A 71266-nucleotide genomic window follows, 5' to 3' on the forward strand; every position below is an offset into this window, starting at 1 on the left:
AATACTAGTAAAGGGCGGCTCGTACCCTGGCTGCTGTTATTACAAAGCTTACACCACTGTTGTTTGTGTGTGTGTGCAAGTGTGTGTGCGTGTGTGGACATCATCTGCACGTATACAGCGATGGTCTAATAGCACCAGGTGCAGAGAGGTTGTCTGCAAATCCAGCTTCGTCTTAGTGCCCGTCTGCATTCTCAACAATATACGCCGCTCTGATTATTGGAAGCTTGCCCTGACAACCTTTTCACAAAAATGAGGAAAACAATAAAATGAGGTGAGGGTGGAGGGTTTTTGATTCTCAGACAAAATATAATGTGCAGCCATTTCTCCTCCCTATTCCCATATTCAGGCTGAAACTAAATGAGTGGTTTAACTCTAAAATACCCTTTTTTATCCTTTCAGTGCATTCAGCATATTCTAAAATTCATAAAAACATAAAACATCAATTTTAAACAAAATAAAGAAATGAAGAAAGTGCAACTATAACATCAAAAGGAAGACCAGAGTGAATTGTTCAGCTCATACTGCAAACGTCAGAGAAGAAAAAACAATATTCTAAGGTCTAATCCTTCATTAGTATTTTGGGGATTTTTGTATTAACAATGTCACATTTTACTACCTGAACAGCAGTGGAGCAACGTTACAACACGGAGAGTGGAGGTTTTACTTTCAAATACCATTCTTGTTCATAGCTTGGAAATAAGCAAGAAGAGAAACTGTAAACAACTGTTTCTAAGTTGCCTTATGGTGGAATCGAACGCCTTTTAGGTCAAATTTTTTGTCAACGTTCTGAGCCAAAGGAGCAACTCGACAGCTCAAACATGTACAGCAAGAAATTATACAACAAATGCAAACAAATGTAAACAAATTACCTCCATCAATAATCATGCTTTAAAAAAGCTGTTTCAATTCACTTGATCTTTCCTTGAAGACTGTGGAATATGGCAGGAAAGATAAAACAAAATGGAATAATGCTTTCTTTTCTTTTTTTTTTTTTTGAACGAGGTGAAGTGGTGGTAGTGTGTGAATAAGAATGGATGTAGTGATTATGGGTGGAGTGCAGAGTGGGAGGAGTCAGAGGTGACCAGGTGTCATGTGACAGCGGCCTCTTGTCCCGTGTGGCTCTGCACTCAGTCACGGGAGGACATTAGCCGAGGTTGGTGATGTTGGCTTTTCCACCAGGAGGAGCCACGATGCGCTGAGTGCTGCGACGAGGGATGTTGTCGTCACATTGGGCACCTAAAACAAAAACATTATGATAGAGTATGATATAATGTCAAACTTCGAGTTACGACAGAGGACAACGGAACCTGTGCTTTGACTCGACTCACCTGACAGGCTGAATCCAGACTGGTGAAGGTTGCGCATCGGCTGCTGAGTAGTCGGCTGCTGCGGCTGCTGCTGCTTGGCAGGGGAGGACTTCACCGAGGAGACAGTGGACAGGACCTTGGGAGACATGGTCACCTCGCACACCGGCCCGTCGTAATGGCCCCTGGGTACTCCTCGCAACTCGGTGAGCTACACATGCAGGAACATTCATCAGATATTCACCCCTATACTGTAAGAGTTGAGTTCCTCTGCATGATGGCGTCTGCTCGGACTCACCCTGCTGCGAGCCTTTATCCTCTTGTACACGTTGTCAGGGAAAGGTTTGCGGCTGATGTAGCGCCCGCAGCCTTCAGTGGTGTGAAGGTTGCCCTCCTCCAACACAACCTTGCCTTGGCTGATCACCACAGACGGACCTCCACGCAGCTCGGTGCCCTCGAAGATGTTGTACTCCACAGCCTGAGAGATGAACGCATAGTGTGTCTCATTACGTGTTTAACATAAATTATCGTTTGTCTGATGCATTGTGATATAAATATGTTCAATAAAACGGACGGCTGGTTGAAATTTAGTTTCATAAATATTTGACAAAGCTATAGCAACACGTCTGATAGCTCCTGTTTTACTTTTAAAAAATCTAGAACAAATTACATTATATAAGCTTATACTTGCAGTCCCTCAGAATAGGTTTACTTTTAAATGGTTAAAAAAAACACATCTCTTACTTCCTCTGATTAGCTGCTCCAGATATTTGGAACAGTTCACCATGTATAATTAAGTGTTCCCATTGTTGTAGACATATTTAAGGGTAAAGTGAAGGCCCACTTGTTTTCACAGACCTTACTTCTCTTCATGTTGTGTAATCATACAGCACTTTAATCAACTCTGGTTGCACTGTACAGTAAACTTTGAAGCTACATTTCACCTGCATACTGTATTATTATGTTATGTTACTAAACATTGTTGCTGTTGTAGTAAAGTGTTAAAACCTTAAACTGCTACCATGCCCCTCTTCTTCACAGAGCTGCAATAGAGATATAATATGCTACATATAGTTTCAAGAACTAAGTCCCAACATGTGACTGACCAGGTTATGAGTCTTGGCTGAGATGATCTTGGTGACCTCTGGGTCCCACAGCACGAGGTCAGCGTCAGACCCCACACCGATGTGCCCCTTGCGGGGGTACAGGTTGAAGATCTTGGCTGCGTTGGTGCTGGTCACTGCCACAAACTGATTCTCATCCATCTTGCCAGTCACCTTTTGGGGACAGGAGAAATGATCACATACAAGCATCTCAACAGAAACAAAAGGTGTACAGGGTCATTTGCTCTACAGTTCCTTGTGATAGAACTTTTTGGAATGTGAGAAATTAGCTCACCACACATTTGTCCCAGATTAGGGACATCCTCTCCTCGGTGCCGTTGGTGCCCTCGGGGATCAGGGTGAAGTCATCTTTTCCTACTGCACGCTGAGAAGTCTGGAAAGTGCAGTGAGCACTGCCAGTCACCTGCAAGTCCCCACTAGATAAGAGAGAAAGACAATTAAGGATAACCTTACTAAATTAGTGTCATCTTTGACCAATTAGACCAAGTACTCAAGACAGAAGTGTGGCATACAGTTTGTAAAAAGTGCGACTTTAAGTTCCACTTTAGCCTCCCTTCTCCACAAAGGACAACTCCTAATGAGATGTCACAAAAAGAGCTACAGCTGGGTAAAAATAAAATGCTTCCTAAAGCAGTCACACATGTCAAACTATGTTCCTGCCATTTTTAGGTCCTGTCACAGAGCACCTACCATGATAACAAGGAGTTGAGGTAGTCAGGGGTGGTGGGATCGGGGCTGAGTGGTGGGGAGGTGACATAGGTTGCTGCCTTGGCCCAGTTCTTGCTCCAGTAATGGGAACCATCTGTGCCCAAACTGGCAGATATGGGCTCTCCGTAAACCACGGCACCTATGGAGACGACAGGCTGATGTCAGTGTGAAGTCGAAGTGTGTCTGGACAGTGAGAAAGTCCAAAATATCTCTTCTTACCCTTTTTCCTGGCAAGAGCAATGACATCAGCGGCGCTCTTGCTCATCACCTTGGTGATGTAGAGGGGGCAGTTGGTCTGATTGGCTATGGTGACAGAGCGATTGACTGCCTCGGCCTCCACCTGCAGACACACACACAGTCAGATTCATCATCACCACTCCAGTATTCTCTTTCTTTTTTAGCTACAGTCCTCTGACTCACCTCCTCTGGGCGGCTGAGCACGTGACCTTCAGGGCCAGTGATCCCCAGCTCTAAAATACGTCGCTGCTCCTGAAACATCCCCACAGAAACAGTATGAGCTCAAATTCAAAATAAAATAATGAAAATAAAACTGAACCAACTTTGTCAGTAGTTCTGTTACCTCTGCAATGATGTCTCCGTTCTCAGCATGCACCTGTGCAATGGCTCCGAGATCCCTGATGACACTGAACACCTCGTAGATCTAAAGGAAACATAAGATAGGCTCATCAGCTCAGAGGTCAGGTATCCACACCAAAGACATTTAACAGCCTAGTCAACATATATGCTCCCATAGTCACTGACAGGTGACTGAGCAGAGATCCCACCAATATTGGCCCGAAGCAGAGCATACCTGAGTGTCAGAAAGTTGGAAAACATCCTTATAGGCCAAATAGACCAGGAAAGAGTTGACACCTGAAGACAGAAATGTTTGAGAGAGAGAACAGCCGGAGGTGGAATAAAGAGAGCAAAAGAGGGGAAAACCCAGAGGGAAAGAGAAAAGTTAAATCAAAGGGATAAAAAAATGACAGAGCCATAAAACAGAGTTACTGTTTAATGATTCACTCAGTGAGGATTTGAGGATGTTTCCCCCATGCGGTGCCTAACAAACCCTTTCTACTGAACCAGTACAAGCAGCAGGTTTGTCAGTGATTTTAAACTGCATGTGGAGAGGTAGGCCATTGACTGCATACCATGATCCTTCACCAGGGCCTCCATGTCCTCCTGAGTGCCCTTGTTCCAGTCAGTGATGTCCACATGCAGAGAGTAGTCACAGCAAGACTTGCTGTCAGCCCACTCCCTCCACTGCTTGAAGGCAGCAACCAGACTGACGCCAGGCTCCGGCAACACATGGTCGACTAGGCAACAAAAACAAACAAGTTAGATTAAATGTGCATAAACCGACCGCTTAATTAAATCATATGCTTGACGGCTGGTACATCTGCAGTGTTATAAACCCTGCAAGAGGGTTTAATGTGCTTCTAAACCGGTTGAAAACATGTGGAAATCTGTCTGATATGATACATACCGATCATGGTCGTTCCCCCAGCCAGGGCCGCCCGGGTGCCCTGGTAGAAGTCATCTGCCGCCACCATGCCTCGGTCGGGCATCTGGAACCGGGTGTGCACGTCAATACCCCCAGGAATCACCATTTTCCCATGAGCCTCTATGATCTTAACTCCCCCAGGAACAATGAGGTTGTCTCCGATTTGCCTGAAAAAGAAAAATGAGAAACACACAAGTTACTCAATAGAACCTGATCAACACTAAAGCGACTTTCAGACATGCGCTGAAGTCATGACATTTTCCTGACATTTTCCAGAAAGGCGATATGTAAAAAGGTAAAGTCTGAGTCAGTTGCTCCAGACATGTTCTGGAACTTTACCTGCCGGCCCCCTGATAAAATGCACATACAGTTTCTGAGTGAGCCTCTATGAGAATACAACAGGTAAGTATGGGCGAGTGGGTATTTGGACAACGTTTTTAAACCGTGGCCGACGCAAAACAGAAATAAAGGTGTCATAAAGATGTCAACCTGCAAAGACAGTGAGAGCCAGGAGCCAACTTGAGTTGCTAATATAAAAACTTAGTTAATCTTAACAATGACTCTTTAAATTGAACTTACTTGATGACTCCATCTTCCATGTAGATGTCAGCCAGGAAGGATTGGTCATCGTTCACGATCTTTGCTCCTTTGATGAGGAGACGATCGCTCTGAAACAACGAGACAACATTCACATTTAGCATAAAAAAATTTAAAAACATTTTTCAGTGATTAGTTATCCTATGTGATTGCTTCACATGTAATAGATATATCATTTTAAGAGAGGAAGCGATTCTTGATCAAAGCCTTCAAATAAAGTGGCGAGTGGCACATGAGCTCCACCTGTATGAGATGAAAGAAGAGTGTAGTGCGTTGGCCTACTTCTCCTTCAGGCTTCCTGAGGTCTCTGAGGACTCTACAGAGAGCTAACCAAGACACAAGTGTTTTACTGCAGCAGTCACTCTGTTTCTCATGTTCATGATGGGTGGACGCAGACTGAAGGACTGCATTATGTATACAAGTCATGGCTGACTGGCCTGATCTCTCAGGCCGTTACTCTCCTATAATGGGATCATATCACCTCGTGTCCTCTGTACCTGAGTGCTCTGCGATGAGTGCGCTGAGGTCGTCACATTCCCTAGATCGCACAGGCTTTCATTTTGCAAAAATAGCTGTAGTCGTAAACTCCCTAAGTGTATATAAGAGAACATAGAGGATATATAGACCTACACATCGTCTCTGCTGTAAAAATAGATCCTGTAAAGTCCAATTACTAAAACTGAAGTGATTGCAAAAAAAATTCAATGTACTGAGTAAAGGGCTAAGTGTCAAGCAGCGCAGGCTATTCTGTAAACGGAAGTTAGGATACTGAATGTGGTGGGTGCTATACAATTTAATAATTGGTTTATAAAATCAATGAAGTCTAATACACGGCTCCAAATAACAATTATTTTCATTATCGATTAATAATGATTAATTATGTTTTTCAATTAACTGATTTATCATTGAGTCTATTAAAAAAGCCACAACTTTAGCGACAACATAACTTCTTCAAAAAACATTCAACCAAAAGTCCAAATATCAAACATTTATAAATTGACCATGATGCTGGACAAAGAAAGGCACAAATCAGAGTGGATTAGATATCTATTCAAAATTTTTGGTTGAAAAATTACTCCATTAACAAAATAGTTAATTATTTTTCTGTTGATTAATCGACTAATCGTTTTGACTCTAATTGATTACAACTGTCCCGCAACAGATTTTACTTTCATGAAGGTTATTTTGTTCACTTTTGGTTAAAAGGGTTTCAGGGAAGTACGAATTCCTTCAACTTCCTATTGGAGGATGTAGTTAGTGGTGCTGTTTATACATCTTTGCATGTGCTCATTAATATAAACAGGATGGACAAATTCAAGAAAAGGTCAACAGGGACTTGTTGTAGATACTTGAAGATGTTCCACTTCTCATTCAGGAAGCCTCTTCTGAGATCTGAAGGAGCATGAAGGAGCCTCTGAGATGTGAGGTCAAACGTCTTCAGGTATCTACAACCAAGTCCTGTTGCCCTTGATTCTTCTAGTGGACAACCATGAGCTGGATGTCGGAGACATCTTTACAGACAGGATGAAAGAAATAACGGGGACACGTAATTGTCCGCTTGACTCACAGAATATAATACATTTCCAGAATTATCATCATTACATTGACGAACTGCTGCAACTGGGGATTTTTTTGCACACTCATTTAATGCATTCTTTACTATTTTGTTTAAATGGTCTATAAAACATTAAGTCAGCCCAACCAAACAATCTTCAACAATAAGACACACAAATAAGGGTGCTCATAAAGACTGTTGTTTAAACTGATCTAAACAATTAATAAATGTAATTATAATTTATATGTTTTTGCCATTATGCTTATTAATACATTGAACATGTCTACATGTGCAGACATGACAGTACAGTAAATTGAAATCGACAAGGAAAAAGAGGACATCCTTGATACAGATACAGAAACTATTATTCAGGGTCAGAGCCTTATCTTGGTGTTTTGTGAAGATGTCTGCAGTGATTGAAAAGATCTGCTTCATTCCTCCCTGGTTAGAGGTGTGTGACTGTGACTGTGTGTGTGTCTGGGGGCCGGAGGCTCCTGCTGTCTGCATGTTGTGTCTGTGATGCTGAATGTCAGGGCTGCATGTTTACAACCCGGCCTTGACCTGTGACATGTGACAACTACCCTCATCATGACTGTGTGAACAGAACCAGAAGACAGGACAGCTCTGTGCGGCTGCTGAGATGTGTCTGAACTATCTGGTTATAGCAGCTGCATGATGAAAGCTTAGAGGGGAAAAAACACGGTTTGGATGGGTGCTGTCCAATGACCTACTTTACCAAAGAGGGTTTACTTCTAATAACCATCACGGCATCTCTACTGCCGATGCTGTGCTTTCTGGTTTAAAGGCTGCAGCACACACGCACACACACACACACACACACACACACACACACACACACACACACACACACACACACACACACACACACACACACACACACACACACACACACACACACACACACACACACACACACACACACACACACACACACACACACACACACACTGGACAGATCCTCAAATCAACGTTTAAAAGAGTATTTCACACGATAGGGGTTAAATAATCCGAGCTGGTCCTGGCTGCAGGATGGGAATAGGATTGGGGGGGGGGAAAGGGCTGAAGGAGGCAGGAGAAACCGAGAGCATGGAGGATGAGGAGATGGCAGCAAGGTGCAGGAATACCAGGACTCCACCCTTGAAGATGGAGATGAGCAGAGCACCGATGTGAGAGCTTATTATAACGAAAACTAATATCTACACTTTAAACAGAAGGATGGTGTGTGTGTGTCTCATTGTTCGTGCCATGCTGTCAGTGTGGGGACCTGCTGGTGACAGGCTCGGTGCAGATGAATGGAAACGTCAGCTAATCACTGGCTAGCTGCTGCTGCTCTAATCTTGAGGCTCTGCACGTTCAATTCCCATCCACTGAATGATACATTTGATGATTGTTATCCCCCAAAGTGATCCAGCAACACTCACTGTGATCCTTGGGATGTTCTTCTTTCCTTGGTAGCCCGACATGTTAGCACCGCTGTCCCCGGCCGCTCGCTCGGCTAACGCTAGCTAGCTCGCCTGGAAAAGCTCAGCTGCCCCTGAAAGGATGAACGGATGCTGCTGCTGCTCGGTGGCCGGTCGACGCCCCGGGCGGCTGGTGACGACAGAGACCGAGGTCTACACAGATCAGGCCGACAGATGATCCTCGGTGAGCAGATGTGTGGTCGCCGGAGAGAGCTTTGTTTGAATGTGCAGCTGGAGAAGGTCCCTGAAGACAGGACAGCCACCGAGACGAGAAGGGCCACAAGAGGTACCGCGCATGCGCACTGCCCCGCCCTGCACAGCGCCTGTAGGCTCCTCTGGTGCGAGATGAACACAGGTTTAACACTTTATATAAAGTGTCTGGTTGAACATCATCTCTTCATCTTACTGACTGAGTCTGCAGGCTCTTGATCACTGCAATGATTACATCCTGACCACTGTAATAATTACATCCTGACCACTGCAACAATTACATCCTGATCACTGCAACAATTACATCCTGACCACTGTAATAATTACATCCTGATCACTGCAACAATTACATCATGACCACTGGAACAATAACATCCTGACCACTGCAACAATTACATCCTGACCACTGCAACAATTACATCCTGATCACTGCAGCAATTACATCCTGATCACTGCAACAATTACATCCTGACCACTGCAACAATTGCATCCTGACCACTGCAACAATTACATCCTGATCACTGCAACAATTACATCCTGACCACTGCAACAATTACATCCTGATCACTGCAACAATTACATCCTGACCACTGCAACAATTACATCCTGACCTGCAACAATAACATCCTGACCACTGCAACAATTACATCCTGACCTGCAACAATAACATCCTGATCACTGCAACAATTATATCCTGACCACTGCAACAATTACATCCTGACCACTGCAACAATTACATCCTGATCACTGCAACAATTACATCCTGACCACTGCAACAATTACATCCTGACCACTGTAATACTTATATCCTGATCACTGCAACAATTACATCCTGACCACTGCAACAATTACATCCTGACCACTGTAATAATTACATCCTGATCACTGCAACAATAACATCCTGACCTGCAACAATAACATCCTGACCACTGCAACAATAACATCCTGACCTGCAACAATTACATCCTGACCACTGCAACAATAACATCCTGATCACTGTAATAATTACATCCTGATCACTGCAACAATTACATCCTGACCACTGTAATAATTACATCCTGTCCACTGCAACAATTACATCCTGATCACTGCAACAATTACATCCTGTCCACTGCAACAATTACATCCTGATCACTGCAACAATTGCATCCTGTCCACTGCAACAATTGCATCCTAATCACTGCAACAATTACATCCTGTCCACTGCAACAATTGCATCCTGATCACTGCAACAATTACATCCTGTCCACTGCAACAATTACATCCTGATCACTGAAATAAAAAACAGTAGTTATTCATATCCAAAGACTTTCTGAAGGACGGAACGAGGAACAATATTCAAAATTATTCAAGGATGTGTGGTTTTACTTAAAGCTATAGAGCTAACAGTAAACAAGGAATTTCTTAAAGGCTGATTCATGTTTCGCAGTAGGTGCGCATGTAGCCTACGCACAGGGCCGAACATTCATAGTTGTGCTATAGTGTGCTGTGGGTGTCCAGTAAGTTTGCTAACTTTAGTTAGTTTGAAGGTAGAGTTTCTATGCTGATGTTGAGTGTCTTCCACTTTCTGGTTTGCTTATTTACAAAGTCTCTGGCGTCTGTTTACTTCAGAACAGGGGTGAGTGTTACTAAGCAGATCTTGTTGGAGTTGGAGCTGATAGATGTTGAGGATCAATAACTGAGTAAAGAAGAACTGCAATGAAGATAAGAAAGACGTTGTCTGTATTTGTTCCTCCAACTCAATTAAAAAATGGCAACCAAACTGGAGATGCGATGCTACCAGGCAGACCAATCACAGGTCTTTGCGGTCTAGTCGCCTTTACGCATATAGTTACATTTTGGGGAGGTGTCCGTCAGGGTACGGCATAGGGCTCCTCTGCGTAGGGTACACGTCTACGCATTGGCTACGTCGTAGCTTTGAAAAAGACGCATGAATTGGGCTTAGATCTGCACCTGTCTGAATCAAAAGAGGTGCATAGATGTTGGACATAAAATTGTCCCCTATGTGTACATTTCGGTCCCTTTATGGCCCCACTAAGTTGTTTGTTTTGCATCTCTTTGTGTCATTTTGCATCTCTAGGTGCCTCCTTTTTAAAATTGTGTTTTTTTTAAGTCATCCTTTATCTTTTTGCAGTTGACCCTCATTGTGGTTATTTGCTTGACTTACTATCAAGAGATATCAAAGTGATTTAAAACATATGTTCTGGCACAAGGGGCCACCAGATCCCTTTGGCCCCTGGACCTGTGCCCGTAATCTTTATGTCGGTAAGGCCTTTAATCCATCCACAGTGAGCGATGTTACACTTTGATGTCATGTTTCCAGAATAACAATCAGATGGGTGGAATCAAATTTGGCATCATTGTTTACAAAAGTCAAAATGTTCATGCAGTACAGCTGCTATTTAAGTAACAAGCTCACAGGTTGTTCCATCAAGGTAATTATCATGTTATTAATAAATAAAAGGAAAGGAAATAAATGCTTTGTAGAGGTATGACTTGGGGTATTTGTGGCTTTAAAACCGTTAAGACAACTGAACCTTTGTTGAAAGGGTCCATTCCTGAACAAGCAAAGAGGAGGAACAAATTACCACCACAGAGGAGTCCATGAGCAAAGACATGAACCCATTACAGTGTAGCAGCTCAGTCGCTTATACTGTGGATGTGGTCGGCAGCTTCCAGATGTTCATTTGCTACAGGACTATGTGTCTTGATGGAACTTGCCTGTATGCAAAAGGGGTCACAGAGTGCTAGTAGATATGTTGGCTACTAATTTAAGTAATTTAAGTTTTAGAAACTGATAACTAGTTGGAATGGGAGTAACAGAAGGTACAGGGGAAGTGACGCCTTTCTACAAACTGTCTGTGTATGATACCTGAAATAACCAGGGTGGAGAAAGTGCGAGCAGGGAACCTGTGAGATTTATCCTGAAAAAATCTGGACATGCTACAATCCAACACATTCTCCTTTAAACATATTATTCTAATCATGTTAATGAAATGTAATTTATTGAATGTCCCTGCCTCTGTGTTCAGTCAACAGTACCATATAAGGCCACTAATTAGATATAAGAAAAACCATAATAAGGATATGTGCATTTTATTAGTTATCATGGCTTCAGTAATGCATCAAGTTCTATTCACTTCCTTAGTATTCATATCTCAGCCACTGTATACAGTACAAACTTTATTCAACTTCAAAATGTATTGCACACTGATCACCTGTACATAAGCCTGATATGATGTCATGTACAGCTTATAAGTTAGTATGTCTTATGATGCATTAAAGCCTGAATGCCACTACAACTAGTGTACTGTACATTATCGTTGTACGGTTATAATGTCATCAATCCTCAAATAGTGACAGAAGAGTCATCCAGTCTTCCAACCAGCATCATTAAACAGCAATCACATGCATCTTCTTCAGGTAATGCTTCACATATCTGTTTCTGTCAACATTCTAAACACGCTATATGCTCTGTTCATTGATCATACTACGTGAAATGATTGCAAAGTGAAAACTAGATTAAAGTTGTATAACACTTGTACATGAGTCCCCTGCAAACACCTTCCTCTGCGGTGGTTTCTGCAACTGACACTTGAGCAATTAAATGACAGCAAGGACACGTTAATTACACTGCCGCTATGCATAAGCTATAATATGCATCATTATCAACGTAAGTAGAAATTAAACAATATCAAGAAGGCGTCTATTACATGGGGCAGATCACAGTTTTAATTATGTTTCACATCTACATCTTTAAATACTTAAACATATGAGAAACAGTCTTAAATCACCAATGTGCGGTGGTGAAAATTATTAATTTGGCACTTTGCCATTGCTGCTATATTATGTCTTAAAGAAGATATGTAGGCAAAAAAATAAAAATAATAATAATAACAAATGGCTTGGTAAACTGCCATCAATCATTGGTTCCAACATTATAATATACTCAAACAGCCACACTGTCTAGTTAGTTTCAGAGCCAGTGTTGAAGCTTTCCAACCTTAAAAACTTTAAAAAGAAACGCTCAGGAGTCAACGTGATTCAAATTCCATGCTCAAAAATCGGTGGAATTGAAAAAACGAATCCCACTTGTGTAGCACAATTTGTTGCCCACCCTCAGTTAACTGCACCGCGAATGTTAAGCTAAAAAAAATGAAAAAGTTAAGGCGACAATAAAAGACCCCTTCTGTTCCCAGAGCCAATTCAGTTGGTTTGTATTGGGATATGGCGCGTACACACTCTGCCTGCTGAGACCCCAGAGGAGACGTGCAGCCCAGGACGAGGCCAGATTACTTGTGACATCAAATCAAAAACAATTGGGAGAAATTTCAGAAATAAAAACACACCACCCCGAAGCCGTCCGACATCAAATCCTTGTCACGTACTCGTTTTGAGTTGAAAAAGATGACTAATGTATTCCAGCTCTAACAGCATCAGTTATCTAAGGGATTCAAGTTGGTGACGACTGCTAGGGTACAACGTTACTCTGTGTCAAAACATGTTGGAGTGCAACCACATAACGTCATGTGTTTACTTCTATAACGGCTACGATGGAACAGAATGCAGACAGGAGGAGGAAGTGTGGGTGTACAATAGGTGCAGGGAGACATCTTGACCACAGGGCGATGGTTGGAGACAGGAGAACCTACAGGCACTGCTTCCTCCTCTCATCAGTAGGAGCTGGTGGAGGCTGTGGCAATTCTCTTCCCGATGTACACCCTAGAACAGAAACACACACATCCATGAAACAGGGAAATAAAGCAGCTGAAAAAACAAGAGATGATTAAAAATAAATAAATAAATAAAATGCTTTGAACACAGTGATAAATAAATGATATGGTTCAGATTTTCAATAGCACGCAGGCCAACTCATTATTCTGTATCCAACACGTTCTTTCAGATAACAGTTCTAACTTGTTTGTGACAGTAGCTCCTCCCTCAATCGCTGCTTACTGTCTCTTGTCCGCACTGCACCGCACATTCCAATTGTTTTAGAATGTCTGCATCGGCCCTTATTGCCTAAAGCTCCTGAATCTCATCGTCTTTCCGAGTTGACATTTTCGTCAACATCTTCTTATCAATCATTTGAGATAATTTCCTGCTGTATTCTAACTCTGACATTTTCCGAGGAGACTAGCAGCAAAATATCCAGAAAAATGTCCACTGCAACTGACTCAGACATTTGAGTTCTCACATACAGCGTCTTTGAAAGATTTCAGGAAAATGTCCAGACTTCAGTGCATGAAAGCAGCTAAACTCTGCTCATAAACTTCAGTAAGTGGGTCAGAGGTGCATCATTAGGAGGATTGATTTGCTGGGGTCTGCTCTTCACCTATTTCCCTGTTGTATAAACAAAGGCCTGGGTCTAGGCAAACCACTGCAAAGCTGAGCCTTGGTTTCCGTAAAGACGGAGCTGCATGAATTTAGACTTACCCAATGCCGATAGCGAGGATGTGTGAGATGAGTAAGGAAGGGATGAAGATTTTGAGGATATCGGCTGAGAAGATGCCACCTTTCTTCATGGCGCCACTCTTTCTAATACTGAGTGATTCAGAACGTCTAGGATGTCTAAAGTGGAACTCCCTGTGAGGAGAAATCAATCAACCAATTAATGCTAATAATCAGGTCAGAACACAACTAAAGAGGATGGTCTGAATGACCATTAGCAGTATGATACTGGAAATGAGTGTATCCTTACTTTGGTGGAATGTTTTCTGGTCTGCTGGACCAATCAGCGACCCAGTCGACTTCGTTGTTCATCAGGATGTCGTCCTCTCTGTCCTTCTCTGATCCATCTTCCTCTGACTGCAATAAAGGGGGTAAAGCAATATGTTTTTTCACATGAAATGAAAACACATGACAAGGGTTTAAACTTCTGAGTTGATCATGGTGTTTTACCTGACTACTTCTTGAGCTGGACATCTCCACATCAAACATTATCTGACCCTCATCCTGATCTGGACTTTGAGGCCTGTGAGGACTGAATCAACACATCAGAGAAAAGTCAAAACCTTTTTTTTTTTTAACAGTACAATACAAGTGCACTTTATCTCCATGCATATTCCTTTTATTCCTACCTATCACAGGCAGAGTTGCTTGGGCTGGACTCATGCTGTGCATCCAAGAGGATCTTTTCCATGTCTCCATTGTGGATGGAGGAGGATGACGGCACATGCTCTAATCCTGCGATGAAGTTTTCATCATTCTCGGGCACCACTTCCAGGGTCTGCAGGGTTTGGCTCGCTTCTGCATTTGCGTTTATGTCGTCGGCAGAGGGTGTCATGTGCAGGTGGGCCTGCACGCCCTCGGCCCCTGTGTTCCCATTGAGCTCCAGATCCACCCAAGAGGCTGGGCAACACGAAGGTCAAGAGGAGGGAAGAAAGGAAGAAAGGGAGATTGGGTTGGTTGTGTTAAGCAGATTGTGCACCAAACAGAAGCATGCATCTGTCCTCTATCTATAAGGAAACTGCTGACCTCGGTTCCCTGAAACACTGGCGCTGTGCACTGCATCCATGAGCGGGTGCATTTCTTTGTGCCACTGCCCCACAAACAGCTTGCACATTTTTTACTAAATGAGTTATGTAATCTGAGCATGGGTGAAAACAAAACATCAACCTTGCAGCACAAATCTCCCCTTTCCCCGTCGAGCACTGAGTGAGTATGAATAAAAAACCCTGTAACTGGATCCTGTTGTCTGTTGTGTGATCGGCTGCACAGACACACACACAGTTTGCAGTCAGGGCTGCTCTCATGTGAGCTCTTGCATAACTGGGGCGAGCAGTGTGACACGATGTGCCCAGGCACGTAGCTGTTCTGCTCCAGCTCGGATGTGTTTGTCACATAAACAACACACATTTATCTGCGAGCCTTTGTTTCCCTGCGCAAAATGTAGATCGTCAAATCCCCTTTAATCAGTTCGGTGTTTTTTTTTAATGTTTTTTAGCTGCTATTTGTGCTCAGGCGTTTATGCTAACATGGTGCCGCTGTCTCCCTTTAAAACTAGCATCGAAATAAACAGACAGTCGAACGGCAGCTGAATAAAAAACAACTCTGCTAAAGAGGCGTCAGCATCATACGAGCCTCTACCGGAAATGATCAATAAAACAACAAATAAAAACAATATGTATTCGGTCTTTTGTCCCAAACAGACAAACTGTTTTCATTTGTCTAGAGCCCGCCCAACGGTCGTCTGGCGTACGTGATTGGCTGCCGAGCCGTCGATCAAACGTTTACCGCCACACGATTGGCCGACTCCCGCGGTGACGCTGAACAACACCATCCGCCCCTCCCGGGCGAAGAGGAAATTCCATTAGCGATGCAACTTTCACAATAAACTCGAAAATACGCGGATATGATCGAAAACAGACATTTTTTAATGTCGGCCACCGTGTCCAGTGTGACCCGGAGCCCGGAGGGACACAAGGAGCCGCTACGTACCGTGGAGCCCGGGCTCCTCGTTGCTGTTTCGCTGAGCAGCAGCGGTGGACATGTTGATTCCACCGGGCCGAGCGTTCATCTGCGGGACACAGCCAGTGCACAGTGCGCATGCGCCGAGTCAGTCCAGAGTCCACACCGTCCACAAAAAACAGATTCGGTAAACAAACATTAGTGCAGATGTTGTTTCTTCGCTCTTCTGTCAATTAGTATTGTTATTAGAGCAGTAATGCAATGAATCCACATATTTATATATTGGTATAATTACTATCATATATAAATATATATTATGTTATATTATATACTATATATACTGTACTATTTCTATATACTGTCTACAATAACATTACCATCATATCATCAGGACTATTACCATCATCTTGCCACTGCACCTTATCTACCTATTTATCTTGTGTTTCTGTTTTTTAACTCTTTCTACCTCAATATTTTTTATTTTATTGTATTGAAATGTATTTTATTGTATTCAAATATACCGGCTGCTATGACGACTTATTTCCCTTCGGGGATGAATAAAGTAATCTATCTATCTATCTATCTATCTATCTATCTATCTATCTATCTATCTATCTATCTATCTATCTATATTATTATTCTTTGTTCCTGTGCTTAAACTGCTCTCAAAGCCACAAATGGAGGTTATCATGCATGATTTTTATTTCAAAACTTTGGGAAACTTGTTAGCTCCGCAGAGATGCCACTATGAAATATATCAGAGCTAAACTTTTGGCTGTATCCATTTTTAGAATTGTAGTTCTCCGGGGGCCCTCTCCATTGAGTCTGATGCTTATTTTGAGAGAAAAGTTCTGGAATGAGCCTTGAAGTCTTACTTTTCTAACTCGCTCCCACGGTCCCAGTTCTTAAATCGAACCTGTGCGTTGGGCAAAGTCTTGGGATTCCGACAGGGTTTTTATTTCAGAGATAGGGCTTATTGTTTGAACAATCCCACGTTGTTGGAGGGCTTCGCTAGGTGTCTAAGTAAATGCATCAAAGATCCATGATGTCTTTATTTAGACAATTGCAAACGTCAAAGATTTCCCCCATTCAAGCAGGCCAGTAGACTCGCTCTTCTGTCTGAGTCCTCCCAGTGTGAGGAGGGTTTGAGCCCTGATGACAGTAATAAAGCTGACCCCAGTCCTCTCCTGTCACTCACTCCTCACACACATCCTCTACCGTTACTGACAACTCCTTAATTCATTTGTCATTGCCGCTACCAGACATTTTCTTATGTATAAATACCTGAAACATTGACGCACCTTTCTATTATGTTGCAAACTGTATCTTCTCAATCAATGTTGTAAATACCGTTATTTTGCTGATGCTCTGTTATACGCGGCATATATTGCACTGTGTCTCTCTCTGAGGTTTCTACATTTGTTTCTTCAATATATCCACTGAGTGCATGGTTAATCCAAAAGCATAATCAAAGTGTCCTTGTGCATTATGAACAGCTTGATGGTAAATTAACTGATGCATTTCCACAGTACTGTGAAATAACAGGCAGTAGATCATATAATCATACATTTTAAGAGCAGCTGAACAGAAGAAGATCACGAGTGACCCAATTGGTTCGAAGTGGAAGGAGCAGATGCAGACTAATCATTAAACAACTGCAGACTTATATACCATGATAGAACTAATGGATGGATTGGATGCACATCAGGTAGTTGAGATCAGAATATATTGGAGCAACAAGCAGTTATAAGGGATTTGCAATTGTAACTTCATTTTGACTCAACATGTTTTACTAACAGCAGCACTGTCTGGCACCACTGCAGAGATTTGAAAATGTTTTGTCTGCCTTGGTGATAGGTCCAAAATAAGCCTAACCATGTTTTGAAAATATTTTTTTTAATTTAGGCTTAGGTTTGTCATTCAAAGGCCAACAATAACATGGATTACTGCCTCTGCCAACCTGTGATGTTGCAGGAAGTGTGGTCATAATCTCCCCTCCTGTTCCTAAGTGTTCCTCTTCCTGTTGGTGTTGAATTACGGCCAGAAAAGGGATTTAGCAGAACATTGACATCACAGGGAAGTCAGCCATCAACCTTTAGACATCACATTTGACCTCTTTCTTTCTGTTAGACATTTGCTTTAAATTGTCATAATGAGCACGTCCATTCGTGAGTTATAACCAAAAAACATTTTGTGACCTCAAGTTCAAGTGAACACTAGAGAAATTCCCACAAGGCATTCCTGAAATAGCTTGCTCAGGAGAATGGGAGGGACAGACAACCTGGAAACATAACGTTCGGCCTCAGCTGTCACTGATGCAGAGGGATAAACATCCTCATCCCCCAAATTTTGGTAAAGCTTCTATTTATCTGATCAGGTTATTTTAAGTTCTATACAAAAACCACAGAGAAACACATTCAGTTCAGAAATCATGTTCTTTGAAATACTTTTACTTTTCATCTAAATTGTTCTTTATTCCATTTGACAAAGACAAACCAAGCTGTACAATGAACCATTTATACTGATCACCAAAGCTCTCCTACAATCTTTATTCAAGAGCCCCTTGAAAGAAATAAACAATACAAATTAATGAAATTCACAAAAATAAAAGTGCATTTTGCTCTTGTGATACATTAGACATGTATATAAAAAAAAGTCATTACTCCAATTTAGACCGTTTCCTTGAGATTTAATGATCCTTTACACTGTATGAAGGGCAAGGTTCATGTTCCAAAGCCATTACAGAAAACTTGAATGTAAAAAAGAAAAGTATCGTCTACCATGATCTACCTCTGAGTAAGGCAGTTTTCCTGAGAAGCTGCCGGCTTTGCAGGTACAAGGTTTGATCACGGAGCAGCAGTAAATTCCCCTGAGCAGTCTCCTGTCTGGCGTGCCAGAAAGTTCAAGAAACATACTTGATTATATTTCCTCTTTAATGCTATAAGAAAGGCAATTTGGGTTGTTGTGAACATCTTTGTGGTTTATACCATAGCGTTCAATAAAAGCTATGGAGACATGAGGGGAAAGTGAAAAAGATTGGTTTGTTTATTTTGTTGCCATGTCTGCAAAGATGGGATGTTGGAAAAGCCAATGAGAATATTTACTTAATAAAAGAAAACTAAATTCTGATCTGTTTAACCTCTCTGTATAGATTTTTGCATCTTCAAACATTTCTCTCCACAGATGTATAGAACAATAATAACTCAATAGTGAGTGAGTGAGCAAACGCTTCATTTATATGAATGACAGGCCAAAACTTTTGATTGTTGACGAACTGACTGAATTATCTTTGACTGTGGAATGGGACAAAGGTGCCACATTATACAGGTTTTTTACATATATGACACAAGGCAAATAACTTGAACCACCCTCACACAATCTTGCATCAGACAATAAAGAAAATAATTTTTAAAAGGTTGCAAGAGAAAATGAAAAAAGCCAAGTGTCTTATTAGGACTTAACCCAGAGCCCTGAGAGAGAGACAGTAGCTTAACCTCACATTTGGAGATGGGTAGTTATTTTGAAAATCAATTCTCCGTGGTAGGACTGACACATAATTGTGGCCAGTGGACCTTCATGCACTGAATCAATGGCTTAAGCGATCACCAGAACAATGTAATGAAGTGAAAAGTGTTGCTCCAAAGTAAAGTGGCAGCATATGACCGAAGCATAATGCAGCAGAGAAACAGCCGAGTTAATTTGCTCAGTAGTTGTTAATGACATGTTTGATACAATAATTGTCCGCAAACTAAGTGCTTCACAGATTCTCCTTTTTAAATAAACACATTTGTATAGGAGAATTACCCCTGCATCACAGGAGAGAGAAGACATTTCACCAGTCAGTAAGTCATCCTAGTCAATTGACTTGACTAGCTTTAGAGAGAGCTTGATTTAACAGTTTTAATATTAAATGTTGATTAAAATGCCTTTCCCCACTTAGGCCAACAAGGACCCCTTCTTTTCACAGCAAGCAAAAATTATTCATAAACAGAACCATGGCACAGAAACAGAACATTAAGATCTTAATCATCTCAGGATATATATCTGAAGAGTCCAAATAAGTTCTACCCAAACAGTTACAGTAAGCCAAATTTAAAAAATAAACTGTTATAGTGCTTGTCACTACGGAGATACTGACACCTGAAAACACTTTTCTGTGGACATCCCATGTCACAAAAAGTCTCTCGCTCTCTAATCAAATACCTGCCAGAATTAACAAAACGTCCCAAAGTCATACAGTCAATACGAAAAGGCCACCTGACTGTCAAGTGACCTTCCATCTACAATCAGTCTGAGATAGACAGCTAAAGAAACTACAGTGATCAGACTGTAATCCTATTGCTTTCATTTATACAAAAATAAATCAGCTATAGTGGTTATTCTTCTTTAATCAGGTACGGTACAAAACATCATAAAAAAAACAAAACTCGACAAACAGAAGATCCAGGATGTAAAGCGATCAATCTACATGACATGCTCTTTGTGGGGAAGCTGATGGAGGCGCTCAACGATGTTGCCACTAACCACAAGAGGATCAGGCCACAGCACGCCACGTTTAGAAGCTTTTGTCCTGAGCTTTAATGGTGGTCCCCACATGTGCGAGGGTGTGCGATCTGACCACGGCACCTTTTCTAAAAGACAGTTTTAAACGATTCTAACTTCAGAGTGAAGAGGACTAGTTACTTTGGCATGATCAGCCCCTGTTCAATTTCCAAAAACACAATGCCAGACAAGCATACACCATTATTGTGTCTATGTTAAGAGGACTACATAAGACTTCTTTTTAAATGTTCTAGCTCATTCACAAGAAATTACACATGCATTCCTGTCCACAAGTTTAAATAGACCAATCCAGCTCTCAGTGAACGTTTCGTCAGATTCTGTTAATGCAACTGAGACCAGGGAATGTTCTGCAAACCGGATTCTGTTCAGGACACTCACTACAGCATCTCAGTTGTGTCAGAAACTCTTACACTGGAGACACATTTTTAGAAACATACCTGTTATTAAAGGGATAAATTGAAGTTCATTATTTCCTGCATTAAAAAGGCAGATTCTACTCTTCATTATCAGATGTTATTGTAGCTTCCTTGCTTGCAAATGTACTACTTCAAAACAATTACTTTGACATAATCATCCTAAATGCATCTCTTGTGGACATTTGAGTTAAGATTTGACTTCTCTGCTTTATATGCAAATAAACATGGCCATCATTTGTGAACATAAAGTTTGCGTGAACTTGGCAAAAAGACAAATATTTGGATACGGAGTGTTGACAGCTTGTATTAGCAGAGTTTCAGGTCAGTGTGAAAAGGAGCATGGTGACAGATAAACAGAACTTCCTTTTGAAAATAATAAAACATGTTAGCTACAAAAACTATTGGACAATTGGTAGCTATGACATACAAATGAATCATGTCACAATGGCACAAAAGAATAAGGGAACAAACTAACCAAATATCTGTGTGTGTGTGTGGACCATGTTTTCCCTTTGGTTTGGGATGTAGTGGAGTTGCAAACAGAAACTTGGTGAATGGAGTGATTCTAGTGGAGGAACCCTTGACACCAAGTCCCAAAGTCTGGTCTCAGATCTGCATGTTTATGTTAGGTTAATGTAATACACATGAAAAACTTGCTTGTGGGAGTCAGCTTGGATGTACTGTGTTAATGCCACTGTTTGTTGTTGAAAAAGCTCAGAACCTAAATAACTAGGGGCAGATCATAGCAAGACTTGGGGATTTAGTCAAAGACAGACGGATGTTTGTTTTGCGTGTGTATCAGAGCAGTGGGGCTCAAGCAGAAACTGGGACCTGAGCGATTCAACAGATGCTAGTTGAGTTTTTCCTGGAATATGTACAGATTGTTGGTGGTGGCCACAGCAATGATGTTGTCCAAAGGATGCCAGGCAGTGTGGAGGATCTTCTTGTTAAAGTCAAGACTGTCAACACTGATCTCATCCTTTTTGCGCTTCCCACCTGTGCTCACTTTGCGGGGTTTCAGGACCGATCGCGGCTTGCTGTTCTCCCGTGACGCCTCTAGGGTCACGTCCTGCCGGTAGCCTCGGTCAAACATCCGGAAGAAGTTGTTGTAGGAACCCGTCATCACAACGCTGCAGAGAGACAAGGTATGACAGATCACAATTATAAAGAAAAATAATAATTCTATGCAAGACTATTCAGAGCATGGACAGAATACTCCTCTCCCACCCACACCACATCATGTGCAGCCTTATGCTCTGCAGGGGACAGATAACCTCAGTATGTGATAAGACCAGCGTCACTGGGTACATCTTCAAATAAGGGTCAGCCCAAAACATGGGCATGCATCATACATGTTGAATGTGTGAGGGAAACCAAATATGATGCATTCAAATTCATAAAATAGTTCTCATGAAAGTGAGTCTGACTCACCAGACGAAGACTTTTACAAGTCTTATGCTGCATTCTTCTCAACTTCCTGCCTTTTTCCAAAATACCATTCAATTCTAAACAACAATCTTTAAGCTAGCAAACGACTCTGTAATTGCTATGTTGTCATCAAGTTTAAACAACAATTTGAATCATTCATTCATGTGCAAATCCTCAACTGAAACAAGTTATTTTCCCCTGACACCATGTAGGAAGGGACCTGCCTGAAAGACATTAATTGATTATAAGAAATACAAAAGAACCCAAAGCATTTTGCTGCATAATGATAATTGGTGCAACCTGAGCATTCTCCAGCACTGACAGCGATGTGGAGATAGATCGGTCAAAAAAAAAAGAAAAAAGGTTGCTCACCTATCGTTCCCGTTCCAGCAGCATTCAAACTTGTCGAAGATGCAGTCGTTCTCATAGAGTGAACACAACTTACTCCTGAGATATTCATGCACCTGGTTAAAAAAAGTAAAGAACAGTTGTGCAAGAGTAAAATAACATTACTCGACACCTGGATATTGACATTAGGACTTCAGTGAAACACTCCCCTCTTGTGGAAAAACAGTAAACACATCTTTTGTCTTGGCACGGCAGCAGTTACACACCTGATATGTCTCTACTGGTCTGCTCTCCATGTTGAGATCCCAGATTTTGACAGTCAGGTAGTCTCGGGTCATCATATAGCGTCCACTGTGGCTGAACTTTACATCAGAGATGGATGAGATGATTTCAGAAAAGAACGAGCGATTGTTCGGATCCTCTGGCTCTTCAAATACTTAAAAAAAGAAAAGGATATATGACATTATTTTACCCCCCTGACTTCTACTAAATACAATAACAGACTACACTTTTTTTTAAAGCTGTGTAGAATTTATTGCAGAAACATTGTAAAGATGCACTGTACGAAAACCATCATACACATCATGTTTCCACAAGCCAGCTTTGTATAAAATTGAAAAAAGTCAAACAAACAGTGATAAGAGAAACAAAGACACTCCCATAATTCTCTTTTAAACTCTATTTGTTTATTGTGCTGCAACTCAAATTGTAAATTTCTAAAGCACTCCTTGTGCAATCATTTGCCATGCCTCCCTCTCCCCTTTCCAAAGGATGTTTTGATTAAAGCTTACATTTTTTTTGGTAAATGTTGTAGTTGAAATGTTATAAAAGCTATTTCCCAGATTAAATATCTGGGATTTAAAAGCATGTGGATAGATAAGGATACTACCTTCATAGAATTACAAATAAGTCTCGTTTGTAGAGCACTTTTATAACACTTACAATGTAACTTACACATGAACAATAAAATAAGATAGGATTATAATTAATTTAAATAAATTTAAACTCTGAAATAAATTAAATTATAAAAAATACATTTTAAGAAGGGATTAAAATGCAGCTTTGCATATGGCATGTCTAATGTCATCTGGTAAGTCAATCCAGAGTTTAGGTTTTTTATATGCATTAAAGCAGTCTTTCCATTTTGAGAGAGAACTTAGACATTTAAACCTATTTCATTGTGTATCATCCATTTTCCTTCAGCACACACCTCAGAGTACAACTGCTCCCCTGCAGGCACACAGCATGACATAAATTGGCTTACTTTTGGCGTGGTTGTCACACAGGGCTGATGCCCTCATGTCACACAAACGAATGGTGCCTTTGCTGCTGCTGTAGACAAAGGTGTTGCATTGGTTGGGGTGAAACTCAGCAGCTGTGATCACCTCTGTTAACTCCTCCATATTGGCTGGTTTAATGTCAACAATATCTGAAGAAGGGAGGTTAAGGTCAAGTGGCTTAACAGACATTTACACAACTTAAAGAGACACTTCCAAAATATGAATCAGACAAAAAGGTTTTGTTACAGGGCTAGTACACACAGACTGCAATCAGAATTTCCCCCACATGTTTTAAGTCAAATAATAAATATTTTTGCGGGTTAATACGGTTATAAGAATATTAAGTTTGAATAATTCTGCCTGTGATCACGTATTCAGATAATCTACAGTACAAACATCAATAACGGCTTATTTTGGGAATGCACGCACAATGGTCGCATTTGGCCGTCGCATAATTCATTCTACCCTCATTAGAGATTTAGGACCTTTCACATCTTTAGTCAGTGCAATGCAGGAAAACATTTTCAAAATGTAACTTCTTCAGGGTCAAACATATACAACATTTCATTTATAGAGTAACTACAGTATGTTCAGAAGTTAAAATCATTACTTTGGGGACATCTGGTGGTATTATTAAATATCACAACAATTAATGTATTTCAACAACACAAAAATGTGATCCTTGCTTGCATGGTTTATATAATAAAACTGTTGAATGAATTGACGATGAATTTACAGACATGGATCAGAAAAGGTGTCCTTATGTGCAGTGAAGTTCAGTTTTGCAGCAGGGACAGTCTGACTTTATCCAGTTTGATGTGGGTGGGTAAATGAACAGGATGTATGCAAGGTCACATCATAAACTGACAGTGAGTCAGATATTTATGTTCTCGTAAAATCCATCAGAAGTTTGAAATGTTTTCATTGTCAATTCATACCCAAACTACAAATGAACATTCCCAAGTAAGAGGCTACTGTTTAGAGACTTGAAGGCCCAGTAATCAAAAACATAAAAATTCTTTGGAATGTCCTGAGGTGCTGCATTATCTCCACCACAGAACATGAAAACTGTTGTGATCTGTAAAAGATGATGTAGCATACAATTAAACAACAAAAGGATACTGAAGCTGCGATCTGTGATCTCCAGATGCCAGAGATTAACGCGCAGGTCATCTGCAGACAGGTAGGTCTCACAATCACTGTTGACTGAGATTGAGTTGATATGATAAGTGTGAGCATTCGAAAACACTCGTCTAGGGCTGGCTTCCACCATCAAGTCCATGGGCCTGAACACTGGTACCTGAGGAGAGGAGCAGGATTAGGATCACCATCAAATGTGTTTGCATGTGTATTTTTAAACCTGTGCTTTCTTTAATAAGACATGTGGATGATGGCTGGATGACAGCATGAATCAACATTTTGACAGAAAGTGCTGCAATGACTATTTTCATGTCGTTTGCAACCAAACAAATCATCACAGTTTTAATTCACTACCTTGATTTCCTGCTTTAAGTAATGCATGGTAAGCAAGTTAATACTTTTTGCTGTCGCTAATTACAAATCTGACATATAAAACATGTTTTAAAAAAAAGAACATGTTCAACATTATTGGGACAGTGTTAAAGTCAATTATACACACCCGTAGTGATGTGACAGTGTTGGGATCTATGTATCGGCCATCTTCTTCCTTCAGATTGTAGCCCTCTGGTCTCTTGTCACGCTCACTAATTTTCCACAGTTTTATGGTTTTGTCTGCCAAAGTCAAAGAGCAGAGTTCATAAAATATTATCTTAAATAACAAACTGTGTTAATTTAGATTACTTGCTGCCAAACGAAGTCTACAGCAGCCAGTCGGGAAAGATTGCAGTTTAAAAATAGCTCATTATCACCAATTAATTATTATTTCAGTGAATCAGTTTGCTTAGAATCAGATGGTTTAATCACCATTTGTAGACAAAAGGAACTGTGCAGCGTTTTTCTGAGGCAGCCATCGAATCTTGTTGATCTTCTCCTCAATCTCAAGGCTTTTCAGGTAGTCAAACTCAGGCTCATGGCTCTGGAAGGTGCTGTAAACATTGTACTCTCCTTGGCACTGTTGCTGATTCTTGCTCTGAAAAAGAAAAACAGACAACCGAAAAGAGTTAAGTTCAAGACCTTTACCGTCAGCAGGAACCAGCATTTCACCGTAGATTCTGAATGAAATAAAATGTGCAGCCTTAACTTTAATCAGATGAGTGACCAAAACTTACCTCGGGCTCCTGCTGAAAGATGACAATACGACCTCCCTTGTCCCCAGTGGCTAGCAGCTCCCCAGAGTGGTTGAATTCAACCGTAGAAATTATGTCAGCTGTCAATAAAGTTGTGAAATTAGAATCAATCAAATCATCTATTTTTTTTAATCTACCCTAATTTTAAAGGTCACTTCTGAGGGGTTTTCTATTTGAACGATTTACTTCCTCCCAAATGATACCTGATATTTCTCCAACAGATATATCAATATTGTATGTTTACTGACGTTTAAAAAACCTATGAGGTGAGAAAACATTGTCAACCACAGTGAGAACACAACTGATCAGTGGTGTACATGTTTAAATACACAAACACTACAACGGGGTAGTGCACTGAAACTTGAAGATGAGGTGGAAACCAATCTTTTCTGCTATTCAGTGCCTCTCAAAGACAAGCATTCTCATCAAATCCTACAATACAACAATCAATCCCTGTTTACTGACTCACACTATTCTGAGCTAGAGCAAGCCTTAATATAGACTATGGTGTTGTTCCTCTCGTAACACAGAACAAAGTGCCTGGGACTGCCTGACTCCACACAAGCTCACAGATAAAAACTAAGTGAAGCAGACTATTTCAGTAGATCTAAAATAAAAACTGCAACATTACTGTCGTGTTTTCAGCGTATGTACGGCTATGTATACTATTGACACAAGGAGAGGCTCACATTTATTTATTTGTTCTCAGGCAAAGCTTACTGTCAACAACCGTGCCATCATAATGTACTGTAAACATAGGTGTATAGGGCATTTGTGAATTTACTAATTGGACAATAGAATAAAGGGTGATTAGTCATTTTTTCACTTTTGGTCTTTCTGCTTATATGGATACAAAAACTACAATGAGTATATATGAGTATATATATAAGAAAAAACTCAACTAGCTTGTGGGGATACATTTCTACTTCATGAGCAAATTATGAGCATGGAAAGGTTGGTGGTCATAGTACAGCACTGATTGCTGTAGGTAATGTCTGCTCTATCGAAGGCATCAGTCACGGTTTTGGTAGCAAGCATGGACTGGTCAGTAGAGTCTGACGAGCCATAAGTGCAAACTTGAAGATCACTTTGGCTCAAAATATCTGTGCGGATATGAACTCCTGTGAACGATTTAAGCTCCCCCCCCCCCCCCAACCTGTGTTGTAATGCATCCAATACTAAATCCACTATTGATAAGAACTTCTGTTTGCAAGAAACTAGGTCAAAACATTCTGTCAGGACACTTTCCTCCCAGGTTTTTTTTAATTTCATACTGTGATGCTTTGATCACATTGCAATTACAGTCACCTCTATTGTTATCGGTTTGCAGTATATGTCCATTTCCAACCGCATGGCTAAATACCAACAGAATCCAGGTAGTTCTCCTTTTGACTTGGCTGATCAGACCCTTTAGTTCTAGGACATTCATGCACTACGAAGCAAATCTGAAGTAGAAGTCAAGTAAAATGGTTAGTCAACCAAATAACGTGTTGAACTTACTTCTTAATAGCAAAATGTCCTCGTCTTGCAGAGTTTTAAACTTGTAACTTTTCAGTTCTAATATGCATTGCACTCTCAAGCCTGCAAGCATTAAATAACACACACTGGCCTAATATAAACGAGGGGGGCCATAAAAGTAGTGGCTGTTGACAGTTTGCAGCAATTATGTCAGAAATAGAAAGTTTGACCAGTCTATAACAGGCCTACTGGACTATGAGCAAGTGTCACACACCACTGACCCTTTTACTCCAGTGCAGACAGACTGGTGCTCACAAATAGCCATTAGTCATAAAGCTTTTCATATGTATAAATACCTCAAACCCTTTAGCATTGAAGCTAACCCAACAGAGGCGTACACAGGATGCCCTACAGACAGCTCTCTGGGGAAGGTCTTCAGGTCGGTGGTCACCACATGGACTTACCTTCTGCGACATCGTCATCTATGGCTCCTTTGACTTGAGAGAAGCACCACTGCACATCACTGTTCCCACCACCGGCCCCTGCACAACACAACAACACACGTTTCAACACAACAACTTTACACGCGTTAGCTCGGTGCTACCTAGGCTAATGAAAAGGTCTTAAGTGACTTGTGCTAACAGAACGAGGCGGTGTGTAACTTTTTACTTATCACATATTGTAGTTGGAGGAACTACCTATTGAGGGAGATACTTTAAACTTGTTTGCTGTAGCGAACACTCACTTTCACGCTGACAGTGACACACATGCACTAGCATCTTGGAAGTATCCTAGCTTGTGAGTTAGCCTGCGCTGGTTCACCACAACACAGGACACGAACCCAGCATCTGTGCCTTACGGGACGGACACAGCAGAACAACAGCGACCCCTCGGACACGACCACCGTGTGAGCTCCGGAGCTTTTACCTGCCATGGCGCGGACGGAGGGGGTCTCTGTAGCGGGCTCGGGCCCTGGACTTGGGGCAGAGCAGCGCCGCTGACCCGGGTCGGTCGGGCGGTTCTGACCGGGGAGCAGCGGAGGAACGAAGCGGGGAAGTGGTGCTCGGAGCTCGGCTCGCCGCACAGGTCCCAGTCCCCGGGCGACTCAGACGTCCCGAAGCAGTTTCCGACCGAGGAAAGTGAAGTAGAAACCCGAGTGGTGGCTTTCAGACTTTGCTCTGTACTTTGAGGTTTCCCTCGCCTCTGCCTCTCCCAGCGTTCACACTTTCAAAATGGCGCAAGTCGGGCGGCGCTCGACATCCTTCACCGTGAGGGGGCGGTGGCGGGGCAGCACCGGGACATTTGAACCCGGCTGGCTCTCAACCGTCAACAACTCACTGTACCCACCCCCCCCCCCCCCAGGACCCTTGTTTACAGCACGTTTCGACCCCAATAGAAATCCAAAAGGACTTTTTTGGTGAAAACCCTTTAATAGCTTGAACCCCCGCCCGTGTGCGTTGTGGCAGTGGAAAGAATCGAGCTCACCCGTGCACGCACTGTGAATTCAGCAAAAGTGAAGTCAGAAAACTGAACTAGATTAATTACTTTAATTTCACTTTAACTTAAACTTACATCATATGTAATGAATACAAATCATAATGTTTCAAATAACGTTCAATTACTTGAATTCAATTAAAAATTTGATATCAATTGATTTCTTTGACAAAAACAAAATCAATTTGGATGTTTGATGTTTATTAGGCCTCAGATATTAGTAACATCCAGACTCATTGTTCTGACAACATATGAGAATAAACAGAACATAAAGGCACTTCTGGGGTCACCTGCCAGACATCCATCAGTTCAGTTAAAACACCAGTCTAAAGAAGTCCACCTCAGTTTATAGATGTGAAGAGCTAGTGACAAATGAACCGCTCCCGTCGGCCCGGCCCAGATTTACCCACAAACAGCCCCAGAGCAAAATACTGGTGGGCCCCTATATGCTTTCTTTTACTGCAGACATTTGTATACTTCATTCCTGTCATAGCTCAAGTGGGAGTCTTCACATAAATTACTATTATATTCACATGCCCCTGTAAATACTGTCAGTGTAACAATGTCACTAAGGCCTTAAAACTTTTAAACTGTGTAGGACAGGGCCTCAAAATTGGGTGATAATGCAGATGCTGCCTAAATGTTAGGGCTGGGCAATAAAACAATATATTTTTCATTAAAAAACTTAAATATACGTCACTGTATGGAATATGCACTGTGTAAGCAAAGCTACAATATATAAAACACATAACTGAGCTACCTCACATTTGTTAAATGTTTGAAGTGTTTGCCATTTTCTGCACAGAAAAAATAGTTTAAAACCTCAACCATGCAGGAGCACAAATCAGTTTTTAGATTCCAACAAATAATAATGTGACCTTTATCGTAATAATAGCAGTTACCCATCACATCCACCTGCTGATTAATACACATGATACATAATACATAATACAATTGCCCGTAAGGCAGACAAATTCCCTGAAGAGAAATGACCACCGTAGCAGAAAAAGCATACCCACCGATAACATGACTGCTGATATGTCTTATTTATATGTACCTTTGTCAAACTTTACATGTGCTTCCCAAGAAATAATTTATGAAATTAAAACACAATACTGCTTTTGTATGCTACATGATGATAGACACACATATTGTATAGCTTCACTGTGTTAACGTTGCAGCTCAGCAGATATCACAGTTTCTATATTGCACACTTGCACAATGCAGTCAAACACATTGTCAACAAACACAACAGATGCAAATGAGTGTCACAGTAAAGTTCCTCTAAATGTCTGTGACCTACTGTTTTGAAGATAAAAGAAAAAATGCACTAAAGCTGTGAGATCGAAGGCAGAGAGTGATTCAATAAAACCAAAAAAAATCATGAACACTCAAGCCGAGTATGGGGACATTAATAATTCAAAGGAACTGCATAGGCCACAAATCCCGAGAAGGTCTGCCTGATCAACTTCATCAATGAGCTCTGAGTGTGGGAAGAGGCTCATTCTTCAACAGTCGATTCTCCTTTTTTACCTCCCCACCACAAAATAAGTGGTCCATCTGGCAAGGAGCAAGGCACCGAACAGCACCGTGTAGCTGAAGAGAACAAATTTGAGGACTTCTCTGAAAGTCCGGAGGAAGCGAATGAACAAGGGATCCACGTCCAGAGGCAGCTGCTGCATCTTCTGCCTGCGACCAGGTGGAGTCAGGTGTCCCATGTTCTCACCTCGGCCCATTCTGCTAACACAAAGACCACAGGTAACAATGTCATGTCCACCGAGGTGGCCCATGTGAAAGTTTATACACACTTATATTACTTCCTCTTACAACAACAACAACAACAAAACAATATATTAAAAAGCTTCAAAGTCTGTCTAAATTTCAACTTTTCTTTCAATTTAATTCTTGCTTCCCTTGCGACACAGTATTTGTAGTGCTATGTATTATTAAATGTGTTTATCTGCGTCAGATGTGCTAAGTGATTTGTCCTTTGCCTTGAAGGAGCTGAGGAGGCTGCGTTTTCCCAAGAGCACTGTTAATAATGTATCTGTAAACTACAGTAAGTGGGTTTAGTATCGATCAAACACTACAAACTGTGGAACATTTTCAGCATCCACCTTTTAGGATGTCTCAAACCATTTTCAGAGAAAACATGCTGAACCTGCAGGATACGCAACTTGCTCTATAACACTAACATGCTCATTTTAAGTTTTCTACAAAGTAGCTATTCGTCAGGTTACAGGAGTAAAAGGGAAGTTTATATATTAACCATGTTAGAGGAGTCAGAATATATTATTCTGATAAATATACCACATTTTACCATAGTTATCTTGGAAAAGGTTTAAAAGACAAATACAACTTAAACCACCATGAATAACAAACACGATAAATACCTGGTGCACCTTGGTGTTATTGGAGCAGGGCAGGAGCTGGTTAGAAAGTGGACTCCTGTGCTTCCAGCCCTGAAGTCCAAGTTGGTGTGTGCTGCCTTGAGCGTTTCAAGCCCTTATGACAGAGGAGGAGCCAAACGCAATAACTGATCACAAGGATCTGAATCTCCTGGGAGAGATCTAATGGGAGTTTAAGTCTTCAGTGCACCTGCTCCACAAAGAGAGAAACTGTACTGTGCTGATTTTGCTATATTTACAGAATAAAGTATTTGTATTTCAATCAAAAAAATGGAGGGAAATTAACATCGATTTACCCAAGCAGAGTTCACCAAAAATATCTGAGTGCACTCAGCAGGTCCTCCGTATGTTCATAGTGTAAGGCACGGAGACAGTATTGACTGAAACAGAGATCAAACACCCTCATGCAGCACAGATATCCTCGACCGGAACACGGAGCAAATGGCCTCCTAATTCAATCAGTGTCCTGCGCTGTCAAATCATGGGCTGCTGTGGGCTGCGCTCTCCAGACAGCACAGGGCCATTATCGGCTGATCAGGAGGCCTGTTACTGCGCTAATTGCTCTTTCAGAGAGCTGGACCACTGCTGACGGATACACTCCAATCTCTGCCTCTCTTCAGCTCTCACTCATCACAGACCGCCTTTACAAAAATTATCCACCGAAACAAAAGTCAAAATGTTTCGCCGCATAACCAAGAAACACAAGAGTAAATTTAGTTACTCTTAATTTACTTATTTTTATCCTGGCTACTGACAAAAGCCTTCAAAAACACAAATCAAAGTGCAGCTTTAATCATTTTGTACATGAGAAGATTTTAATCATACATACATATATACAGTAGCTTCTTATTAGATAACCAGGAGACAATAAACAGTGCTAAACCAGCTTTGCATTTTATCTGGCTGCAAATCAGGAATTAGTAAAAAAAAGAAATGATGGTACCCTGTGGAGTTTGTGTCCAGTAAAAGTGCGATGGAGCAATTTGGCTACAAGTGGGTTAACAGTTTGCTTGTATCAGGGACATGCATGAGATTGCAGAGGACAAAATACACATTTCAGCTGTTAATTTCACTTTATTCCACTGAGTAACAGTCGGTGGGGCTAAAAAACAAAAAAGCTAAGTAAAGCACCAATAAAGTAAAGCAAGATACTTTTTTGGAACATGGACAGATTTAAGATGGGCAGCAAGGAATTGCAATCAGCATGTTTACCAGGCCTCAAAGTTACAAGCGATGTTTTTTAGTCAGTGACACTGAATGTAAACATAACTCCACAGGGCACCTGTAAAGAGCCAGTGGTTGTTGATTCAGCAGACATCAGTGAAACACCTGCAGTGCACTGATACAGAGATAAAAACAACAGCTGAGAGTTTCCGAATGGGTGGGGTGTTTGATGTGGCCAGGTGTACATGCAGGGGACTCAGGGGCTCTGAGATTCAGGCCGATCCATGAGGGATTTGATCCAAGTCGTTCCATTTAACAGTTTTGTGGTGGCTATGATGTATTCCATCCCGCTGTCTTCCATTTGAGAGAGGAAACGCAGAGCGGCTATTTCGGCATACGTCACTCCGCCGAGGAAGAACACCAGCGTCGTCCTATTCTCCCCCTGCTGGCCTGTGTGGCAGTAAAAAGAGACGCATGTCATACAAACAAAATAACCAAATAAAAACACACAGATTTCATTAAATGTTTTCCTTTGTTTCTGACATTGTGAATCCATCAGGTTTCTTCCATTGCTCACTTTAACGAATCACAACTGAATATAAAACAGGGCCACAATACGGAGCTGTGAAAACACTGATTGCACAATCACCCTCCCCCGAGATTACAGTCCTCCATTATCACCCTTTACAATCCATTGTTAGGCAGGCGTGTAGTAACAAGTCCACTGTCCAATGCCCAAACTCATTTCTAATTATCACATTTCATATCGAGTGTATGATTAAATTCATTATTCACATCAGTGCAACACCTACTACAGCCAATATGAAAAGATGACGGAAAGCTGCAGGAAAGCACTGAGTGTGTTTCGATCGAGCCTCCTCTTCAACACAGATGAAACAGACAAACAAACACTGACAGTGGCTCTGTGGTGTTGTCAGCTTCGGTGCCATCAATCTGCTGCTGTTGTGCATTTGACTTATCGGAAACAAAGCCTGGGTCTTATCTGCGAGCAGCAGGCAGGAGGTTATTTACTTTTGTTCTGTTCAGGGAGCAGCCGGGCAAAAAGCGGTTTGTCACGGTCCTTACGTTTCTTATGAAGACCAGCAGGCAGCTGTTGTCTCTCCTCAAAGTGCGGACCGGGAAGTATCTTCAGCACTTCTTCAATGCTGCGCCACCCGGGCCTGGCCAGTACCTGGGTCAGTCGGATGCTCAATGGAGCGTAGCCGCTGTACACATAGGAAATGTCATTGGGGTTCTGAGGGGGAAAGAACACAGTGTTAGTCCTTTTCAAACCCACAAAAGTTCACATGTTGAATCGTCAAAGTTGGTTCTGAAATGTCGTACCTGTTCATTAGCATCCTCCATCCATAGTTTAAGGGTTTTCCGAATAGTGGGGTAGTTATTCCTTGAGTTTGTCTGTGGCTTCAGAAGACCCCCCTTCTCTAGATTGTTCAGTGTCAGGATGTGTTCGTAACCATAAGTCTTTACAAAATAAAGGAAAAAAGCATTATTGAACAAATCAGTCACCTAGCGATTTATTCTGGTCATTCATTTAAGGCAACTGAGTAATAGACAGAAGAGTAGACAGAAGAGCTCCACTATTTTTCTTTGTTGAAGCAAGAAAAATGTTTGAACACACACCACCGTCATAAACGAATAATTCTGTCTTTGACTTTACCTGTAGAATCTCCCTCTTGTAGTAGTCCAACACCTTCTGCTTCAAGCCATTGTTGCACACGGACTGCATACATACCAGGCGCAGGATCTTGATCAGTGGATCCTTTTGAGCAATGCAGTCTTCTATATATATGTTCACCTGAGGAATGGAATAACAGATAGATAAAAGTCTAAAAATAAGATACCCTATTTGTCTACATTCAAACACGAGCAAGAGATGGAAAACAAATGCAATACAACATTTCTTGATAGCAATTTTAAATATCTCCTCTTTAGCTTTGCAGGAAATCAGCAAAGGTTAAACAGATTAATACCTTGTCTGTGTCGACTCCAGTCATAAACTCCTGCTCCACTGTTAGATTGTCAAAGAAGGCCTCTGAAGCTGGAACAGGGAAAAGGACAGTATTAAACAGTATTAATAATTCTCATAATCCTCACATTTGGGGGATACATAAGAAAAATATAAATTACATTAAATGCAAACCATTATTTTGTAATTATGAGATATCGTGTTATAATCTGTTCAAAATGCAATCAAATGTAGAATTATTTACGCACTGGTGATGTCCTTGATCAGCTCTGCTACGGAAGTGTGGTTAGCCAGTGAGCTTCGTGCTGCCTGCATATGAGGCAGCTGAGAGACAAACTGCTTTATCTCCCCCACTGTTTTGGCATTATGGCGTTCCTATGAGAACAAAGAAACACCCCTTTACTTACTGAGCTATAATTACATTTGACTGTGCAGCTAAGAAGAAAACTTTCACATCAATGAAATCAATTGTCACAAAAGGTCAATCATTCAGCACATCAGTAAACTAAATTACATGTACAATACATGTGGGCACATCTGACACTCTGTAAATGTAACAAACACAAGGTTAGGAAGCTGTTGCTTCCTAACCAAATTAATATATTTGAATACAAAACAGTTAAACCCTACTTCCCTATCAACTTCAATTCCTGCACATGCTCACTCCCCTTCAGGGTCAGGATGCTTCTGACACAGCATAACACTGCTTATTAACTTCCTCTCACAAATAATACAGTTTTTTACTAAAATCAGCATATCTGAGTTCTGAGCTGAAGGTAGTATGATGAAATGTTTGGTCTCATTAAGCAATTTGCTTGAACAATTATTTCTTTAGCTTATCTCTCTGTGATTGTCATCACTTCTCTAACCTTATAGATTTCTTTTAGGATCTTTGCAGTAAAATGCCACAGAGATAACAATCATATCAAATTAGGAAGGATGTCTGAAGGTAATCGATGGCAGCTCCAGGTCCCAGTGCTAAGCGCTGTAACTACATTTCTTACATTTCTGTGACGCAAAAACTGTGTTTTTTCAAAATGTTCCTGTTGGTGCATGTCATTGTTACAAAAATAGCCTGATGGGAGTTATTAGTTATGGGAAATGAATAATGACTGAGAAAAATGGAAGAACAGGCCCAAACACAGTTAGATAGATTTGCCAGGATGGAAAGAGATGAAGCAAGACCAACCTCAAAGGCAGCAGAAATGATTTTGGCCTTCTTGCTGAGTGCTGCTCCCACAGCATTAAAGTTTTTGTCCCGGATTTCTGCGTAGAGTTCCTCCGCTGAGTTGAGTTGTAACTTCTTGGGCTCGGTGGGTAAATCTTTACTCGCCTCACCTTGCTTCTTCTGCGCAAACTTCTCAGGGGGCAACTTGACATAACCTGTAAGGCAGGAAATTTAACTGGTGATAAATAAATAAAGGAGCAGACTAAAAATCAAATTTCTAAAAAGGGAATTCAATTAGCTTTTATTATAATATACGTTAAGAAATAAAAAAATAAAGACAAACTCATGTCTAAGTATTGTTATCTGATTAAAAACTCATGCTGCTAACCAGAATGCCATCATTAATTCTACAGAGCAATTAAACTTTAAATTACAAATATATGATCAGTAAGTAAAATATTGGCAAACAAACATTTCCAATAAGTTTGAGCCCATAATATTTCTAATTCTAAGACCCCTATTGTGTTTAGGTATAACATCACCCATGGCAACCTCTTTTCTTGCCCTTAAACTGGAGCAACATCCACAATAAATTGGGAAGATATAAAGACATCAGTTAAAATTTGAGCCATTGAGCATTAAGAGGAAATCCAAAAGGTTTATTCTGACCATTGGTGATTCCATAGATCTCGTCAATGAGACCCTCATAGGTGAGCTGTGTGGCCACAGGCGTGAGCAGATCTACATTACGGTCCAGGAGGAGAAGGGTGTCGAACACGGGAAGGATCTGATTCTGACTGCCTGCAAACTCCCTCTTCATCCTCAGCATCATGTTGGCAACATGCTGAGAACAAGCAGGGACATTTCTTTTTCAAACAAATGTGTTCATTATCTTTCTGCTGAGCACCTGGCCATTTGCAAAGATCAATTTCAATCAACCTCAAACCAAACTCACCCGTGCACAGTCTCCTTTCCCATATATCTGAGGAATGGTGCCATACAGTGCCTGTAAGGTCATGAGGCCTTTGGCTGTGTGGTAAAGACTTGTTTGGTCATTTTCCAGGTAGCACTCCTGAAAGAGACAAAAGGAGTCAAATGATGTTGTGACCATTAGAAACTAGAGCTACAAATTTAGGTCACGTGTATAATATATGTATCTTATATATTTCCCTTTGGAAATCTGACAACATTCAATATGTCCATGTGTTATTATGGTTAAATACCGAGTGACTTTAAATATAATCTTCATTTATTAACAACTCATCCTGTAAATACTTCACAGAGCAGTAGGGTGGTTGGTGTGTGTGTCTGGTATGCAGAAGGTGAACACACCCTGAAAGCACTTTCATACTCCATGGAGAGCAGGTCACCATCATACGGAATCAAGTCCAGAATATACTCATCAATGTTGATGAAGGAGCCCAGCACTCCCTGCTCCTTCAGCCGCTGCTCACACAGCATACTCCTCCGAGGCACAAATAAAATGTGGAAGTCTCGTGACGGATGCAGCTTGTCCTCGCTGAAGGAGCAGAGTACAGGACAGATGTGTGAAACACGGTAAACAGCTTTAGAGGGAGACATCCGTCCTGAGAGATCCCATCACAAGTCTGTTCCCACCTGGCATTCAAATGCATCCTGATTGTGTTACCTGTGACCACGTTTGATCGGATCTCACTTCCCTGCTTCATATCGTAATAATAGCAACTGTCATTTAGGGACGGGAATCGGCAGGGACCTCCCGATACGATACTATCACGATACTTAGGTGGCGATACGATATGTTTTGCGATTCTGTGGGTATTGTGATTCTGTAAGTATTGCGATTCGATATTACGATTTCCTGGGAATTCTTTTGGTTATTTTTTTTTTTAAATACTGGGCCATGGAAAAATGTTGAATCATACCTTCAAATACAACAGTCAAATTCACTTTTATTTCAAATATTAACATTAACTTAATGACTGCCGGGCAGCCAATAGAGAAAATAAATAAAAATGTTCCCTATTATTGTATAGCCCCTGTCAACTGCAAACAAACTGACAGATTAAGAAATGTATGCCACTTAGGCTACTTTTAAACAATAAATAAAAGGTAAATTAAATAGAATGAATAAAAGTTTACTTAAAATATAAACTTTGAAATAAACAAAAAGTAGGCTATTGTTGTTTGCATGTAGGCGATGCAAAGCTAGTGCTTGGGTATGTTTAGATTCTTGTGCAAAAACAAGAGCTGGTCAACATGCTCTGGGGTGATGTTGCCCCCCCCCATATATCCCCCCCGTATAAACCAATAAATATGTTTAAAAATCGTCATTCACAAGAATCGCGATTTGTAACTGAATCGATTTTTCCCCCCATCCCTACTGTCATTTCTATTTGCACTGAATTATGATGTTTTTACCCTGTTTGAGTTGTAGTGAAGTGTCCAATATCACTTTGTCTGTGTGTGTTTGTGTGTGTGTTGTGGGGAGAGAGAAAGATGTTTACCCAAAGCATCAGTCATTTTGTGATCAGTGTAGATATTGATGTCACAAACATGCATTCACACAGCGAAAAGAATACAGCCCGGACCTCCTCCCAATGGGGTTTGAGTGATCAGGTTTCTGCTAACCTCTTGTGATTGGATGACTCAGGACAGATGTTAATACCAGGTCTGAAACAGGGTCATAAACAAACCTGCACACGTTCTCGGCGATGATGTCCATAAGCTCCAGTCGGGGACGGACAAAGAAGATGATATTTTTGACATCAGCAGCGGGGAGCCTGCCGCTCTTGAGGGTGAACATCTTTTCCACTTCATGTTCCTAACAAACACCCAGTGACAGACAGGAGGGAGCTTCAGTTAACACAATAAGACAAACAGTGTGTGACACTTTACCTGGATCTTGTCTACTGGGTTAAAACATGGAAACTGGGCATCAGAAAGTTCTTACCTTCAGGAGAGAGTACTGAGCTATGAGTCCAAAAGGTCCAGTCAGATATTCATCCCAGACAATGGCCTGAAAAGCACCAGGAAACGGTTTATAAACATCTGCATGTAGGGTTTAGCTAATGGCTACCATGCTACATTGATAAGCAACAAACTAAATCCAGCCCCCTGGCCTTATGTCAGGTTTAGATTTAGTGGTTAAACTATATTCACAAACAAAACCCATCATCTCCTAATATAACCTGCGACATTATGACATGACAGTGTTGGCGTTGGGGCTGTGGAGTCTGCAGCTGTCACAGTTTCCTCCATGTTCCTCAGGTTGGAGTGTTTGCTTATTACCTTGCTTCCTGCGCATTTATCCAGAAACTCTCGAAGCTCTTTTCTCGCTGCTTCTCTCAAAATGTTTAAATTGACTCTACCGTAAGAAAGGTGCGCCGCCATTTTTTTCCTTATTAGCAACACAGCGAGTCATGTGATCACACTGTGCTACAAAGGCTGTCACATGACCAAAGATGAAACAAGCATTGAGAGAGTTCACACCCCGGCACAGATCGGGAGACTCGTAAATGTCAAGTTACTCTTTGAGATAACTCTGTTGTCTGCACCATCTTACAACAATCTGAAAACTATATTAAATGACGGGAAACAGCAGGATTGATTTCCACCTCTGACTGGCTGCGCCGCTATAATAATACGCATGCGCAGTAGGTTATTGATCAATTTCATCTTTAAAACTAGTGTATGAGATGTATGAGTCATACATTACTGTACACATCTGTAAGACTAAATTTATTGAACATTTTCTTTGTAGATGTGAAGCAGTGCCAGGATTATTTTCACCGTTTTGAGTCTTAAAGTGAGAGACGAACACGGAAGTACGAGGAGATAACTCTCCCCGCAGCTGCAGTCTTTTTCTGAGTGTAGGTGAGGCAAACATACAGCAGAACCACTAAAATACAGTAAATCCAGATTATTCCCCTGTTAGTGTGTATGTTAACATCCACGTCACATAGTGATTAACCCTACATTCATAGATAATTGGCACGTTCGATCCCCGTAGCATCTTGTTCTTTATTTGGTGCGAATCATATTGAAGCCGCTAGGTGTCGCGGTGTCTCCACAGTCAGAAAGTGGGGAAGCTGTTGAAGATCAGCGGTTGTTTCTTGGGGATGAAATCGATGATGTAAAACAACATTTAAAATGACAACAAAATTCATCACCAGGAAACATCCCTTTATTTATGTTCCTGTCTAATAATAGAGAATGTCTGCAAAAAAATTTAAATAAAATAAAAACTACCCCAAAAAAACAAAGTAATTTGACTATTTAAATAGAACATCTGAATAGTAACTCAATGCTTTAATAAACCTTTGCAGGCATGTTTAAATGTCAACACAACTTTGAGCAGCCATGTCTTACTGCAAGGTACGTGTTCAAAGCACAGCTCTAAATCTCCACAGTCAACAACCCCATAAAACTGACGGTGATTCCTCAACAGGATCATGATCCAGCCACTGCGCTTTTCTCCAGACAAGTGGATCAGGTGATGACTGTCCACTTATCCCTGTTATCGCCTCACATCCAGGGGTTTCCTTCCCAGGGTACCAAGGGCTTTCCAGCCGCCTCCACCACGCAGGATCATCATCGAGCTCCCACGCACCGCACAGGGAGATCCGCTGCGCCCCCGGCCACGGAACGCCCCTCCAGCCCAGGCACACAGAAGAGAGAGGGGTTTTTGGTGACAGGCACCATGCGCAATGAGTGACTCTGTGGTCGGATCCAGGCGTTGCACAGATATTTAGTCCGCATCATTCCCTGACAGCTCCCAGAGAGAGGAGGAGGAGAGAGGAGAGAGGAAGAGAGACACAAGGGCTGGATTCTCAGGTAGGCTTCACGATCTCCTTCGAAGGATTTTCAAACATCACCTCCTCAACATGAAATCACCGAGAGCTCAGCGCGTTTGGCCAGTGGCTCGGTGCATTACAATTTCTCATTTACAAGTTGAGTGAATGCAGCATTTCATTCACAAGAGAGAGAGAGAGAGAGGAAGTGGAATTGATCTGTTACGAGGGACCATATTCCACTGCCTCTATTTATTAATTTCATTTTTATTATCTCTCTGAGTCCCTTGAATGAAAAGGGAGGATGTGTGAATGTGTGCAGCAGCACTCAGATTGCATTGAGATGCTGTTAATTAATCTTTGAGAGGTAGTAGTTATGCAAATTACCATTTGAGTGATTCCTTTGTTTTAGGGGAAAACATGTTTTAATGAACACATCCCTCTGCAGCAGAATCTCCCTGCCATTCATGCACAGAGGTTGCCTCTCATTTGGAATTGTTGCATTGGGTTTACAACAACATGCTTGTGTGTTATGCCTCGTGCACTCAGTTTATTCATGAATGATAAATGTAACTCTCGATGCTGCTGATTTTCACCCCCCACCCCCCCTTGAAGATGAGTGAAACAAAAGAGAGGTGCACTGTACTGCAACACGAGTGCAGATCTGATATAAGAAAAAAGCAGACCTGGTAAGTCATGTGGGAGATTGTGTGGTTGCGGCCCCTGGGCGTTGCTGCAGGATTTTTAGAGTGCACACTGGGGCTTGATGTGCCTGCAGACTATAGGAAGGAAAAACATCAGTGATGCCCCTGATGTTGATGTGGTTCAGGTTCAGCTCCTGACTCCAGCTGTGCTCACAGGACAGGTGAGCCAGGCGCTTCCTGTACCAGTGGGTTGTAATTACACTTGCATAGTCAGAGCAGTGTGTGTGTGTGTACGTGTGTGTTGTAAACAGACTTATTGTGGACCTGTCCAGTGCATTGCCCGCCTATGCCAGGAACAGAAGTAGGCCAGAACAGAAGAAGCTCCCTCCCTGTTCCACCATCTCCAACTCCTGCACAGACCTGAAGCATGAGGATTAAATGGGGGAGGGGAGAAAAGACTGAATGAACGTACTGAGATATCTGCAGCTGCCTCCTCTCACATGAGCAGCCACAGTAGTGATTGGACGACACCCATGTTCTGCTGGTTCCTCTCTCTCTCTCTCTCTGTGTATATTTCTCGGTCTGATCGCCCGCCTCACGTCGTTCTCTGTGCAGAGGAAGAATGGAATCAGGCAGGACAGAAAAGAGGGAAATTGTTTGTTGGGTCACATTACGTAAAACGAGAGACATGGAGAGCACGAGAGAATGTGGGTGTTCAGGGAAAAGGTGAAAAAAAGATGGAGGGATGGAGTAAGTGCTCTGCTAACTGCATTATTTAAAGATGAAGATTACGAGGCATCTGTACCCATAATCCCACGTCTTCAGCTTGTCCTCCGCCATAACCGTACTGTCTTTTCAACCATGACCATGCGGCCCATGTTTCTCGGTGATCCGATGGCCCGAAATTTGGCACAGGTACAGTCTACCACAAACACACAATGGTGGACACACACACAGGCACACACTGCGTTTAATCATTCTGATTCTCATCTTCTGATCTTGCTGTTTCCATGGCCACAGTTGGTGAAGGTGCATGACTCCATGTTCTTCTTCGCTCGTCACAATCCATACATGGAGCGTAGAACCCAAATCGTATGTTGTACTCAGATATGCTGTTACTTTCTGTTCCCTGCTTGTGATCGGATCATTCTGATTTGTTGCAACGGCGACATTTTTCCGCCATTTGTTGTGACCAGTCCTCGATAGGGAGTGGCTTCATCTTTAAGTTCTCATCAGGGCGATGGCTGAGAATCGATTTACGCGGCCTGTCTGAAACTGGTGATTAGATCTGAGGAAACGCTCTGGCATATTGGAGAAGACAGATGTAATTAATGTGGCCTTTACATAAAGTTACCCAAGAGCTTAAAAATTGAATCAAATTACAAAACAGAGTCAGGTTGCGATCGAATCTCTAAACCACAAAGCAACATGTCTTAATTCTCCACTGCGATTCATCGTCTCTGAAACCTATATTTCAAGGGCGGATCCAGGGGCGGGGCCACCGGGGCTCTGGCCCCAGCTGAAACCCGATGGCCCCCAAGGTGCCAATGAAAATGTAAAAAAAAATCACTAGTATTTGTGTCAATTTGTTAATGTTAATATGTGGCTTTGCTCAAAGCTATAGAGCTAACAGTAAATAAGGAATGACTTAAAAGTGCACATTACTGAAACAGGCATTGTGAGGATATTAAACAATTACTGGCTCCTCTGTTTAGATAGTTTTCTCTTTATCGCCCCTGATTTATAAAAATGTAGATCTCCGGCTATTCTATATTTAGCTGATTATAATTACTTCTGTGCACATGTTGCAGCTGCATCTATGCTCTTGTCCCAAACTCTCAAAGTGACGTCTGAATAAACAAACTTTGTATTTCATGTCCTGTAGACAAACTTCCAAACAGCGTTTCTTTTTTCCTCTCCAAAGTGGTGCTGCAGTGTTTCCAGACTGGAACACACTCTCATTTGCCAACTGACATCCACTAAAAACACCCGGGGGTATTGTACCTGCTAGTTTGCTGCCGGGCCAAGTGGGAGAGTCAGATATCCAGCTGCTGATCAGTGCCAGATCCTTAACAGCAACAAAGAGACAAGACTAATGGCCAATCACAATGATGCACTGATGACGAGATCAGACTTGCTTCTTTATATGTGTGGAAGCATGTTCTTTATCTCTACAGACCACCAGCTGCAGGTTGCTAAGGGAGTAAGACGCAGAGTGTCTTTATAACAGACCTTCACTGCGCTGATTTAATGGCACTGTCTGGTATAGTTTTTGTTTCCCCCGAGATAAGATTGGAGGAAATTGAAGGAGCATGACTTGTTCAATGCATCAGCAGCCAGTTCTCAAAGTCCCACCGCTTACCTCTGGGGCATAGAAGGATGAATCACCATCAGCCCAGCAAATCTAAGACTCACTGCAGGCTCTTGCTGGAGTGCAGCTAATTGAGTGCGCCATGTCCGATAGCTTTTTAATTCTGATGTTTAATATCAAAGTCTTACATTGAAATCTATGAGAAATTGCGGGTCAGCGGGCAATTCTCTGCTGTGAAAATGACAAGTACAGAGGGTCAACTGCTCATTCAGTGTGTGTTGATTTAAGAATGAAAAAAAACACCGCTACACCCAACCCCCTCAGGTCTGCTGGAGAGCACCAGCAGTGATCGCAGGATAACAGCACGGCGGCTCGTCGGTCGCTGGATGGTCTTTCCTGTTTGTTCTCCAACAATGCGGAGACCTGGAGCCGTGCCTGCCCAGACGACGGAGTGGTGTGTGTTTGAAATGGTACAACACTCTCACATTGGAGAGGTGAGGAGCCCTCACAGATGGTTCCACAGATGGTCCCTGTCGACACCATTGTCTGAGAGACAACATGGACAATTTGTCGACCGCCACGGACCGAAAACACCAACAAACATCCGTACCGTTTCCCAAAATAGACATCAGTCGGTTTCTCAATCTTTCTGGCCTTGTTGTCCTTTTCCTGTCCGGACCCTCTGTTCAGTACGTGCTGCTGATAGGAGGTGCGAGTGCATACAGTTGGTTCTAATACCTTTAAACAGTGAACGGCAATGTGGGTAGGAGCTGTAAATAATTAAATGCTGAGTGATGTTTTCCTCCTGCAGCGGAGGGCTTCTTGGTGCAGTGCTTTTACACTCTTGCCCAGGTCCCGGCCCCTCAGCGTGTTGGCATCTCGCAGTCCTCTGTGGGGGAGGGATGGAGTTCAGCCATTCCACGATGAGTGGGTGGCTCCCGGGTGTTTTCTGGTCCGAGCTACCCCGTCCCCCCCACTCAGCCTGTTGTCTTTTTTTTTCACGTCCAATAAATCTATTGCGATCTTTTTCCGTTGATGTATGAGAAATCAATGATGCATTCAAAGGATGCTTGTATTTCCGTAAACCATATACAGAGCATGAACTAAGAGATAACAAAATGTTTCTACTGCGCATGTGATGCATTGATTTAAATGCTCAGTTAGCATGCTAATATGCTTACAATGTTAATGCTAACATTCAGGTTAAAAATTTACCATGTTCACAAGGTAAGTTTAGCATGGTAGCATCTGTTTTCACCTCTGCCGAAGAGGTTTTTTTTTTCTTTTTTTTGTACGCATTATGACGTCAAAACTACAGGACTGATTATCACTAAACCTGGTGGAGGGATGTGGTATTGGTCAGGGAATAACTCAATGAACTTAGGTGTGTATCTAATCATTCTTTATCACGTTCTTCTCGTAATGTGAGATAGGGCATTTGGACATTTCTCTTAATTCCCAGAGAATGATTCATGGATTTTGATTTTTTTTTTTTAAACTTGGAAAATGATTTCTATGAGTGAGTAAAATGTGGTGCAGCTAGATTCCGCTTGAGACCATGACTGTCCGCCCATGACAATTCCGTCAAAGATATTTTAGTCTGGACCAAAGCGGTGCACTAACATTAGGCCATGCCTTCAATAGAGGCACTCCATGAGTGAGTGTGGCCAAAAAGGAGCAGTCGAACTATAATCTAAGGCCATTTGGTTCCATGTATGAGTGGTTGTAGCACTTTTATAGACTCTTCTTCGTATACTAAGCATGTGTTCCCTCTGCAGGCCTCCAAACCTGGCAGGTCTTCATGCACAAATCCTTACCTTGTGTTTTTTTTTTTGCTTCTGGAACAACTAGAAATTCAGATCACCTCCCGTTACCCTTTCAGTTGGGTGTACTCCAACTGTCTATCGTTTTCCATGTGTGTTTCTGGCTTGGTCAGCTGTGTCCAGTTTTAAGACACGACGTGTTGTCTGAGAAATCTGTCAGCACAGACCTTGAATTTCTTTTTCTCTGTAGAACTACCACCCACTAGCCCCCACGTTTCACTACAGAATGTGGAGGTGGTACTTTCTGATGAAATGTAGCCTGCATGTGAGTCAAGGTATCACTATGTTACTTTAAGATTTTAATGAAGGTCTATAGATGACTCATAACATAAAAATACCATTGATGGGCTTACTTTACACTCTTAATGTTCAGAAGAGGATTCAAGTTCTTTTATTTTGATTTCTTCATTCAATCATACACGTCTTGTGATTCTAATGATCAGTAAGGCACTGTTTTTGGTTGAGGTAGTACATTTTACAGCTAATCCAGCTATAATTGAAATTTTCCTCTGTCCAAAAATATGTTTTTATTGGAAAAGGTTACATCTGATTGGATCTGTCTTAAATAGATGGATGAAAATGTAGAGGATATATAAAAGAAGAAATAATGACTTTTTGCAGTCTTCCCTGCTCAGACGTGATGTTCCAGATCACCACAGGACTTAAGTTGAGACTGTGGACGAGCCAAGACTCTCCTGGATGTCAGGCTGTGTTTCATAATACATAAAACAATGTGAGTGACTGCCAGGCCAGATGGTAGGGGGAGAAAAATTACAATGAAACAAAATTCTCTTCTTTAAGCCAGCTATTCAGATGAAGATATTTTTCTACAGTCAAGCTGAAAATATATAGACTGTATTTCAGTTTAACACCAGTTTTTCAGTATGGTAAATAAAAAAAAGTGTAGAAGACACAGTATTACATTAACCACATACTCATTCTCTCCAATAATGATATTGTTTTGATGAAACACCTTTGTTGTGCTTGGTGGAACCATGTTTTTCATAGCTTCACAACATGATAAGATACAAATAAAAAGTAACACAATATAACCCTGGTAATGACTATGTGTTTAACAATCTTATAGCTGAGCTGGTTTCTTGCAGCATCGCGAAAAAATGTGTATGAGTTGCAAGAATATTGAGTCTTTAATAGGAAACAGCGCAGAGTGTTGGAGCTGATGAAACATTTATGGTCACAGCAATGTGTTTGGTTTCACCAGGGTTATTAAATCACTGCTAGGGCGGCTATGCTGCCCTGATATGAATATCAACCGTGGAATCTACTTAGCATCAGCACCTTGGAAAATGGTTCGGAAGAAAGTGCTGATCTGAGTCCACAGGGACTCTGCGATGGCCGGGCTACAGCAGCGCTTTAGGGTGACCTCCATTACAGCTATGTGTGTTTTAGCCAGAGGCATTAAGATACAAATGAGGGCCTGATGAACGATAAATTAAAGTAAGGGGCCGTGCAATCATTGATCTCCGATTCTCATTAACCCATTTTGTAGAGATGTCCCTGTTGCAGGATGGTGAGGGAATTGTCGCCCTGGAATTTAAGTAAAGCAGCACATATAATGTTTGATAGATAAAAAAAATAGCTTTTTGCATAGAGCCGATTTCCATTACTGATAAATCTGTGTACTTTTTTTAAACTGCTAGATTTAACATGTAAAAATAATCGAAAATAGTCCCACATCCTAAAAAGACAGTAAAAAAGGAATACGAGCAAACATTTAATGACCCTGAAACAGCTAATATTTGGAATTTTTCTCATATTTTAATCAGATATTGGTGGTCAGCTTGTTGTTATAGGACAAATAGCTTGATAATGACATGAAAACATTGGAGTAAAACCTTTTACACATTTTTTGTTGTGCTGATCTCAGCAAAAAGGGAGATGGCCTCTTCCACTCTTCTGCTCTCAGCGCAGTGTCCACAATGATCCATGTTGGATCAATCCATCTCTGTCCCGCTGTCACCTGCTTTCACCTGCTTTCAGTTTCCACAAGTGAGCACCAAAATCTTGAAATAAAAAGAGAGGCCATAAGGTATTCTTATTCCAGTCTACACCACCCCCCACCCCCCACCCCCCTCTCATAAAATCTGTAGTAATGACTCATACATCTGCTGTTGAAAGTCATGTAATAACACTAATTAGTGCAGGTGTCTGAAGAGACATGATGCTAGTTACTCATACTAAACACTCACTCTCAAGTATCCAAGGAGAGCGCATGACTGTGTTTCTAATAATGGAAAAGGAAATGTGAAGGGTGTGCTCTCGGAGTTGAGTATGCACACGTCCCTGAAGATGTGCAGATGCAGGTTGGTCCTCTCGGGCCCCGAGGTGGAGACGCAGCTAGGTTTCTAAATTGATCCTCACCACCTTCCGTGTGAAATTCTCCTACTGGGTCGATGACTTACAATGATCCGGCAAGATGACTTATCTCAAGTCTTTGCTGCCCCTCTGGTCTCTGCTGCTGTCATCTCACACATGATCTGTTCGTAGTCATGCTCCTGGGCACCGCTTCGCCCAGGGACGTGTCACTTTGTCATGACATTTTGAAAAAGAAAAAAGAGAGAACGAGAGAGAGAGAGAGCAGAACCCACCACCTGACTGAATCATCATCTATGGGAGGAAAACACGGAGAGGATGACGCAGATTAGCCGCGTTTATAACATAACAGCACGGAGGATGACAGACTGAGGGTCACAGCGGAGTCACGACTGCAGAAATACAAAGATCAATATGGCATTTTGGGGAGAGACGGTCTATTATAATTGGCCTGTGGCACATTCTTGAATGTGTACCCTTTGAGATATAAAACCCTGCCCGGCTGAACCAATAATGAAACCACGCCACACATCAAAGCCTCTGCTGACTGCTCTTTATGAGAAAAAGTGTGGATAGGATCCTCCACACTCTTCCTCCTGAATGTTAATTGGATTGTCACCCGAGCAAAGAGTGCACTTGGATGTGATGCTGTAACATCCGTCCCCAGTACCAGTCTGTTTGTCTCTCCTCATCCAGGACAATCGAGTTACACAAAAGTGGGATAATTAATTTTGGTGAAGTAAAAAAAAGGGCCACGCTCAAGAGCCCCGGTGTCTACAATACACTCTGTGAAGTCAGAGTTACGTCTCCTCCCTGAAGACTGTGATTTCACTGTTGGCTGAATGCAGCATCAGAGGGAGAGGGCCCACACCCAGAGTGTCTATTGATAGCAAGGAAAATGTGTTGTTATTCTGCGAGTCCCGCAGGCGGTGCAGCACCCGAATACAGCTCGAAAGAGGTACGTAGCCCGATGTTACACAGCCCAACACGAGCAGCCGAACGAGGGAGACGGAGGCGCCCGCACCCCACCCCACCCTCACCCCCTCCCGGTCTCTCACTTTCTCCAAGGTTCTTTAGTGCTGGGATTTACTGCTGTGAAAAAGCTGAAGACAAGCGAAAATTATTGATTTTCCTTTTAGCGTGATCATTACGTATTCCTGACTGTATCCCTCTCCAGCACAGCACCTGCACTCTCCTCATCCTACTACACCAGCACAGTTCTTGACATTTGAGGCTCCAAAGAGCTTTTTGTTCCTCTTGTTGCTTCCTCTCCGAGCCTACCGGTCGTCTCCGGCTGCTGGTACTTGCCCTCGGGACACTGCTGTGTTCCCTCAGCCCGGTGCTGTCTGGCAGATACAAAGCTCCAAGTCAGCGACCTAGGCACACGCACACACACACACACACACACACACACACACACACACACACACACACACACACACACACACACACACACACACACACACACTCGGCAGACTTCAGTGATTTCTGTTGACATCCCTTGCACCATCTTTTCCATGTCACCCTGAGAGTAAATTAGATTGCTGCTGTATCATATGGATAAGAGCTAATAGCTGACAGCTCGCTGTTTCCCACTGTCATCGTTAGTGCGGAGAGGCGTCGTCGGCCTGCTTGCACACAAGTGAGTGCAAAAGCTTATCTCTTGACATCAAGTAGGAGAAATACTCAGACAACAGCAGCCTCTCAGAGTCTGTTCTCAGCTACAAACGATCCAGTCTCCATTCTCACCACATTGAACTTCCCACAGATCTAACAAATGGCTCATCAGCCTCCACATAACACACCCTCATCATAAAAACCTCAGCTTCAACCAACATACTATGAACAATCAGAAACACTCGGTTTTCCTTTTTCAGCAAAGGCTCACCTCCTCTTCCTGGATATAAGCATGAACCACTCCTACAACATGGAACTGTCTGTTTCTTTTCAAAACTGGAAGCATTTCCAGAGACAGTTTCCCTCGGAGCTGCTAGAACAATTGGCCTTGCCACCCCCAATTTGTGGAACCTTATCTCCTGAGCCCATACGTCGAGAGTGCGCATAAATTCAAATGACCCACACATACACTTAGCAGTTATCTGTATTGGTATTAAAACAAGTATGTGTCAGCATAGTCTAGGCTTGTATTTTACAGATCCTTTGTCTTTATGTCTTAATAATGTTTTCCTGGTTCTGGTTGATTATGTATGTGGTAGGAATTTGATGGCTTGGCAAAAGGAGAAAGCTCTGATTCTGCAACAGGAAATGTGCCGTTTAGTTGCTGTTTCAGTAAATTCATATGAAGAAATGAGCTAAAGGGAAAAATTAGAGTCATAATCACCTTTATGGAAGCTTTAATTGATTTCAGTTTATTCTAGGGGTCGTTTGGCTCAAGATGATTGCGACTGTGGGGTCATTCTACCTTTTTATTTAGCATTAAATCAGAGTGGCAATTAAAGACAGTGTGTCTGGTGTTTTGCCAATATGAGCTCAGCACTGTCCATGGTTGCAGTTAAGTCAGTGCTGCATAAGCATGAAACAAAGAGAGTGGATATCTCTGAGTTCGCTTGACTTATGCTGAATTATTCGCCGTCTTTCTTTCCTGGCAGAGTGTGACTGTGCAGCATGACGGACACGGCGGTGAGGATGTCTAACGACAGGCAGAGGAACATGCATTCTAGGTAAGCAAGACGGTCAAAGCGGTTTTGTTCGTGTCAATTTCTAACGGCGACATCAACACTAAACTGTGTCCTCCTCTGTTTCATTCGATCTCTCTGATGTGTCGTGTGTGACACAGTGAAAAAGAGAAGTAAGTAGATCAGCTCCTACTCCACCTCTCTCATCTCCTACACTGTGTCTCTGCTCCATCTCTATCCAGAGAGCAGCATGATGTTTTGTTTCTGTAAATGCATGTTCTCTCATTCCCTGTGTTTGCTCCATTTGATTATCTTTTAATACAAACCACAGAGCTGGTGTTATCTCACGTGGACACTTTGTTGACCGACAGGGGCAACTGGACCACGCAGCCAGGCCCTGGTTCCAATCCAGACCTGACAGATGAAGAGAAGGAGATTATAAACAGCGTGATTGCCCGGGCTGAGAAAATGGAGACCATGGAGCAGGAGAGAATCGGGTATGGGATTGTAAAACATGCAGCAATTTCTCCAAATATATGTCAAAAAGAAAAGAAAAAACGCCTGTTGAAACTGATGACGTGCACACACTTGGACCTGGGATAATTACCGGTGACATTCTTAAGTAAGCGTTCCCCCTGTGCTGCTGCAGGCGCTTGATAGGCCGCCTGGACGACATAAAGAAGACGGTGTGTGGGGATGGACTGTCCCGCTGTTTGCTGTGTGGAGAGCAGCTGGGTTCACCTGGGGTCAGCTCAGTGGTGTGTGAGGACTGCAAAAAGGTGGGCAATGAGTCAGCCAGACATAAAGACATAAAGTAACACATTGCTGTTAATAACACAGAGACGCAAAAGGTTGTCCTATATGAGCTGTTTATTTATAATAAAGTTGTAAATGACAACCAGCTGGAAATCTTTTCTTTCTCCTGTCATGTAGAACATGTGTACCAAGTGTGGTACACAGTGTGGCAGTCGGCCACGTGCTGTTTGGCTTTGCAAGATCTGCAGAGAACAGCGAGAGGTGAGCGCTTCACTCCAGTGAACAAATAACAGAATTCAATTTCGTGTTTGACAGCTTATAAGCCATATATTTTGTTCTTTTTACTCAGGTGTGGAAGAGGTCTGGGGCCTGGTTCTTCAAAGGTTTTCCGAAACATTTCTTGCCGTCACCGATGCCATTATCCAAACCAAGAGAGGCCGGAGCCCATGAGGCAGCAGAGCCCAAGGGGCCGCCCGCCCCTAAGCCCAGAGGGGCAGTAGCTCAAGCACAACCTGCAGGTAGACAACGACAAGACTCAGCTTTTCTTTATCAGTCTTGAATCTTTTTTAATCTAAATCTTAACATGTGGCGACCAGCAGGTCTCTTGACAGTGACATTGTTGTCACAAACTGTTGGTTTACATTACATCTCTTAGTTCAGAGTCAGTCTCCTGCCTGTGAGCAGCAAGATTTAGGCAATTTTTAAACATCTAGAAATGAATCTTTAACAGTGATGCATGTTATTTTTAAAGTTGAGCTGAAATTTAAATTCTCTTTATTATTTTGTAAAAGAAATAACACAAAATGCTTAAGTATTTTGCAATTAAATAGGATAAAATCATATGAGGACATATTATCGAAACATGTCAGACTCTGACCCTGTTCAGACTCTTTAGTCATCCGTCCTGAGTGATGCGATCACAAGTTTAGGTCTGAAGGCACCTAAATGTATCTTCAATGTGTCCTGAGGGCTGATCACTCAGACCACATTCCGAGGTGGTTGGACACATGTGGCCACATTCTATTCACTGTGTGAACACAAATGCATCCTGCACCACATTTGAAGGACCACTTACTCAGCTGATGTCCTATGACCTGCTTCAGTTTCACAATGAATAAAACTCATTTTATGCTTCTCTGTGTCCACATGTTGATTTGTTTGTGGCCACAACCACAATATCAACACTGACCACCACAAAATAATTGATACTTTCTTCGCAGAATAACTGCACCACACACTGTTGAGCAGCGAAGTGAAATCGGATCCTAAATGATCAATGGAGACACATTCAGGATGCATTCAAATGTCAGGTGTGAACATACGTACTTAGCACTGACCACTTGTGATCAGATCCCTCAGGACAGATGTTAATACCAGGTCTGAACAGGGTCTAAGATCCGATGACCTGAGAACAGAACATTATTATACATAGACTACACTACAACCTCAATACAAGGAGGGTTTTTCCACTTTTCCCCCTTTCAAAGCACCAGGATTTGTATTTGTTAATTTAACAGCAGAAATGAATTTTAATTTCAGTCTGACTTTAAATCACCTCGCTGCTCTTTTCCCAAACATAAGACCTTTTATTTGCGTCCCAGATATGGCAGCACCACCTACTGTTGCAGAGGAGGTGGATGAAGAGCTCAATTAAGCTGTCGGAAGGTGCATGCTGTGTCATGGGATGAGCCTCCAGGTGGTGCTGGCATGATGGGTCCGAGTAGAGGGTGTAGCTTGAGCAGACTACTATACAGCTGCTGCATGTACAGTAGTCAGCTGCCACAGCGTGTTGTAACGTATGTAGGTCAATGCCTTTGCGATGAAAAAGCCGCAACATCAAAAGTATGCAGAGAGACTATTACAGATTCCACTGCAGTCGGAGCCTGGAGAGGTGTGATTATGTGCGGCTCCCTCATGTATCCTGTGTCTGTGTGTTTACTGTATTATGCTATTCATGCTTGTTTTTAGGCCCAGAGCCACAGGGCCGTGCTGGTTACCCACCTGTGGCCCCGAAACCATCAGCGGTGCCCATGGCCACGGGCGGAGCTGGCCCTCAGGAGGTGGGGCAGGGTGGCCCTGTGGTGATGAAGAAGACGGTTCCCGTGCAGAGCTCCAGGCCACAGCCGGCGTCATCGCTCGCCATGGCTCAGCAGGGTGAGAGAGAGCGAGGACAGAACCCTCCTTTTCCTATGAAAGTCACAGACGTTAATCAAACATTGAATCCCTGATGGTGTCATTTCGTGCCGTCTCACTTGACTGAAGCAGTGTCTCAGTTCAGTGGCTGCATCCTTCAGAGGACTCGGTCTAACCGGCCCACTACAGAGGCAATCTAAGTAGGCTGCATATACTGCGAATACTGAGCTAAAATCTAACGGCCTAGGCCTCGAAGGTTTTTCGTGATCAGCGTCACCAGCTCGTACCGTACTTGTTGCTGTTGCCAGGCAACAGAGCTGAAGTTGGAAAGGACGAGATCATTTTAACGTCCCTTGGTTCGTACCGTTAGCTGTTCGGTTGAGTTGACGCGTAATATACAAGCATTGGACATCTTGTCGCTTCCCGTCGACATTTCTTGGTTCGTCACCAAAGCGAAATTAATCATGGCATTGGGCGGGAAGGATCCACTTGTTGGAGCCTTCAACTCTTGGGGATAAAAGGACCCATTTGTCGGTCGCGGTTGGAGGAGCCTTCAAATGGCACCGCCTACTTTCTCCGCTGTGACCTCATCATTCTTCAAATGTAGCCTCAGAAGGAAGAAGCCGCTGACTTGATTTCTTTAATGTGGTCGTAGGTCAAGTGGCTGGAGACGGAGGTGGGTTCACCTCCGCTACAGCTCCTCCAGAGCAGAGAGCGCCCCCTGCAGTCAGAGAGGAGAGGAGGCAGCCGGCTCCTGTCCGACAGCAAGCTCCCCCAGCCGAGGAGGAGGAGGAGGCCAACGACTACGACTCTGATGAAGCCAGTGAGTTAACCAACTGCTCTCTTCTCACAGACGAATGTGGCTGCTTTGATTTCTCCTCATGTTCGGTTTGACATTAATGATTTCTTCTCAACCATTCCAGGTAAATAGCACCTTTCTCTCCTTTTTAATGAAGCGAAACAAAATATAGTCATGCAGAATACATTGTTGAGCATTGATGTCATTAATTTGGCAGCATTTATGTTCCCCTCAGGGATTCCGAGTCATTCTGCGTTGATTTTTGATCTTCCCTTTATGTCTGCTGGTAATAATTCATAGCTTTAAATATCAAGATAGTCGGAGCAAACAGCAAGTAATGCTCCGGCAGCGTCTATTGAGCCGGGTAGAAAATAACAATTGATAAGCACCGTATGTTGCCGAAGCATGAAAATCGATATATCCAAGGATCTAATGCAGAGGAAGTGTGTATCAGAATGACAATCATTAAATCAATAGTGATAGTTGAGCTACAGAGCGTCAAGGAAGGGACAATCCTATCATTCTTCAATCAATACCCTATAATGGCAAAGCATAAATAGGGATTTAGACATTTTTACTCCATTATTTTAATGGAAAAACTGAAATATGACGTTTTCGCACACTTTGCTATGACGCTCCTCGTTCATGTCATCATCTGTGAGACGTTCAGCACATTGATAGGACGTCAGAGGGTAATTTGCAGGAGGATGGGGGGAGTTGCTATTCCCTTTAAACCAAATCGACCCAAAGACCATGCCCCTTAATAACCTGCCAATGCTGCCATCCCCTTTCAGCCACCCCCCCCCCCCCCTACCCCCTATAAGTGCTGCATGTTCACGTAGAGACCCTGTGTGTAGGTGAGTGAAATTCCAAGGCATATTGACTCTGTACTTTAATATACAGTACTGAACAGGTGGTTGCATTAGTTGGTTGCGTGCAGGGGGTAAACATTTACAAATCACCTTCTGTTGGACAGGATTTGTAAAACACACACGGGCATATTTAAGGTCTCCCAGCTGACATAGCAGAGGGAAAACTGAGCCATGAGATCCTGTGTGGAGCTGCAGAAACTTCCAGAAGGACAACCATTTCTAACCGCCCTTGTCATGGCGGTGGGGGTTGTTTGTGCATTTTTTTTACCATCTCCCCTGTGCCTGTCCAGGTCACGCCCTCCCTCCTCCTTCCATTGGTGAGTGAGCTATAGCACACTGGGACCCACTAACCAATTTGGCAAACCTACTAAGACCAGGAGAGACAGGGCCAGTGCCCATTTGCCAGCTCAGAGCTGTGAGTGAGGCAGCGTTTTTTTGGTATATTACTCCTTTGAGAAGGAGGGTGAATTTTACCTTAATTGCCGTGTTGGATTGAGGTTCTTGATACATTTTTTGTGTTGTTACAGTTCCTAAATTAATCGACACAGTCGGGGAACAAAACAGTTCCGTCTTTTTGTGTCTTTTTGTGTCTCTCACTGTCGATGAGCTTCCGTCTGGCCAAGCCCAGCTCGGTGGAGCCCGGCGCTGCAGTGATGGTTGTTCTTCCGGAAGCTTCTCCCATCCACACACAGCATCACTGGAGCTCAGCCAGAGGGACCATCAGGGTTGCAAAGAGGCGGAATACTTATGTCAATATTTGTATTTATGCTTATCTTTTTACTGAACTTTGGAAAGTCTCTTATTTGAATTTGTTCAAAGTGTTGAGTTGAAATTATTATTTTTTTAATAATCATTTCATTTTCTTAAGTCAGTACAAAATGATGTAGTGACAGGGTCTGAATACTTTCTGAATGTCATTTGTGTAATTGTGCAGTTTTATTTATTTTTTAAATATATCCCATATCCCATTTTCATGATGAGATTGGTGCCAAGCCATTTTCATTTTCTGCGCCTGCAGCGTCAAACGGCCTTTATTCCCTCTCGGGGGGACTGGGTGTTAATTTATTTTATTGAGATCTGGGAATATGGAGCTGTGCAAATAATTTGAGATACAACAGGGCTAGCAGGATTTAGATTCCCCCTGGTGCTGGATCCAGTCCCTTGTGTTGGGAGTGAAAATGGCAGAAATAGCAGTGGTCTTATTTGGCTATTGTGATGATGAGAACTGATTGGTCTCAGTGGCTCAGGCGACTATAACTTCTTCAGTTTTATGGTGAATCTCAGCCCAGAAAAGTTACAGTTATATAAAATAATTAGCAAATGACCTTTGATTATTTTGTCCCCTACAGAAATGCGAGGCAATGAAACTCCTCCAAAGAAAATCTGTGTGGGCAGCACTTCACTAATTATTTTTTCTTACCCAGAACCTTAGTTTCTGAACGTCTTCCTTTGAGACTTGTTATTTGATTTATTTTACATTACAGGCCTGGGGGAGATTCTCCAGCTCACTTTAGGTTTACTTTAGGTAAATAACAACCTGTGAATGTGTCATATGGATGTTTTACACAAGTCAAGGTAAATAATTATTTGTTGAATTCATTATCACTCCCACTTGTCCATTCCTAATTCTTACTCCTATTCACACGTTGAGTGTTTAATTAGAAGAGCTTCTCTCTCTTATATCCCCTTTGTCCCTCTCTTTGTTTTAATTATTCCGGAGCATATTTTTCTATGTCTCTGCAGTCTAATGTGACGATTGCTCTGGGTGTTTCTTTCAGCTACTCTGGGCTCTCTAGAGTTCAGCCTGCACTACGAACAGGAGAGCAACAGCCTCCACTGCAGCATCCTCAAAGGAAAGGTACCACTCTCCTCCTCGTTCTGTCGCACAAAGGAATCATTACAGCCAAGTGGTTTATGTTAAAAAGCTCCTGAGCGGCTCTTTAGCTTAATTGCTCGCTGCCATTCTCGACGATGTGACTGACACTGTGATCTCTCCCTCCTCAGGGACTGAAGCCCATGGACTCCAACGGGTTGGCAGATCCTTATGTCAAGCTTCATCTGCTGCCGGGGGCAAGTAAGGTAAAAGACTCACCTTTCCTACATTAAGCTTTTACATCTCTTGAAAGATTTATGACCCTAATATCCTGCTAAGCAAAACAGGAAGGGTGGTGATTTTAGACAAGGCTGAGAGGCCTTTCTGCAAGCTCAAGCCTGACACCTTGTGGTTTAAATGAACACGTTGCATAAAATTGACTCGCGGATAATGTCTAGAAGTGCATGGAGACATTGCAGTAAATGTGTATCTGCAGTATATCATTTGTGGAGTGGCTAATGGGGCAGGTCTGAGCTGCATAAGCCACCTTTTGATGGGAAGCAGATCCATGTAGATACTCGCTGTCATAACACAACACAAACCACAGATGTGTGTGATCTTGTGCAGCGGCAACGTGCCATGAAATGATTCAGTGTCTTTGTCCTGATCTAACCTGCATCAGTCTAACAAGCTTCGCACAAAGACCTTGAGAAACACCCGCAACCCAGCGTGGAATGAGACGCTCACCTACCACGGCCTGACGGATGAGGACATGCAGCGCAAGACCCTCAGGTGGATACTTAAATCTCACTTAGCTGCAACAAACCCACATTCACATATTGAACTCGGCCTGTAGATGACCCTGCTTGATTAAGACTCTTGTTTGATTTCCTCAGGCTCTCCGTCTGTGATGAAGACAAGTTCGGGCACAATGAATTTATTGGGGAAACCCGAGTGGCGCTGAAGAAACTGAAGATGAACCAGAAGAAAAACTTTAACGTGTGTCTGGAACGAGTCATCCCTGTGAGTGAAGCTCAGAAACATGCAAACCAGGCTCTGTTCTCCTTGTCTCAGTCTTTTATCGAGCGGCTGTGATCTCTTTCTTTGCAGACGAAGAAAACCGCAACAGCCGGGGCGGCCAGAGGCATAGCTCTCTACGAGGATGAGGCAAGTCTTTTTGATTTCCCGAGCATGTCTGAACGTGGCAGATTCCACCAGAAGTGCACGTAAATCATAATAGGAATGCCATAAAAATCTTTTCTGCCTCTGTTCGGTTTCAGCAAGGGAAAGAGGGCGGAGAGGTAGAAGAGCGCGGCCGGGTCCTGATCTCCCTCATGTACAGCTCCCCGCAGAACCGCCTCATTGTGGGTGTCGTGCGCTGCGTTCACTTGGCTGCCATGGATGCTAATGGTTACTCTGACCCTTATGTCAAAATGTAGGTGAAGCAGAATGAGAAGAACATTCACACTGTACATGACTCTTGAGACGGCAGTAATCAGATTCTATGTGTGTGTATAATTTGCAGATGTCTGAAACCTGACATGGGGAAGAAGGGCAAGAGCAAAACACAAATCAAAAAGAGAACTTTAAACCCAGAGTTTAATGAGGTTTGTTAAGACAATGATAAAATCAGCTTATTCCCAAGATGCTATTATGTAATCATAATTGAAATTCAGGTTTGAAAAAAGTTCTGAAGAGGCTTTGGAAGTGATGATTAATTGTCTAAATCCAATTTCAGGAATTCAGCTATGACATCAAACACAGCGACCTGGCTAAAAAGTCTTTAGACATCTCTGTGTGGGATTACGACATCGGGAAGTCCAACGACTACATCGGTAAATGATCACTGCTTTGATGCCGTCAAAATGAAATTCTCTCACCTACTCCTTATTTCACGCCTCACTTTTCTCTCCGACAGGCGGGTGTCAGCTGGGAATCACCGCCAAAGGAGAGCGGCTGAAGCACTGGTACGAGTGTCTGAAGAACAAGGACAAGAAGATTGAGCGCTGGCACACCCTGTACAACGAGAACCACGTCGCTAGCGATTAACCACTGGCTCCGCCCCATCCACAGCATGAGCTAAAACCTTTCCTCCCTACTTGGCATCTCCTAAAGCACCTTCTCCGCCTCAGTTTGTTGTGTTTATCTATTTGTTCTCTACCTGACCGTCACACAGGCACTGCTCGCATCCTTCCTTCTCCCTGATGTAGAAAACTCACTCCCCGTCCTCTTATTAATTAATTTACCCGCCTGTGCTGATACCTAATCTGCCTCTGGGACAAATCATGGCAGAAATGAATAAGAGATTTGATCAATGTAAGCGAGAAATCTATCAACCAACAGCTGCATAAAGACCGTGCCGAACTTGATGAATTGTCCGCTGAAGGTATTAAGAGTTTGAATTGCGCTGGCACAGAAAAAGATAGCAATATTTCTCCGGTGTCTGAGGTCAAAACTAATTTGTCGAGCTTGTTAAAAAAAAAATTCATTTAAGCTCGCGAGTGAATGTCAGGGTATTATTTTAGATTTTTCATGTGATTTCATCACGCTCAGTGAACTGTGTTAAGCATGCCAAGCCACAGACATAAGAAAACACGCAGCTGCACCTTAAGATATTTGAACTGTGCCCACTGTCCTGAACATAGTGTATATTTCCATGAAGAAGAAATGTTTACATACTGATACATTGCTCAGGTTAGGATAGACATCTGACGCACAGATGATGCATACGTCAGTGGACCATGAGCTGGATGAGTCTGTCATCAGTTGCTGTTAATTTGTGATTTAAAAACTATAGCACACCTAGTTAAAGATTAGGAGTTTAATGTATGTCTATTGAAGCTGTGAATTTTAAGTTAGTGGGAACTATTAACTGTGTGATTAGAGGAACTGAAACGTGAACAACGACGTTCTTTTTTCAGATGATCTCTCAGCTGTGGTTTCGCAGGAGAAAACAGATTCTCCTCCTGCTACCTCTTCTCTCCTTAAGCTGGTGGTTTTCTACTGCAGTGTTTACATGGTCACGTTTCTTACAGGTTTCCCTTAAAAAAAAAAAAAAAATAGAAAACTAAAAACCTGGAAGCTTTGCTAAATAAAGAGAGAAGGTGGAACAGGATATGTCAAAAGAATGTGCAGCTTTACCTGCATGCACTGTGCCTGGTGCGGCCAAGGCCCACTCCTACGTCAATCCTTTGCACAAAGCAGGGCGCTTCTTTCCCTCTGCCACATCCCAATCACTCAAGGCTTTAGTGTATATTTGTTCACTGATCACAGCAAACCAAGGAAAGCACACCTTACAAAGTGGAATGACCTCAATTTATACGGCTGTTTGCAAGTTATTCCAACGTCACAAAGATGAAAAGTAAAAAACCTATGCATGAAATGTCTTGTGGTTCAAGATATAAATATATATATATATACTTTGTAAGAAATTAATGCTATTGTAATTCCATTAATGTTTACACTTCTTCCCCATAACATTCCTGTTAATTCTTTAAAATACAAGAGGACATATGCTGCATGACTATGATGACTATTGGTGTAATCTGAATAATCCGGTTTGATAGCATTCACTGGATAGAGAAAAATAAACTAAGCACATGCACAAAAAGATCAGACTTGATCCAACTCTATCAGTAGCAGACGCTAAGATTTACTTCATTCTTTGAACGAGACTTTATGTACATACACACTCAAATCTCTCCTGTGTCTTGTTTTCTCTGTACAGCCACTCTGCCCCCCTGTGGCAGATCTTAAAACAACCAACAGTAGCACCACACATACAATGTTGTTCTATGTCAGCTAGACATCATCAGATGATGATCGACACAAATTATAATCAATATTTTTGGTTTATTTTTTGAACAGGCTTCTCTTTGAGCTCAACCTATATCTGTCTTCTACTTGATTCTGCCAGTTCAGTGGAATGTTCTCGGTTCTATCTCTGTAATTGTAAATAGATAGTGCATGCATGGGAATATGTATGTTTGCAAATAACTTTGCATGTAAAGATTTTGCAGAGAGTTTACACAGATCAATAAAAACTAATGAAAAATGACCAGTCTCTTTGTGTGTGTGTGTTTATAAAGATAATCACAGAAGATGGAAGGAAAGGAAAAAGGAAACATACATGCGTCCTCCTCAATGCTTGGAAATGTTATAGTGATGTAAATGTGATGTCATCATGTATTCAAAATCTTTTTTTGGAGCCACTGTATTTCTTATGGTTTTAATTCATAGTATATAATGTATTAAATCAATATATCTATTTTACAGCATTTATCTCATTATAATAACTATATTATAATAATTTATCTCATTATAATAACTAACTCACTTAAGATAATAACTTGGTAATACCTTTGTATCTCAAGATAAGGACACTAACCCAAGATAATGACTTATCAAGTCGAGATAATCACCTACTACCCTAAGATAATTATGAACTAACTCAAGATTTTGACTCACTTAAGATAATGACTTACTAACTTAAGATAATCACTTGATCACCCAAGATAATCACTCTTTAACTTAAGCTGATTACTTACTAACTCAAGATAATGGCATACTAACTCAAGTTAATCACTAACCCAATGCTAACTCCATACAATTACTTTTTTACTCAATACCATGACTAACTAATTCCACATAATCACTTACTAACTTACTTACTCAAACTAATGACCTACTAACTCACAAGGATCACTTACTAACTCAAGATGATCACTTCTTACTAACTCTAAAGCCTCCTCTCTGACCTGTTAGGGAAGCTCTGCACTTTTCTTTCTGAGACCTATCCATCTTAAGTTATTTCCCAAGGGATTCCTTGGGAAATTTACACCAAGTGGGTTTCCTGCCTGTCGTAATAAGATCACACGCTCACGCACACAAACTAATATAACAACTCAGGTGGATCATATTTCTGACGAGCCTCGTGTCGACTCACCAATCAGGTGACGCCCTCACTGAAAACATGTCTACCTCTGTCTCAAGCCTTTACTAAACCGGCCGGTGCGGAACCAACCCTGATCCCAACACTTCAGCTGATTCCAGACTGGACGGGATCTTGACTTCCCCACTGAGATGCACAGCAGACTCCTCCGTGGACTTATTTTCACCTTATCATCGCTCGTCCTATCCCAGGTTGTGATGGGATCAGGGGACTCGGGGGTCTCGGGGGACTCGGGGGTCTCCTGCCTCAGGTCCAGTCCCACCCGGGACGGACAGACACGCGTCACGTTCCTGCGAGAGGACGCGTGGGGGGTGCGCTCCTTGCACCTCAGCCTGTGGTCCTCGGACAGGAGACTTGTGACCTGCGAGGTGACCAGCAGCCCCCTGGCCACGGAGGGGTACCTCACTCTCTGCGGGAGGAGCGACCCCCGGCTGCAGGAGGAAGAGGTCACCCGCAGGTTTGACCTCAGCGTGCTGGCAGCTCCGGGGTCTCCCTGCGCGCCACAGATCTCCAGGCGCACCAGAGGAACCGGGTCAGGGGGGAAAGTGCGGAGGAAGCGAGGATGGATATTTCCGGGGACGCTGTGGTGCGGCAGGGGAAGTAAAGCGGACAGATACGAACAGTTAGGTGAGGATGCAAAAACTCTGGTTCCATCATGGTCAGCTGGCCAGACTGTTATGGATTGGGTCACACGGGTACAGAGATCACAGTGATAGTAGATATCATCCACGAGTCTAGGCCCTCAGATGCCTTCAGCTATTTGCCCATAAAGCTTCAGTGTGTAGAATCAAGTGACTTTTAATGTAACAACTGAACACCCCTCACCCCACCTCCCACTCCAAGACGAGAGAGAGAACATTTGGAAACCTTCAGTTGTTATAAAAACTGAAAAGTTGTTTAGTTTGTCCACTGTAAAAATCATGGCGGCATCCATAGAGAGGATCCGCTCCTGTTGTATAAGTATTTAAATATAAAGGGTCTGTTATAGAGTAAAGAATACAACAATTTGTACAATTTAGATGAAACACACCAGTGAAAACATCACTAGGATTATTTTATATTTAATATCTGCCAATAGATCCCTTTCACCTAAATGGGAAGGGAAAGTATTTTAGGCCCCATAAACGTTTACATTAGGCCTAGATAAAGCATTATAGACCATAATGATCATTTTCACAAATATTTGCTATGAAACAAACAAAGATCACTTTTATTGCTGAGTTCTGATGTATTAAATTACATTTTTGATCCTGAAAGCAATAAGAAATTCAAGGTTATTTTGGGTATTTCATCTCATGGGTGCATGGAGTCATTACACAAAACTCCTAAATAGAAAGGCTCCTGGCTTTTATATGGTGAATGTGTCTAAAGATGGTACAGCCAATTCATTTTTAGTTTTCAAATAACTATCTTTGAAGCTTTTTATTACATAAAAGATCTCTTCTTAAAACTGATGCAAAACAGCATGCTGTGATTGAATTCAGATCTTGCTCTTGTGCACAGGGATGTTCGAGAACGCAGACAGATGCTGCCGTGAACACGACCACTGCTCCCACATCATCCCTTCCTTCACCGTGAATTATGGAGTCTTCAACTCCTACTTCTACACGCTCTCACACTGTGACTGTGACCAAAGGTGAGATTCAGCGGAGGAATAATGCACATGAAATGCTACTGGTATCTTAAAACAATGACTTATTAACTAAAGAACATGACTTTAACCCAAGACAAAATAGATAATCACTTTCTAAATAAAAAACAATGACATACAAAATCAAAATAAGGAGTAAGTTTCTCAAAGTATACATTATTTACTCAGAACACACAACATTCTACTGTGGAAAAAAGTTTGTAACAATTCTTACAAATAAAGGCGTCCACATGTTTGGAATTTGAGTGTAATATTATATTTGTCACAATTCCAATAAATGTAAATCATCCTAAGTTGTAGAACCTAGGGCCAATTTATATTTATTATATCACTGCAATCATACATAAATCTAAACTTTTAATGTCAAGACTGAACCTGCTGCTCAATATTTTAGTAATTGCTGAGCATTCCTTTCCTCCTACACAATCTATAATTTAAACCCGAAAAGATGTGTTTGATTCTCACATCCAGTGCTGGCAGGTGCACATGTATTTTGTTTGCAATCCAAACACTTGGGGTACATCCACAAGTAAATGACACACAACTTAAGAATTCACCTCCCGGCTGGAATGTCTAACATATTGTTACACACTGTTTTATTTATGGATATTTACCATCCATGCTGCCAGACTGCTGCTTGACCATGGCTCGTTCTTCTTCCGCTTTTCCCCAGGTTTCGACAGTGTCTTCTTGAGGTCAATGACACCATTTCTGGTATGGTGCACTACAGCTTTTTCAACATCCTGCGGGTTCCCTGCTTTGAGCTCAAACAGAAGAAGCTATGCACCGTGAAGTACTGGTGGGGAATGTAAGAGAAACACTTTTATATTATATTGTTAGACAACCAAAGGTGCAAGACATTGGCTCAATGGAAAATGCAGGTATGAACACATGGGAAGCTGGAGCAGCAATTGTAGCTCGGCAGCTTGTAGAAACACGCCTGACAATCTGAAACCTGTTAAATTGATGAGAGGCATCATGCCACTCGGATTGTGCTCCTCCTCTGCTCTGCACCTCTTTACCTGTCAGCCTACTAACAAATAGTCATACAAACATGCAATGATTCATGATTAACCTTTTGTCAAGGTATTGACACACCACTCTGTAATGATTATAATTCAAGGTTTGTTTATCTCCATAGAAAAATATAAATTAAAGGTGCTTGACATTACATATACTACTACATAATAGTGACTCTTATTATGAAATATGAAATATGCAAGGAATTTGCTTAATATGCATTCTTAATTTCCCTGGCTTGGTTTTAACATGCATGTTTATTCTCTATAGGTGCAAAGTAGCCAAAGAGGCTCCATATGCCATCTTTAAAAGCCCACTCCCATACAACACATCTGATGTTTCAAGCAAATATGGGGACAGTGCCACCAGGAGCAGCTTAACAAGTAGTGAGAGGCAGCCTGTAACCCAAAGCCCAGCGACCACCCCACGCAGAAAGTCACCCAAAATAAATCATAGATGTGGCCCCGGGGTCCCACCCAGAGGAGACACGTTTCACTTCACGACAAAAGGGAGAAGATGTAAAACACACCGGACACCATCAACAGTCGCACCCTCTGAAATGGTCCCAATATCAAGGGCGCGCACCTCTACTCCTTCAATGGAAACAACTAAACTTATCACTGTGGTGTCAGATAACAAAAGAGTTGGAAAAAAGAAGAGCAACAGAAAGGGACAGTTGGTTTCCACCACACAGAGACGCCAAGTTCCAAAGCAGGCGTCTACAAACTCTAATCCACGGACATGGTCTACAACACAAAGCTCCTTGTCTGTAACACGGCGGCAACAACTGTATTCAGCAGCAGCCGCCACAGCAGAGACCAAAACCAAGAGGAGTCACAGAAAAGGAAGAAAGCAAAATCGCTGCTGTGGATTCAGGAGGGCCGACACTTTAAGGCCGCTTTGTAAACATTGTCTGGAACAAGAAACAACTACAGATGGCTCGCCCATCAAAGTCCCAATACTTCAAACTCCACAGCACAGAGAGACAACAGACACACCAGAACCAGACAATTTAAAAATACAGTTGACTACAACTACATTTGCGACACCCATCAGAACGAAACTAAAGACCACAGCCTCGCTTGGTAAGGACGGAGAGTCACTCAGGCAGATGGACTCTCACCTACTGGGGAATAACACAAGCCAGAAGCACATGGGTAGTAACACAACACAAAGTACTGGAATAAGCTTTAAAGAAAATAACGCAGTCACAGGTGAGTGCATGCAGCTCCCATCACTTTTACTGGGGCCTTTTGCTGCATAAGAGGCTCCTGCATTAAAGTAATTATTATGATACATAATGAGACATACAAATTGTCAAATGTTTATACTATAACTTCTCTATATTGATAACTGACCATATATAATTATTAAGGTTATTCGGGCTGGTAACATTTTAATATAATTTTTTTATAATTTTGCATATAATATATTGTCAACTTATAACAACAATGACTTAAATGACCTTGATAACATTTTACTTATAAATGAGCATGTTTCAAATTTGACATAAAGAGCAAAATAACACTGTTAAAATGTATTATTTAAATTAGCATTAGGACATGAGTCATGCTGCTGTCAATCAACAGTGGAGATGATGGCCCTTGAAAGAGCACACAAACCATTTGGTGACATTACTGTGGTGAACATGTGGCCTAGGTTATTAATTGGAGCTTGTACGCCCCCTACAGGTGGAAATGAATGCTAACTCACAACACTAATGATAACTCACCTACAAATCTGAAAATAAGCTTTTAAAGGTCATAACAACATCAATGGGCCACTGCTGCTTAGTATTTAAGGAAATGTGGGTGCAGTTATATAACCTGTGTCATGATACAAGCTTATTTATTGCTCCTGCAGATAGCCAGCTCCTGTGTGGAGGCCTCAGATATCTGGATGACTGTAAATACCAAATCCCTCCTCTGGAGAAGAAGTATGATCTGCAGAACATGGAGTCAAAGACAGCTTACCACTGTGACTGCACCACCCGGTAACACAACAGAATTTTTGTGTTTAGTCACCTTTTGGTTCACTGTCTTTTTGTATTCACATATGCAAACATTAAGTTTTCCTCCTGTATTTGTAATGCCAGAGGTTGTCTCACTAAGGAACGAGTAGCTTGATTACTGCACTGAGTAAATCCTGGGAAACAACTTTTTCTTCAGCACATTTTTTTATTTAAGGAACCTCAGCCAAACTGTTGTTACAACTTTCTAATCCCACTTATTTTAATAGGTCCCTGTTCTACAGTGCATGGCTGCAGATATTAAAAAATGTATATTACATTTGTTGACAGTGTCAGAACTTTGAAAGAGGATTTTATTGCAGTGACTTTTTGCTTTGTGTTATCTGGTGCGATCACAATATCAAAAGTTCAGCAAGACCCCCCCCCCCCCCACTGAAGCAGCTTTACAACTTAGGAAACACGAGACTAATACAGCTTTTTAAACCAGTCAAAACAAAAAGCTGCTCCACTAGTAATCCATTGTGACCGTATTTTGCATTCCTGAGCTACCTCCATGCCCCCCCCCCCCCCCCCCCCTGCAAGTTGCAGTGGGATGAAATAAAACAATGTTGATGTTATGACTGAAGTACAGGAGTTTTGTTGTATTGAAAGAACAGTTGCACCTTTGGAAATAATTGCCAGTTATTGCATTGTTTCAAGCTCATGTTCTCAAAGTTTGGGGGAATGCAATGTGCACATTTGTCAAAATTTCTGTCACAAATTTGTCAGAATTTTACTTTAATAAATTGGTTTTAGTTGTTGTCTAGCCATCATCAATAGTGCTTCTCCTTTGAGGGTTGTGGGATGAGTTGTAGAAAGCCGGAGTAGCTTGAGGAAACCCCCACAGACACAGGGAGAACTATAGGATTTGAACAGGGAACACTCTTGCTTTGTGGAGACAGTGCTAACCAATGTACCACCGCACTGCCCTGGTCGTTCCCTAGTTTCAAACAACAACCGTTTTGGCAGGACTGAGCTGGAAAAATAGATTTGATCTAAGTTTAACAGGGTTTAGGTGTAGACCTTTTTTACAGTAGTCATTTTAACTATGAACATTTATATATTTTTCTATCTATTTCTATGTATAATATGACCATTCCCTTTTAGCTAAAACCGTCGTGACACAGCTAAATGGAACTCAGCCATCTATAATTTTATATTTACATTCTTGCTTTTCCTGCTGTAACATGTCAAAAGGTCTTGACAACAACCTATAGATTAACTGCCACACCATTATTGTTATTGACTGACATAGCTGTTGCGGAAACACGGTCTTGTAGTAATGGCAGGTTTACGATCCTGTAATTTTTGAATACTTACATTTAACAGATTTCATTTGATCTGATTGACTATACCGCCTACTGCTGTGTAAAACATTTCTTGCTCAGGCTACCGTCATGCATGTACTGTATGGTAACACCATTATTCTTCAATCCTGTCTCCTGTATGTTATAAATAATGAGGAAGGCCTGTCCCCACAGGCAGCTTTTATCTTTATTTGTCTGTGCATCTCTCTCTGAGTCACACACAAATGCATACCCTGCTGCATTGTCTCATCCCTGCCTCGTATGCAAGGTTGTAAATAAACTCTGTTTTTGTTTTTGTCAATTTTATAGCTTGGCTCTTCAGATCAAGCAGCCGAAGGTTCTCCCCATGCTGCTGATGGATTTCATCTCCCAATACTGCTTCAAACTGCCGAAAGAGAACAAATGCCGTCACAGAAAAAGGTTTGAAACGCAGATACAAATATTCGTGATTATCTCATATAACTTTTGGTTAGAGATTTACCGGTCTGATGTGGTAGCTCAGTTAGTCTTTATGCAATAGACGAATAAGCTGCGTTCTGTTTCTTATATTGTTATGTTTTTGTTTTCTAGCTGTTCTGGAGGCTTCATTAAAGCCTCTGACCTACTTCGAACACTTAAGAAGATGGAGGGAAAAGACAGTGGCGGGGTGCAAAATTCAGGAAATGAGAGGAAAAGAGGGATTCCTGTTCGCCTTTATAAGCGATGCCTAAGGCTGCAGAGAGAAGCTGATATTATGGCATAGCTCACATCATTACAGACTAAGCTGCTATGTGCAGCACCGGCAGTGACTTTTATAAGCTTTAAATTCATGCAGCAGATTCAGTTTGTCTGATGGTGTTAAAGAAAAGTCTCATGCAAATAGTAAAGGACTCAAACCCTTGACTAAGGTAATATTATTGTAAGTATTCCATGGATGTAAATGTAATATATTTATGAAGAACTGTTATACAAAAATTATATGAAAAAGTAATACACTCATTTATTGTGTTATTTTATTTGAAAATCTTGTGGCTGATGCATTTTTATGTTAACTGCATTTTGATTTAATAGAGAAATAACAAAACACAAAGTTATCATACAATAAAAAAAATCTTTGTAAACCTTTCTACTATAGGAATGATGATTATTTGCTTGCTACATGTATTCAGTATGATCTATTGTGTCCCTGTGTCTCAAAATATATGATGCAAAATGTGCACCTCATCTGCGCTTTCATTTCAGAGTCTTACAATGTGTTGCATCAGTGTTTTTTCGACATGTTGTTTGCTAGATAAGAGAGTTTGGAAAGGGCTACATTACTTATGTGAAACAAAATCAATGATCGATTCCTGTTTAACTGGACAATCATCAGGTTTCTACCTTCTCAAAAACACTACCAGGGTAAATTTACAAGCTTTAGGGGGCACCCTTGTGTAGAGCACCTTCAGGGTTGAATATACACGTGATAATATGAAGTATATCAATAAAAAAAGAAAAAAGGCTTTTCACACATTACCTCACTCTGGTTCATTGCTGTTTGTCCAAAAGCAGGATAACACTAAAACTACAAAACCGATTCTGGGGTATAGATCAAGGAAGAACCCATTAACCTTTGACCAGGATTTTTTAAGGAAAATTTGACTGATTTCAAAAGGAATAATTCATGGATCTTAAAATATCTGCTTTGTTGTTAGTTAGCAGAATTGACCATTTGAAAATGTTGTATTTTGACTAACTCCTACTAGACCTTTTATCAGATCAACTTTAAATCCAGTGAGTGTCATCTCAACTCTATGGAGATTAAAAGTTTTAGTGTATGTCACACGGTCTGACTGTGGTGTCGCGTAAGATTTTGATGATTGCCAAAAAAAGAGGGATTTATTTTAACCCCTCTAGGCATTGTCCAATCAGCACCAACATTCTGTCACATGATCAGAGTCCCTGCCTGAACAGCTCAGATTATGACTCAACGCTGGGCTTTAACTTCATCGTTGCAGAAGAAGCAACACCCCATTTATCCAGGAACATAAATATGAATTCAGCAAGTTTTCATAAAGTGAGTTATTAGAACACATCAGAGGAGCAGAGTCACTTGTTGAGTAATGTGCCTCAGTGCAGTGGCGCTGCTAAGGGGGGCCAGGTGGGGCCACCTTGATTCAGTAAAGGCTATAATTAGGGCCAGAGACCTGACATCAAAGGTGTCAGGTGAGACCCTATTGAAATTGTTAGGATTATTATTATTATTATTATTCAGGCAAATGAATTGGCTTTTTGAGGGCTTTACCATGCTCAACTTCTTACCAAAAGCAGATAGTATGTGTGTATGTGTGTGTGTGTGTGTGTGTGTGTGTGTGTGTGTGTGTGTGTGTGTGTGTGTAAAATATCTCACAAATGCATGGATACATTTTAAATTGAACTTGAATTAATTCCAGAATTAACTCAAATACATTCCTTTGAATATTTGTGGTAAAATGTAAAACTGGATGAACATTAATCATGTTGTTAGAGTATACAGGCCAGTCTGGCAAGGGAGGTCTATGATCTTACAAGCGACATCAAAGGAAGTTTGTGTTGGATGAAAGACATCATATATAACGGATCTTTACGATAAAATACATAAACATTTGCATATACATTAAAGACATTAAATGTCTTCAATGTTTATGCATTAAACATTTCATGTATCTTGGAGGCACCCCGACAACGTGCAGTGGCACCCAGATGCTGTAGAAAGATTTGATGAAAACAATACAAAACCAGAACACACAATGACACAGGACAAAAGCGATTCAGTGAAAGTCAGCATAAAGACAAGCTAGAGCAACAGACAACATGGAGCAGCAACCAAACAACGTGGATCCAGACAATGTGCAAGGGCAACCACAGAATGTGCAGCTGCGCACAAATACTGTACAGCAGCTCCCAGTCCCCGTGCAGTATCACCCAGGGAGCGGGCTTCCGCCCCCAGACACCGTGCAGCGAAACCCACAAAATGTGCAGGGGCACCCAGACACTGTACAGCAGCTCCCAGTCCCCATGCAGCGGCCCCCAGTCCTGTGCAGTTGCCCCCAGGGACCGTGCAGCTGCCCCCAGGCACCGTGCAGCTGCCCCCAGGGACCGTGCAGCTGCCCCCAGGCACCGTGCAGCTGCCCCCAGACCCTGTGTAGCGGCCCCCAGGCACTGTGCAGCTGCCCCCAGGCACTGTGTAGCTGCCCCCAGGCACTGTGCAGCGGCCCCCAGACCCTGTGTAGCTGCCCCCAGACCCTGTGCAGCTGCCCCCAGACTCTGTGTAGCGGCCCCCAGGCACTGTGCAGCTGCCCCCAGACACCGTGCAGCGGCCCCCAGGCACTGTGTAGCGGCCCCCAGACACTGTGCAGCGGCCCCCAGGCACTGTGCAGCTGCCCCCAGACACCGTGCAGCGGCCCCCAGGCACCGTGCAGCGGCCCTCAGACACCGTGCAGCGCCCCCCCAGGGCAAAGTAAAGACTCACCCACTCACACCATATGTAATCCGCGGCCGTACTGTAAACAACCTACTCAGCAGGCCGTTGTCTGTGAAAATGAATCTGGTGAGGAGAGTGAAT

General features: G+C 42.1%; 5 protein-coding genes across 6 annotated transcripts; 1 reads left to right on the forward strand and 4 right to left on the reverse strand.

The window, feature by feature from the left end:
* Positions 1-587: 587 nt before the first annotated feature.
* On the reverse strand, positions 588-8313 carry dpysl2a (dihydropyrimidinase like 2a). Its single transcript, XM_061071577.1, has 14 exons — positions 8235-8313; positions 5220-5308; positions 4623-4807; positions 4288-4452; positions 3948-4009; positions 3717-3797; positions 3557-3625; positions 3356-3476; positions 3119-3275; positions 2703-2844; positions 2411-2581; positions 1603-1782; positions 1329-1515; positions 588-1236 (listed from the first exon to the last, which is right to left on the reverse strand). Exons 1-14 carry the CDS (start codon positions 8274-8276, stop codon positions 1145-1147), a joined length of 1743 nt encoding a protein of 580 aa, XP_060927560.1. The 5' UTR covers positions 8277-8313; the 3' UTR covers positions 588-1144.
* A 3250-nt stretch (positions 8314-11563) lies between these two features.
* Positions 11564-15990, reverse strand: bnip3la (BCL2 interacting protein 3 like a). Its single transcript, XM_061070879.1, has 6 exons — positions 15924-15990; positions 14564-14834; positions 14385-14466; positions 14185-14291; positions 13920-14069; positions 11564-13205 (listed from the first exon to the last, which is right to left on the reverse strand). The coding sequence occupies exons 1-6, from the start codon at positions 15973-15975 to the stop codon at positions 13157-13159; spliced, it is 711 nt and encodes a 236-aa protein (XP_060926862.1). The 5' UTR covers positions 15976-15990; the 3' UTR covers positions 11564-13156.
* A 2350-nt stretch (positions 15991-18340) lies between these two features.
* On the reverse strand, positions 18341-28870 carry ppp2r2aa (protein phosphatase 2, regulatory subunit B, alpha a). Of its 2 annotated transcripts, none has more exons than XM_061071174.1 (10): positions 28581-28870; positions 28118-28195; positions 26178-26275; positions 25873-26038; positions 25568-25680; positions 25051-25228; positions 23913-24077; positions 22915-23084; positions 22673-22764; positions 18341-22002 (listed from the first exon to the last, which is right to left on the reverse strand). In XM_061071174.1, exons 1-10 carry the CDS (start codon positions 28585-28587, stop codon positions 21723-21725), a joined length of 1347 nt encoding a protein of 448 aa, XP_060927157.1. In that variant the 5' UTR covers positions 28588-28870; the 3' UTR covers positions 18341-21722. The 2 variants fall into 2 exon arrangements, with proteins under 2 accessions (XP_060927157.1, XP_060927156.1); XM_061071173.1 differs by lacking the exon at positions 28581-28870 and adding an exon at positions 28399-28475.
* A 3480-nt stretch (positions 28871-32350) lies between these two features.
* On the reverse strand, positions 32351-39246 carry vps33a (VPS33A core subunit of CORVET and HOPS complexes). The gene is made up of 13 exons (XM_061071250.1): positions 39145-39246; positions 38807-38872; positions 38550-38677; positions 37207-37393; positions 36830-36946; positions 36544-36718; positions 35896-36089; positions 34955-35081; positions 34711-34778; positions 34398-34535; positions 34064-34201; positions 33806-33974; positions 32351-33169 (listed from the first exon to the last, which is right to left on the reverse strand). The coding sequence occupies exons 1-13, from the start codon at positions 39244-39246 to the stop codon at positions 32976-32978; spliced, it is 1803 nt and encodes a 600-aa protein (XP_060927233.1). The 3' UTR covers positions 32351-32975.
* Positions 39247-50847: 11601 nt separating this feature from the next.
* Positions 50848-58816, forward strand: LOC133002226 (rabphilin-3A-like). The gene is made up of 15 exons (XM_061071991.1): positions 50848-50891; positions 51044-51173; positions 51328-51411; positions 51500-51668; positions 53119-53304; positions 53939-54106; positions 56733-56812; positions 56959-57033; positions 57450-57559; positions 57664-57790; positions 57878-57934; positions 58048-58202; positions 58293-58374; positions 58506-58602; positions 58686-58816. Exons 1-15 carry the CDS (start codon positions 50863-50865, stop codon positions 58814-58816), a joined length of 1680 nt encoding a protein of 559 aa, XP_060927974.1. The 5' UTR covers positions 50848-50862.
* The last annotated feature ends 12450 nt before the right edge of the window (positions 58817-71266 follow it).

Source organism: Limanda limanda, chromosome 5 (genome assembly GCF_963576545.1).
Source record: "Limanda limanda chromosome 5, fLimLim1.1, whole genome shotgun sequence".
Taxonomy (NCBI): Eukaryota; Metazoa; Chordata; class Actinopteri; order Pleuronectiformes; family Pleuronectidae; genus Limanda; species Limanda limanda.

Coding starts and splice junctions, on each gene's coding strand:
- dpysl2a (XM_061071577.1), bottom strand. CDS start 8,276: ATGTCGGGCTACCAAGGAAAGAAGAACATCCCAAGGATCACA. Junction 3,798..3,947: donor TCCAACTTTCTGACACTCAG/GTATGCTCTGCT, acceptor TGTTTCCTTTAG/ATCTACGAGGTGTTCAGTGT. Junction 3,276..3,355: donor TGCTCTTGCCAGGAAAAAGG/GTAAGAAGAGAT, acceptor TCGTCTCCATAG/GTGCCGTGGTTTACGGAGAG.
- bnip3la (XM_061070879.1), bottom strand. CDS start 15,975: ATGTCCACCGCTGCTGCTCAGCGAAACAGCAACGAGGAGCCCGGGCTC. Junction 14,467..14,563: donor AGCAACTCTGCCTGTGATAG/GTAGGAATAAAA, acceptor GTGTTGATTCAG/TCCTCACAGGCCTCAAAGTC. Junction 14,070..14,184: donor CCAGAAAACATTCCACCAAA/GTAAGGATACAC, acceptor TTCTCCTCACAG/GGAGTTCCACTTTAGACATC.
- ppp2r2aa (XM_061071173.1), bottom strand. CDS start 28,432: ATGCTAGTGCATGTGTGTCACTGTCAGCGTGAAA. Junction 25,681..25,872: donor GTTCCTTTTGTCTACAAATG/GTGATTAAACCA, acceptor TGACTTTGGCAG/ACAAAACCATAAAACTGTGG. Junction 23,085..23,912: donor GTGTGACAACCACGCCAAAA/GTAAGCCAATTT, acceptor TCTTTTTTTAAG/TATTTGAAGAGCCAGAGGAT.
- vps33a (XM_061071250.1), bottom strand. CDS start 39,246: ATGGCGGCGCACCTTTCTTACGGTAGAGTCAATTTAAACATTTTGAGA. Junction 37,394..38,549: donor ATCGCCGAGAACGTGTGCAG/GTTTGTTTATGA, acceptor CTGCTCCTTCAG/CGAGGACAAGCTGCATCCGT. Junction 34,779..34,954: donor GCTGATCAAGGACATCACCA/GTGCGTAAATAA, acceptor TCCCTGTTCCAG/CTTCAGAGGCCTTCTTTGAC.
- LOC133002226 (XM_061071991.1), top strand. CDS start 50,863: ATGGAGACCATGGAGCAGGAGAGAATCGG. Junction 53,305..53,938: donor GCTCGCCATGGCTCAGCAGG/GTGAGAGAGAGC, acceptor ATGTGGTCGTAG/GTCAAGTGGCTGGAGACGGA. Junction 54,107..56,732: donor CTACGACTCTGATGAAGCCA/GTGAGTTAACCA, acceptor TGTTTCTTTCAG/CTACTCTGGGCTCTCTAGAG.